This window comes from Dermacentor variabilis, chromosome 9, assembly GCF_050947875.1.
Source record: "Dermacentor variabilis isolate Ectoservices chromosome 9, ASM5094787v1, whole genome shotgun sequence".
In the NCBI taxonomy this organism is placed as follows: Eukaryota; Metazoa; Arthropoda; class Arachnida; order Ixodida; family Ixodidae; genus Dermacentor; species Dermacentor variabilis.
Genome location: NC_134576.1, coordinates 125,078,783 through 125,150,408, shown reverse-complemented (window position 1 = coordinate 125,150,408; position 71,626 = coordinate 125,078,783). Strand labels below are relative to the sequence as shown.

Genomic DNA, 71,626 nt, shown 5'->3' with positions numbered 1-71,626 from the left:
TACCTTGTCACATTCTTATGCTGCAGTTTTTGCGATCACATATATACATATGTTCTTCGTTCTAATAAAAATTTAGTTGAGAGTTAGCGCTCGTCCTGTCTGCTCCTTTCTGTGTCCGTGTTCACTCTGCGCTACAATCCAAGATCATGTTACCGTACCAACTCGCCCAACTTTCTATCCTTTTACACACCATAACTGTAGCTTAATAACTTAAATTGAGTTTTCGTTGTAGTGGTTTCATACTGTAGTAGTGATATCTAAGTGTTCAGAGCTGTTGCATAACTGGTATTCGGTTTGCCTGCTAAAGTGTGTTTGTTTGCAAAACTGAGGGAGAACTTGTAAGCTAGTCAAGCCTGAAACTGGTTGCAATTCCTCTTTGCTTTGGGCAATGTACCATTAGTCTCTGTCTTCACTTTCTTGTTTTTTTCACTTTCAGAAAGAAATGCAGCAGAGAGGGCACGAAGATTACTACATGCTTTTCCGAGCCGAACTCTTTGCATCCAAATGTACATCTTGTGCCTTGTTCCACATTGTGCTTTGTTTGCTCATGTGTGCATGGTAATTAGTAGCCCATGTGCTGTCAGTAGTTGATCACACTGCCAAGCTGACAGGAATACGAATAATGAAGATGCAAGCATATGGTGTGCATATATATTAATATGTAGGTGTCATGGAGTGATCAGAAGCACTGTTGTTGTTGCCGCACAAGTATGTGGCTGCCAGATAATTTCGCATGAGGGAAGCTTTGTGTACAGGTCATGGATGAAACAAAATTGATGGTGATATCCCATTGTGTGAAAGTACAAGCGCTCTCAGTTGTCATGGTAACTGTGATGTGGAGATTGCCAATTTCAGCCACTTGTGCTAGTAGACGGGGCTGCTTCCATCTTCCGTAAGCCTGTGGTCCAAAGCCAATGGAAGCTTAAACTTGCCATTGATGGAGAGATGATCAGAATGGGGTCATCATAGGCATAGATAAAGCAGGAATAGTCAGAGTAATAGAGTACTATGGAAATAGTAGCAACACATAATTATCTCATTCAAGCTAGGTGATTACTTGTAGCCATCCCAGTACAGAGGGGAGGGGATGCCACTAGCATTATAATTATTATAATTACATGTATAACATAACCACTAGTGGCCATTCTCAAGAATGTGCATTGATTAAAAGCTGCTTATTGGCTCTGCCTAGTGGAGGAGTTCAGTGCTTCCACTTGACTAAACTACTTTAGTGTCTAGGCTTCATAGTCAATCTTATGTAATTTCATAATCAGACAATTTAAGCAGTAATAGCGTGGAGGAACATTTTCCAAGCAGATTCTCCGCGATCTTCTGAATATTGTGTCGCTAAAGGGAAGTGAATAGTGCAAAAAGGTGTGATGTTAACTGATTCATCTTGGTAGACGTGTGAACATCTTTTGCACTGTTCCCATGCTTTCTAAGAACGGTGCAGTCAATGGGGCAACGCTACCCTTCACTAGGCAGGCTTAGAAAGGCATATAGAGTCAAGCTGTGGCTTGTGAATATACGTGCAAGTTGCCTCAACCATTTGGGACATCAGGCTGCTTCCTGAGGTTTCCAGGTTTCTTCTGTGGAAAATGACTGTGCTGCTTCTTTATTCGTACCAGCCACTGTCAGTGGCTCTGTAGGTATGGAGAGAGAAAAAAGTGGTAAGGGAAAGCTAGGAAAGTTAACCAAGCTCATCCCATTCGGCTACCCTGTACTGGGCGAGGGGTAAAAGGGGATCGTGAAATGGAAACCCTGGCCCTGGCTGCTATACCCTGTACTGGGCAAGCAGTAAAGGACCATGAAATGAAAACCCTGGCCTTCGCTGCTATACCCACTTTCGGGCAGTGTGCTCAAAATGGTTATGTACTTGCATTGTTGCGAGTATTCGGGTGCTTATGAAAAGTACAGTCATGGTCCACTCTTCTTCCGTGCCACGCCATTATCTCGAACTCTGACCAAAAATGGCCAAATTATATTTAAAGACCCCAACTGCCAATGTGTTTTATTTCCTTTACCAGAATAAATTCATTCCTGCTTACACTGCCCCTACAGATGGTGTGCTGTCAGCTACCAGAAGCACGACGAAGCACTGAGACAAAACTAGCTCATCCATGGCATTGCTAGAAAAATGAAAAGTACTGTTGATGAGCTGAGCTTGTCCTTGGCCATTTTTACCAGGGACCTGTGGATGAACCCAGCTCTTCCATGGCACTGAAGGTGTTAAAGGACTGCTGACATCACTTTTCCAATTTGTTTTTTCGGTGATTGAAGGTTAAAACCCTTTAAACCCTACGAGAATACTGAGAAATGACAGACAACTGCAAATAATTTAGTATAATACTTTGTTCTAGGAGCCAGTTTTGGTTTCACTACCACGGAGGTAACTGTGTCATGATGTCATTACGCAGTGGCTCAGTCCATTTCTGCAGGTGCCATATACAAGTGTAGGCAGAAAAAATGTGCGCAGCAGTCTTGTTTTTTATGTATTAATGAGGAGCAGCATCATGCCTAGCCTTGCTTGCTACATGTCTGCTTTTCTTCTTGTTTGGTTTTTAGACAATACCACATGTTGTTAGTGTCCCCATATTGTTAGGGTCTCCCTCTGCCCCCCCCCCCTTCTTTTTTTGAATACCACTAATCATTGTTGGTTTTATGATGTTCTAAGCTTCACATTTCTTCAAGAACATTGATGATTGTCTGTGTGTCTGTGTGTCTTTATTTTGTCTGCAGTAGGGCTGAATACAGGGTGTGTCTGGATAGTAATGAGACTTCATTTTTCCTGCTGAGGGAAACAGCTGCGTGGTGGTGCTGGCAGGCACAATGGGTAGAGGTGAATTTAAGCTATGCAGATGTGTCGCAGCAGGTGTCGGTGAGGTGTTACAGGGAAAAAAAATCTGTTGCTAACCTTGGTTGGAGTTCGAAATGGAGCGCACTGTTGAGTATGCAATGAAGATCTATGTTGAACTCGAGGAATCAGGTGCAGAAACGCATGCCATGATCCACAATGCCTATGGAGAGCAATCCTCGTCCAAGGTGCAAGTTTACCACTGCTTCAAATAGTTCAGCAGAGAAGATGTTCGGGATGAACAACGGTATAGGCAACTGTCAACGGGCCGAATTCGAGAACATGTGGACGAAGTGCAGGATGTTCTGAATACTGACTGACATTTAAGTGTTTGAATGGTAGCAGAAAAGTTGGTTTTTCCAGAAAGTGTTCTGCACAAGATTGTGACAAATGAGTGAAAAGTGTGTGCCTGATTATTGATTCCCAAGGTTTTTACTTACGAGCAAGTAAAGAAAAAAGGAAAAAGGGGGGAAACCATATAATGGCTTTCTGTGACCTTTTGGACTGTGTGCAAAGTGGCCCTAACTTTTTGGACAGAGTAACAACGGGAGATTAAAGACATGAACCCTAAACATAGTCGAAGCAGTTGCCATGCAGCTTCTAAAAAACGTTCTGGCTCCTGCCTATCAGAAGGTGTACTAGTCGTAGCAGAAACTCTGGCAACAGTGTATCAATTCTCAAAGTTTATATTTTGCTGATTAAGTAAGTGTTTGCACTGTTAAAGTAATATAAATTTGTTTCCTGGCAATAGTCTTAATACTTTCTGGTCACACCCTGTATTGTGAATTTGGAATTAAGTCATTGCATTGTCTTTTACTGAGAGACTGTTTCCAGAACAAATGCTGATGCCTGAATCTAAACACCCGAGTGCATTCCAGAAAATTGCAAGTTTGAGTTTTTGTCAGTGTTAAGCCGTAAGTGTACGTCCGTCTTCAGTACTGTGGATGAATCACAGTGCTTCGTTATTGTGTCTTGTGTTTAACTTCTGTATTTTACATTACTACCATGCACTGTTTCCCCGTTTGACAAGTTTTAACCTTGTGGTCACTATCATATTAAAAAGAGAAGTATCGATTGCTTCCAGCAGAGTGATTTTGACTTAGGCTTTCAATACTTTATAACAAACTGCCAAGACGCCTTAACATAAGTGCAGTGAAATGTCATTACAATGAAGTTGCATCCAACGCAAAAGTATCTAAGTGATATCCCATATTCATAAGTATATGTTTGTTAGATGCTTAGCAGGAAATATTTAAGCTTAGATTAGAAACGTTTTAGATTTACTTGGTTAAATCCATGTTTGTTATATCAAGATTTGACTGTATTGTGTCCAGAGCATTCTAGCACTGCTGTGAGAAGTGACATCAAAATGCTGTGATGTGTATGTTTGGTTTGTGTCTACTGACTAAGTCCACTTTATATAATAAATGTGTGAAAGTCTTGCCCATTTTTGCATAAGCAAGTATGAGCTTTACTTTACCAAACCGTACCCTCCTGAATGCACACTGCGTTTCTTTCCCCCAACATTCCAGTGTCATCCCCAGCTAGTCACGTGACTGGCCGGGCCGAGGCAATGGCCAGGATGCGGGCGTCGTTCCCGAGCACGGCGCTGCCGCGACATCGGCCGTTCCGGTGCGAGGTGTGCCACTACACAAGCTCCAGTCGTTGGCACCTGAAACGCCACCAGATGATCCACACGGGCGAGAAGCCGTTCAAGTGCCACCTCTGCCCCATGACCTTTGCCCTGAAGCACAACATGGCGACCCACATGCGAACTCACACGGGGGAGAGACCCTTCCGGTGTGAGGTTTGCCCGCGAACCTTTAGCCAGCAGCAGGGACTCAAGAAACATGCAATGCAGCACACGTATTTCGGATTTAGCTCGTCGCTGTAAAGCAAGGAGGCTGTGAGGAACACATGGTGCACAGCTGTTCTTTTTATTTATTTCCTTTGATGCAAAGAGCATTCACGAAATATACACCGTTTCATACATAGCAGGCAACGCTACGAAGGATAAAGTTCTCTTTCTGCTGGCATTCGCGACCCAAAAAATACCAATGCATCACGTGTAAAACAGGTGTACGTCATGTAATTCAACATAATACTGAGTTTTGTGTTGCCAAGCACGACGTGTTTGTTACTTGGAAGGTGTCACAGATCTGGAAACTTATTTTACACCCAAACGAGCGTTGTGACATGTTTATGTGACAAGCGGCCACAGCGCATCCTTCGCGCTTGCGACCGGAACGTAGCGCGTTGCATACTAGGAGCACAAAGCCACACAAATGCTAGCAAGTAGTTTGATGTAGCCTTGCACCCACTAGTTGTAATCTATGAAATAGTAATTTCGTAGTAAAACATGCAGTATGAGACTTCTATGACCGTACTACTTGCATAGCATCTGCAGCATTGCCTGCTAAGTATGAAACTGAGTACTATAGTATATGGGCCAGTTGTATTCGGTAGTTCATTCGTCACAGTTTGGGTCAGGCATGACTCACAAGGAAACATATCCCGAGGAGATGGAATCGAACCATCTGCTAACCACTCTGCTGTTTTTAAGCTGGCCACCTACCACGGTGGCCAGCTCTTGTAGTCCCATTCAAATACATGTGAAATGCAGAAATGCTCTTGTTGGACAACCGCTGAACCAGTTTGAATGAAATTTGTTGCATTTCGGAGAGAAAGCCCACTTCTACCAACTGTAGGATGCAGAATTCTTATTTGGGGTCTCATAGCTTTTACAAAAGCTGCCACAGAGTGGTACTTTTAAAAAAGAAATGAAAGTGCAGGGAAAATGGGTATTGCAGTTTCGTAAACCACACGTTACAGCATGTTACAGTGTTGTAACAATGCTTACGAGGGCTTTGCAGAAGTCCTACGTGTTAATTAATGGTATATTTCGGAGTGGTGTAGAGCATGTCAGTTTTGTCCAATTTAGATGTGTCAGTAGGTGGAGTTTATGGAATTGTGATATCTTGGCTGCCGAGTTATGGAGGTGTAAGCCTGATTCTTGTTTCTTTTTTCTTTATTTTTTAATATTGCCCTCTACAACAACTTTTGCGAATAAAAACTTACTGCTGGAAAAAAAAAAAGGAATCAGCTTCCCACACTCGGTAGGTTTTAACTTTCTCTTTTAAATGCCACTAGCCTAATCAAATATTGTAATGGCAGATGTTGAGCAAAATTATTTCTCTATTTCCACGTATTTATATGGGAGCGCATGAGGAAAAGCTTCCTGTTGAGGAGATTACAGGCTTATTGAAGTCTGCGGGTATTTTAACATTGTGTTCATACCGTTGGTATCAGAAGTTTACGGGGCACGTAACGCAGTGAAAGATCTGTGAGACATATGCAACCTTTCAGTAATAATTGATGAAATACCAGTGCTGTCACTCATCTTCACTGTTTAGAATCTCGTCACCATGATGTGGCGCCCTCTATGGCCAATGTTTCATTCCTCAATATCACGGTTCCTCACACGACCTCTCCTCTGGCGCCGCAGAGTGCATACCGCTCTAAGTAACGTGTGCAATAAAACATTTAATTCCTGCATTGGCTCATAGACGAATTCAGTGACAATCTTAAGAATGCAGTGGCAGACACACTGCTGTCCGTATTGAAAAGAGTTTGTACAAGCATGCCAGCCAAATACGTTCACTCACTTCCATGACTTCACAGCGGAAGCAAATTTCTTTGTCAACATCTTGTGAGAACTCTGTTTTGGAGTGTAGAGGCACAGAGGACAGACGCAAGTGTGGTATTGCGGGCGGAACCTGTGTTGAGTTCTTAAGTTTTCATTTCAGTACGTACCTGTACAATGATTCAGATCAAAATACTTACCGTATTTGCATGATTCTACCACGTGCTCGATTTTAATGCACAGTTGTATTACCGCTCAAATATATATATATAGAAAGAAAAATCCTGGCTCTCCTGTAGTCGAGAGTAGATGTAAACATGAAATGGTTGCCGGCAGAGCAGATTGGTTGGAGTAATTACAACGATTACTTGCAACCATCCGCAGCATATCAGACTCTGCCGGCCTGGTCATACCATGTGGTGTCATCTCTCGAGGCGGCACAAAACCCTCGCCACAAAACTCGTGGACTGCTGGTGTTGAAAATTGTACAGGCAACCCCATCCCAGCGCCAAGAGATGACAATCAAGTGTATGGTGCACTGTATCTGCCTTTTGAAAGTGACTATTGGAAATGACAAATAAAGCTTCAGAGTACTAGAAGTTACAGCTTGAGTGATATTGCAAACTAACATTAGGAAGCATTCGAAAGCAGTATTATTTGGAACTTGTTTGGGCAGCACCTAGCGTATTTAATGCAGTCTTGCACAAAAGTTTGGGGGCCAGAGACCACGTTTGCTTAAGTTTGGACTGGTTACCTGGATGATCTTGTTTTCTCATCTGAGTGCTCGGATAACGGCTCTGGCTTTTGGCTCAAGATCATTTGAAAGTCGTGGACAGTGGGAGCTAAAAGCATTTCATGTTTAATAACTTGGTCCCGGTTTTACCACACACATCAAGTAACAAAACCTGAGTCGACGTGTACTGTGTTGGAAAAATTTATGGGACATACAAAGGCGCTCAGACACGCACACAGCTGAATCTTAGTGGCTAGTCACTATCGCAGTCTGACGACACCTCCTTATCGCTGTCTACCAACCACAAAAAGTCATCTTCAGTTCCATCTAACACATATACAATACGGTGACCATCAGTGGTAGAGCTACCTTGCATGGAGCTTTCTTTTTTTTTTTAGTAAAAAACAGTTTCGTTATTGAGTTTGAATATAATTAGCTACAATTGTAACATACATGCAAATTTGAGCGCACATTTTATCCTAAAAAGGTGCGCTTTAGAATCATGCAAATACGGTATTTCTGTGCTTGCAGTTATAGTCCTTGCATTAATTTCACCCCTTTGTAAGATATTTTAGTGGGCCCTGCAGTAACTTTTTGTGATGTTTTGTAGCTCGCAGAATTGAGCGACGCACCTGAGATCTTCCCTATGATAATGTGCAATCTTTTCTGCATTCCTGCAGTGTTTTGTTGCGATCTGACTTTTTATGTCTTCATACGCTTATTATATTTTGTTTGCGTGATCTGTACATTGCACTTCCTTATTATGACCGTATCTTTGTTTTCTGCCATGTATCCTGCAAAGTACACACGCTAAATTTTAAAACTTTCCTTCTGATCCGACTTTTAGTTCTCCAGTTGCAATCCTTTCTGACACCCCAGTGAGTGTTTTTTTTTTTTTTCAATTACTGAGGCTTTAATAACTAATTATTGTCGCTGTAATAAACGAAGGTCTTTATAACTTCCTCGATGGGTGAAGTGCAGCATCCACCGTATTCCCACGCTGTCAATTGGCTTGCACGGTTTTCCGTGCTTAAACAATATTTTATTAGCAGGAGCAGCTTTGCCATAAAGATCAAGTCTCCTCACCACGTCAGCTCTCATCATCAAATTGAACGATGCAGTTTGTCAGTAACACATGCAACTACAAACTGCAGAACCCTGATTTCATCCTTCTGCATGCTACCAGACCGGGTACAATATGTTGATTTTATACACATCCTTCGCCTCGCAAAACTTTGGCGAAGGCAACGCACCTGGTGTCATACATTTATGTCGTACGCCAAGTGCTATGTGAGTTTCATAATCTAGTGGCAATCATGTAAAAGCGAAGCCTAAAGAGAATGGAAACTTTCTCACATCTTAGGCGCACGGCCTGTGGCACTTAACCATCGAAAGCACACTGCTCATGCTGGGTTAGTGTGATGTCCCTAGCTAATACTATTTGCCAGCATGTATGGCAGACACTGATGACGATGTGCCATTTCCCGAGGCCATGCCAAACTCTCAAAACAGTGGAGCATGAAAGATGCAGTTGTTTTTCGAATATAAGTACATATTGCAGAATGAATTGATGCACACAGCAAGTACATTGCAAGATGTATTGAAGCACATTGTTACTTATTAAATGCTACAATTTTCCATTGACTGCTGCTTTGATTGAAGGTACTGTGGTCTCCCTTTGACATGTCTCAAAGATGCACAATGGCATGCAGCCGCATGGCCTTACTATAAGGGTATGACCCCTCACACTTTTTTACTTATTTTGAAAGATTGTGACTCCTCAGCAGTAGCCTTGAAAAGGTTCCAAAAAGCTGGATGTTCCGATCTGAAGGCTGGTCACAAAACGGCCACACAAGAACATTCATTTTATAAGTTGCGCAAATGCCAGCATTCAATTTCATTTCTCTGCATGCCGCTCATTATGCAACTTTAGTGACATGGTGATACAGTCGAACGTAGTTATAACGAACAGGCATGTGAGCTGAGAATAGTTTTTGATATATCAGGTACTAATTCCATGCGCCCAAACTCATTTTTAGCGAAATTGAACAAACTTTCCTGAAGCGTTCCCAATATTCATTATTTGTTATCTACAGTGGAGAAGAGAAGTGAGGAAGGAATTCATTTGTTGAAAGCAAAGCTCCGCTTAGCAGGCAGTATTTTTTGCCTGTGCCTTAAAGTGTTCCTCAGCATCACTAAGAATGAAGTTTTTGATCGCACACTTGTCCGCTCCTCTGAATATCCGTATAGTATTGGAATCAACTGCAAAAGTGAATTCTGAAGCATTGGGCGAGGCAGCTCTTCACCTGGCAGTGAATGGCCTGGATTTCAATATGTGTGCCGTCCATTTCATTGTGAGGAAGTTATTTTACCTGAGTGCCGTATTTTTACATGTATGACCCGCACCAAGAATATCTGAATTTAACAGTAAAGTCGAGGTCGCGGTGTATATACTATTTAGGTGGGGACACTTCTCGGCTTGCCATGCGAGGCGCAATCAACCATATAAAGTACCGTCACACATCCATCGGTCCACTGACAGTAGCAGCTACCTATCGGCAGTACGTCGCGACGCCACATGCGGTTGCTTTTCTCTGGTTGCTTGTGTTATCCACGTGTTCCTGGTCTGCGCAAGCTCTCGCCTGCATTCTTGCTGAAGTTGCGTCGTCCCTTCTATAGATATCTGCTGCCATCACTGGACCGCTGGATGCGCGCCATTGCTACTTTATCTGGTCGATCGTGCCTAGTGAGTGCCCTGCCCTAAAGATATATATAACTTACACCGAGGTCAGGGTGCAGGCTGTATGCGAATTTCACCTTGAGGCATGGCCTCACAACAGTGTGGCTCATGCTGCCCTGAAGCCACACCTCAAGGCAATGTTTTTCGCTATTCAAAGTTTCGTTGTCTCCTAGAGAACCCCCATCCTCTCTCCGCTCCTGCATGTTGAAGCTCCCTTCTCCCCTCCTTCATGGTCACCCATTCTCCTTCTCACGGGTCGCCATTTTGCATTTAGTAGTGAGCTAATAGTTCACGTGGCGTCGACAAACTAGAGCTCGCATCACAATGAGCTATGCTCAGTGACTGTCCTTTGAAGATTATCAGCATCGCCGAAGAGGGGGGAAAACAGAGCTGCGGGCCAAATATAGGATGTGGATGAATGTTGCATCCCCGAATGGAGACTGTTTTTTACAAATATTTGAGCATTGTATGCAGCTATTCCTTCGGATTATAGATGCATCTTCTTTAAAATTTTCCGTACTGTTGTAATTGGGGGTGCGGGTTATACGCGGAAAAATACGATGTCCGTCAGTGAGTTTTAATATAGTGCATCATTTGCTTTATCCAAGTTTGTTATATTTGAGTTCGACTGTATTTAGGTGGTGGCACTCTCATCACATTACTCACTTGTTCTCACATTGGTTAGGGCTAAGTGTAATGCTCTCAACTTGTTTATTTAACCCTAGTTTAGCTTGGGGGGGCAGCTGCCTTTGTGGCTGTTAATACTTTCTGAAGCAGATGGTGCAAGAGTTACATAACACTTGTAGCACACATGACGTAATGTTTGTGCATGTGGAACATGAAATTCTTGGAACTGGTCTTGGAACATAATCAACATAGGGTGTTAACTTGTAGTGACATGTGTTTGGGGGGAGTGATAAAGTGTCTCAATTTCACATAATGGTTTCCTGATACACTGTTCCATATTGTGTGCTGTTGTCCACTGCAAGGTGACTGACCTACACTTTTGTAAGTTTCTGTGTCATATTAGTTTTGAAACTGCACTTCAAGCCATAGCTATTCCCGGGTGTCTGTCTGTAGGGGTCAGTTAACTGACGCATCAACAGTGAGAGACAAAATGACATTTTGTTTCAGTGTGGCTGTTGCAGACACTGCTTATTGTAGGCTGAAGGAAAAGTGCTTGAAGTGGCAAATCTAACTGATCAAATAGGTCTTGACTGGACAGGTTGACTTTCTTGCTTTGCTTACTGTGCGTGCATAGAGGTTTTATTACATATATCTATTTTGTTATTGTTGTGGTGCTCAGTGAAGTGGTGCAGTTTTGCAGGAATGGCAATTTAAAGACAGCTTTGTCCCCAAATATTGGCTATAGTATTGGTATTTTCTTCATGTCTGATGGCACTTCGTTACGAGGTTCGACTGTGCAGGGAAGCTGTAGTATTGCAGCTGCACTTGAAGGGCTGCACTGCGAGTTTTACTCCAGTGATGGTTGACTCACTACGTTGTCTGCTTACTGGCTGAAACGGGGCAATAAGGTTGTGCTTACTTCATTGCGATGAGTGTGTACAGGCAGAAACCTCCGACCCCCATACTTCACTTAGCCCACAGTGTGCTTAATCTATGAGGGCTATGACTTCATTGTAATTGTGAATTATGAGTGCTTTTATAAAGCACACGTCACCTTGACAGGAGTTTCCAAGATGGCTACTGATTATAAGCAAGATGAAGGACGTTAAAACCTCCTTAACAGGTACTCATCGAGGTTGTAGTTTAGCCTTGTTTGTAAGGGCCCACAGTTACGTCCTTGTGAAGGGCTTACAAAACCTTGACGTAGTTGGTGTGATCTTGTCGTTCTTTCTTTAGGCATTTCTTTACGCCTTCTGGTAAAGCAAAGGCTAACAAGGCTCTGTTGAAGCTTTACAGTGACATTGTTGTGTGAACTGTGTCTGGTCACATGCTGGCCTCGCTGATTGATTGGCATTACACCTAAATTTTCCACTTGATGGAACCACCGCACTTGTTTGTTCCCCTTACTCCTCCAATCCTAGTGCACATGACAGTTAAGTTGGGGGGGGGGGGCATATTTACCACTTATGTTGTGATGTGTGCTTTGCAATGATGGACTACCATGACCTTTGCACGTAAAACACTACAGATCATCATTGACTGGTACACAAACATTACCGAATGTGATTGCAACCAAGACAGTGGCGTGGCGACAGCCCAGATGCTAGCCAATTGCAAATCACACTTTAGCAAGAGAAATGTGGTAAACCTGGGCCCAGAGTTCAGGCCTGTGCACATACAGTTGGCCACAGAAGTTTGAGACACAGTTACCATGACAAATGTGAATTTGTGCTGTTAAGGCACGGTGCTCCTAATCTAATGAGTCGCTACGTAGTTTGTAATAACTACAGATCCACACTTTGAATTCAAGGCCATGGGCCATGGATTTGCAGCAATTAAGGTTTTTCGCAAATACCACTAATACTTCTGTAGCTGATGACAAAGCTCTGAAACTGATCATATTGTCTCGTAGGTGGCATGGCTGCACATTTCTGGCACAGCTATGCTCAGCTGTCTTTTTCATCTCACTATACAAGGTAGTGAAAGCGTCCTTTTATTGTGTATTTCAAATGTTACCCCATCTGCATCTTGAATGTATGAATGCCACTGATGTGATTGCCAAAGGATAGATGTTCATTCATGCACTGCATTGCTTGTACCATGTACAAGCACACAATCATTGACATGATTTCATGCTTCACTTCCATGAATCGTGGCTCACCTAAGTAGGATTTCAATTGTATAAATGAACCCTGCCATGTTAACATTACGATTTTAATGTTCTTGTCCATTGCAAACTGCAGGACAACTCTCTCATTTTCATACTAGAATGACTCTGTGTAGTGGCTGGGGCTTTATCGGCCCTGTAGAAAAATGTAGTTGGGTCAACTGATTCTTTATTTTGTAATGTTCTGTATAGTTATGATCTACTCACTGCTATTTTCTTTCGAGATTGTGTCCTACGATCTGTGGAAGAGCAATTTAGACAGAAAGAACATGACTTCATTGGCATGAAAATGTAAATACGCTGTGCCATCGGCAAGCTCGGATCACACCGACATTCTTTTAAACTTAGTATATTTGCAGATTACACTCCCGCGAGAGACGAAAAATATTTGCAAACGTAGCTAATCTATAATAAAGCCTGGCGACTCACTGGAAAAGAGCTGGAGTTTTATGACGAAAACTTATTTCAAAGTGTTCTCATTTTCAGTGTTTGCCTGTATGGTCATATTCAAAGCAGATCTTGTTTCTGGGTGGACGTTTCTTTGTTGTCATGCCAAGCGCTTTCTTCCTTGGTCATTTGCTACAAATAAAAGCACAACAAATAACATGCAGCTTCTGTTCTATTTGTGTCGAGCCACCTTGTTCACTGTGGTCTGGTTTCAGTAATGGATCAAACTCTAATGGGATTGCCAGTGGTTTCGCAACCATACAAAGTTCTCATGCGATTGAACCAAGTTTCCACACAATGACATAGCTGACATTGGTGCTCCGGTCACTTTTGTGCTTCGTGTGTAAAACAGCGTCGTCTTAAAAGAGGTAACTGTAGTGCCAATGCATTTTGTCTGACACTGAAAATTAATCTCGGAACTGGTGCCGTCCTAAGAATTCATTCCAAGTGGATATGCCTTGCGAACTTACCAGCTATAGTTTGTTGATTTAAATAAGTTGCCATAAAGTTATTGATCGCAAAGTTCATTAGCGTTATTATGTTCATTATTTACCTGCCATGGCTGCTTAGTTGCTATGGTTTGGGCTGCTAAGCACGAGGTCACGGGGTCGAATCCTGGCCATGCAGCGGCATTCCAATGGGAGCGAAATGCGAAATTAGATTTAGATGCACCTTCAAGAACCTCACGTGGTCCAAATTTCCGGAGTCCTCCACTATGGCGTGCCTCATAATCAAAAAGTAGTTTGAGCGCCTAAAAGCCCATAACCTTTTTAAGTTAATTATTTAATGAAGCATTTTGATTTCTAGTATTACTAATGACTGCCTCATCGAGTAATTTAGATCAATGGTTAGAATCGTGCTATGTGCCACACGAAAATTTTCAAAATTTTTGACCTCAAAAAAAAAAAACTACATATAGAAAGCTCTCAGCAAGGTCACACAAGGTCATTTTCAGTTTTTTGGTTGATCTTATGAAATAAATTTTCTACTTACAAATCTTACAGAATAGTGCTGCAATGTTAAACTAGACCTGATAATGTCTAAAATATAAAAAAATAGTGGATATAGGTGGCAGGTAATAAAATGTAAAATAAAACTCGTTCGGTAGACAGAATCTTGGTTTTGTGAGGAGTGTGAAGTGATAAGCTAACTTTGGAGTTTGAAAATAACCTATCTGTATTATTTATGTAGTAAGGGCTCATTTAATGTGAGTCACGTGACCATACAATAATTTGGGAGTCCTCTAGGCACGAATGCTAGATCACCCGCAGTCTGAAGCTCTGTCCCCTTCAGCTGCTAGATGCGCAGCTGGCGTGCACTCATTGGTGCAATGATTGGGCAATAACCAAGGAGGATATATATATATATATATATATATATATATATATATATATATATATATATATATATATATATATATATATATATAGTGGCTTCATATGGGCAATACCATTTTACCCTTCCATATAATGTTTGGTCCTTACTTAAGGAGCCACTATAAAATGGGTCGCGGTGCAGTAGTTTTCCTTGAGTCGCGATCGTAATTAGAATTAGAATCGTAAAATAGAAGCCATAAATGTACTTACTAGGGTGAGCAAATATTCAATTCGTATTTGAAAAGCAACTATTCGGCATTTTCGAATAGCCAATACTAACTGAATATCTTGTAACAACAGACTGTTTAGGTCTAGTTGCTGTTCGGTGTACTACACAAAAGTATTGCTAATTATCGAAAGTGTGAAGACAGAAGTTTTGAGAGCAATGCAGAAGAAAAATGGGTAACGCAAGCTTTGTTTTTGATTTCACGGCAAAAGCCTACAGGACTAGTGATTTTCTCTTGTAGCCTGCCATTTAGTGTTTTTGGCACTATGGCCATGTTGCAGTTTTACAATTTACACTACAGCTATGTGACTTTCCTTGCAACAGGTCATTTTACATGTCTACGGCACAGAAGTCCTTCCACAAATGTTTTTTCTTTTTGTGTAGCTTCTGGCACTTTTTTTTTTGGCAACCACTGATGTAGTGCTTTTCAGAAAGCTAGTCATATAGCAGCCATTCTTAGTTTGTTTGCAACCAGGCTCTAATGTTATTGCGAGGCTATTCACGATTTTTCTGATCAAGAATGATGACCTTGTGTTGAAAACTGATCCATCATCCCCGATAGCTATTTTTTAACACTAGTCAGTATAGGCGCGTCTAAATTATACTGAAACAGATATTCCTGCTGTAAATATATGCACTTGCATTTGGATATTCAACACTTATTATTCATATTTGATTCATATTAAAGAATTGACATTTGCCCATCTCTAGTACTTACATGTTTCACACTTCCCTCTGGCTTCTGCTTACACCTTTACTCGCAATTCTCCCCTACGCAAACCTTCATCCTGTCAACATTTCCGAGTCAATATATTGCACTGCGATTCACCTGATTTGGTGTTTGCATTTCGGCATAGCTTGTCAGCAGTGTGCACATAACTGCTTGACACTCAAGTTGCTCTCTGTTTGGCGCATAAGCATTGCACGAGAATGCATGTTGCGTTAACGTTGATTCCAACAAGCACATTGGATTTGCCATTATTTCTTTCATGCTATGACGCCATAGAATGCTGGAGGGTGTTCAATGTTGCGATCGTTGGTCCTGCGACATTGATGCATTCTTCAACGCATCACTACTGGAGCCCGATTCTTGGCAACCTCCCTTGGTGCAATCACACTCTGCAGGGCACGAAGCAACCAAAAGCAATGCCCCTTCTTTGCTTAGAAGTGTGCGTGTAGCAGTGTTGGAAGATACTCAAGCAATCACCTCCCGTAAGAACAAGCATTATCACCAGTGTCGTCACTAAATAGCACCAGAACAAGTTCCTGTATAGGTTGGAGATGACAATACACCACCTTTATTACAAAAACTTATAAGCAGTTATGTTACATGCTAAGAAGCTAGAGTCTAGAGCCACGGCACATACGTCACAGTCATGCATACTTCACAGGACGAACAAGTCCTGCTCCTGATAGTTGGAGAGTTGTTCAATAAATGCGGAATACCAAATACAGTGAACCCCATGAAGGACAACAGGTGGGCCATAGTGATAAAGAGAGCTGTCTGATGACCACTGACATCAAGTGTAAATTGTCATTCAACAAAGGTAGACTCTGCAGCTATCATTCCATTTCAATTGCTAGAATGGAGGCATGCCACGTCCTTGAAAATTCGAGAGCACAGTACATTCCGGTGTACGTTTTCTTCTACATTGAACTGATAAAAAAAATCAGAGTGCATTAAAATAAGAGTTAATACTGCAGTGGTGTTTAGGTGTTCATGCTTACACTTCAACTTTCCGAATAATTTGATCAATTTCATAGGCTATGTCAAGGTCAAAGTAATGCAAGTCTACTGTTCAACTTAAACTTGTTTGAGGCCAGTGAGCTGTCAAATGGAAGTGAATTATGCCTACCGCTGCATAGGCTTCGGCACATGTACAAGTATGATGTCTTGCGATTTCCAAGTCTAGTCCAGACATTGAAGATCAGCCCTTGTCAAAACTGCAAATTTGCTGACATTTGCAACATTGCTCTACAGGAAGAGTACAGTGCTATAGGAGAGAGACACTCAATATTTCACTGCTAATGTTGTCATAATTAAGTATTTGGACAGCCATGACAGGCCATCAATGCAAAGTTGGTCCAAGGTGCTAACAAGGAACAGTAAAACAATTCCAAAACAAACATCATAATCCTATTTTATTAAGTTTTCTGGTGCTTGCAGAATTCAGTCTATGTCATCCGTGTGAACTGTTTGATGCTCTTCCCAGTCCTCCACTGCAAAAGATTAAAGGCAAAGGCGGTAAAATTGTAGCTTGTTATCATAACCTCTAAGTTCTATCAGAAGTTCACCTGCTGAATCTTTTCCAGCATTGTTAAACCTAGTTAATACCGACGTCACACATGACATGGAAGTATTTTCGTTGCACCAGGTGTTTTGATACAACTGCGAACACCTATTTCAGTGGGGAAAAGCCATTGTGATCAATTCTATTCGAAAGAAACAAGCATGACGACTCTTATCGAATTTGATACGTATTGGTACATCAAACATGAACAACGCTGAATTGCACACACATATTGCGCCGTTGTGAACATTTCCATGTCGTGATGATGATGAACGTGTGGGAATATGCAACCATGCAATTGCAGACAATAATCATGTTGGCTTACCGTTTGTGTGCAAAACATGCAGGTGCATCAAGTTGCCCTTGCCAAGTAATTTTACATTTTTGTACCCAAAATGCACACTTTGACTCTTAAGCAAACAAATACTTGCTTTGCTGTAACCGATACTGTCTCGAGTCTTCCATTTTTGGTTTCGTTATAGCAGCAGAATACTCACTGAGCATGGCCAACTAAAATGTTTAGATTTAGTACTACGTTATATTAATGTTCATTATATTGAGGTTTAACAGTAGTGAACACCTTTAACAAAATTGTACACAGACTGTCCAGCAAACAAGTACAAATGCCTCATTTGCATGGATGGAAAAGGGGTAGACTTTCAGAGATGCTCATCAGTGATCACCTCTCGTGAAAAAAAAAAAAAACTCGATTTGGTGATGCCTCTAGTTGGAGTAGTCTTCATTTGTGTAGGTGACACTCCTGGCCGTGAAGCAGAGAGACGTCACTCTCTTCTTTTCCTATCCTGCCTTTCACTTCTTACCACTGGCTGCCCTATATACTTCCACCTTGGCACTGGTTTATGGATGAGCTGTGTGGCACCAGTCAACAATTTCAACAGGACATTCAAGGGCCCAGGCACGGGTGTAGTTCAATCATAAAGGGAACATAACAGCAACAATTGTTCTGCTTTACCAAAAGACAGGGTCTCATTTAGACGCCAGACAGATATCTGTGGATGCCAGTACAACCTGCGCGCCTTCAATGCTACATCGCAGCTGCAGTCTGGGTGTTCCCCCGAGGCATTTACTGTACTCTACGATCTGTCTAGCAAAGTGGAGGAACACTTACTTTGGCACTCTCTCGAGCAGTAATACACCGGGTCCATCTTCTGCTGGACGCACCTGCCAATAGATGGATGATGTTTATTAACCATATCGCAGCACATAGACATTAATGACAATGACGGCACTTTCCAAATGATAAAAGCTCTCTAAACGATAGGCAGCATTACGTTCATAGTCTCGTAAAGGAGGTGGACACATCATGATGTCGAAATACATTGGATTGCTTTGTTCCAGCAATCATTCGGCTGCCACACAATGGTGGAGCCAGGAAAAAGAGGCACAGCACACTCGTCTTATTTTTTTTTTACAATGTCATCATACCTCGCTTTATTGCTATGCAAGGTTGGGAAATTTTGCTGTGGTATGATGTCATATGATGTCGATAACGGCACATACATATAACATTTAGAGACCAACTCTGATACTTTAGTCACTAAAATATCTTATGAGTGTTTCCCAACTTTCGCTCTTTATGAACGACACCCCTGTTTACATGGGAGAAGCGTACGACAAACTCCCTACAAATTCAAAACGCTTTTCTGCGCTTGTTTAAAGCAAACAAAGCCCACAAGTTTCGAATCGGCACTCGGACAGTGGTGCAGCTTCGTGAACTCCCAAAGCACTTACAGCGAACACTTTTTGAGCTTGATGCCTTCACTCTTGCTACAGTTGGCGCACTTTCGCTGCGTCATCTTCGATGCAGCGACAGCACCGTTGGCTAATGGCTTCTTGTCCACAGCCTGGGCTTCCTTTGGTGGTGCCGCCTTCTGCGGTGGCTGATGAGACTTGGCTCTCTCCTGCGACGCCGACTCTCGAGGCTTCTCAGGCTGCTGCTGAGCAGGAGGTGTCCCATTGGTGTCTATTTTTAGTTTGAGTCGTTCTAGGGCAGCAGAAATTTTGCTGGCCTTCTCGTCATCGTCCTCAAAGTTGATTATTTCGGGTTGCGACTTGGACTTCGGCGGCACCGCACCAGCCTTGAAGAAAACGGGTTGCGGTCGCTGCGACGGCAGCTGCAGGACGTTTATGGAGAGGGTGACGCGAGAATTCTTGCGAGACTTTCTGTTCTTCCGCGACGAGGCAGGAGCATTTGCTGCGCTGTCGTCGGTGTGGGCTTCCAAGGCTTTGTCCAACATTCTCTCCCTGTACTTTTGCTCTGCGGCGTGCAAGGCGGATAATACCTGTAGGAAGAACCAAGAGAGACGGCAGGGTCAGCACTTTATGAAGGTAGGTAGTCATTCTATACTCTCTGCCGCATGCAAAATGTGGTAAGCTACATGTGCTTGCAATTGTATCAACATTGCACTGCGATGCACAACTTTGAGCAGCAGCTGACAGGCATTCCATCTATGTTACTCTGAAAGACAATTAATTTTGCAAAGGCCTTAAGATTGAACAATACTGTGACATCGAAGGGGAAACATGCTGAATGCAGCCAGTAGCAGCTATACAAAGCTCTCAGTGTAGCCATACCGCCTGAATCAAAGTGAGTGTTAATTACTATGCTTACTCAATTAAAATGCACAGCTTTTCCCCCTAAGAAGACGACTATAAAGCTGCCTGCATGTTGCAGTCGCATACAAAATCAAAACATTTACGGTGTCGACTAGTGCAAGAGTTAGCGTCACCACATGATGACGACAGAAGTTTTTGCACAGGTGGGCAGTGACATTGTACCGGTTTCACTTTGAAAGCTCATTTAACGAAAGTATTTTACATGTGAAGCTTCCAGTGACACAGTTGTGTCACACATATTTGGCATTCTGGAGACTTGCATGAGTCAAAGGGTAAACTGGTGAAATGCTTAGTCAAGGCGCGCATCACCATGCCGTTTGCCATTGCTGCAGAGTAATTTTAAAAAATGTGCAATATTGAATGCAATGGATAGCGACAGAGAGATATCCAAGAGACTGCAGACTGAATTAGGTGTGAATAAATTTTCATTCCATGAAGGTAAACTCTGCGGGCTTTTTATCTTGCTCCAATTGCGAAAATCATGTGAGATATGATATTACCTGAGAGAAGGTTGCTCAGACTCTGCATAGGGGTGTGTGAATACAGTCGAACCCACATATAACAACATTCAAATGCAAAGAAAATTGTATGGTTATAACCAATAACTGTTACAACTGGATAGCACAAAAGAAAAGAAAGGGAAAGAATGTATGGAAATCGCATAATTTTAATTCAACAGGAAGAAGTACAGTCAAACCCACTTTAACATTATACTGCTCTTAACAACACTTGGATGTAACAACGAGCAGCCGCTGCAATGTGAACATTTAGATGCGGTCTAAGGTTATAAACAAACCACTTACTACAATGCTCCCATGCTGCATTTTTGGTTATAACACTTAAATCTGGCTAATGGGTGTAGCCAGACTAGAACCAGAAATCCTGAAGAAAGAAAGATGAAAAAAAAAGGAACAAGCTGCAGCATTTGTTGGTATGTCACGCACTCCGCATGTCTGCCTTGCTTGCCCCTCCCCCACCTTCTTTCCCCCACTCTGAAACACAAGTTGACAATGCTGGTGAACGTCGGTGCGGGCACTGTTGGTGTGGTCGACTCGTGTTTCGGAGGGGTGGGAGGGAGATGGGAGAGTGGAGACTACGAAGCATGCCCGGCAACGCAAACACGTACAACGAACTCACTTTCTTTTTTTCTTTCTTCATCCAGGATTTCGCATTTCTTTTCCTTTCAGCACAGACACTCAGTACGCAGATTTAATTGTCATAGCCAATAACTCGGCATGAGAAAACGGTACTAAAAGGTCTATTTTACCACAGAGCACACACAAAAGTTCAGTGTCACAGGCTGCCTACTGTTACTTCCGACATATTGTTAAAACCGGTATTGTTATAACTGGGTTTGAACGCATTCAAAACATTCTTTAATAACGAATGACCGAGCCCACAAATCGAATAGTTACAACGTTCGTGAATACGAATATCTAGCGAGTAGTTTTGGAATATTTCAGTATCGTGAACTGTGCACAACCAAATATATAATTAAAGCAAGAGTACGATAATTGTCATCCTTATGACCACACTGGACGTAAAACACGAGAGATTACATAGCGAAGCTACATTTTGCTGACTAAACTGTGATCATTACCAAGCTCTGAAGAGCCCTGGGTATGCGAGCAGACTGCATGTTTGTTCCTAATGCTCCATTCATGCTTTTAATAAGCAAGGCTTCATAACGTACAATGTAATGAGAGAAGCATGCTAATGTTTTTAATACTAGGATGCAAACACTGTTTTGTAATAATGAAAACTGCTGTTCATTATTCGAAAAGCATTCACTATCCGATTAAATTTGGTCACAAAGCATTGCCATTCACAAATCCCTACTCTGCAGTCACTTGCTAGAAGTCTAAATTTAAATACTCTTGATCCGTCAGCTCAACAGTTTAAGCATATGAATGGGATAATTGCCACACACCTTAGGCTGGTGCCAAAAATTGTAGTCCTCTGATGCAGCATTGTCAGAGTCGGAGTCTTCGCAACTGTCCTCGACGGAGACGGAATCGGCTGCAACAGCAAAAAGGACGTGTAGTTCAGGCTACAAGAGAATTGCACTCTCTGTATGAAAGGAGGCGCAGACATTTGAACACTCGCAGATCCAATGCGATGTTGGAATCTAAATGACGCAAGGCTTCTATGAGTTGGCAAGGTAGCAGCAGTAGAGGATAACTTGAGCACAGCCTCGTCGTCTAACACTGTTGGCTGTCTGCATCACGAAGACAAAAGTGGTGATTGTCAAGAGAAGAATGTTGAAGAGATGCATATGTGCAGAGAAGTTCGACACAAATCTAAATACAGCACAGCCTCGTTAAACCGTAGTCGGCCAGAGCTAGGAAAAAGTACATACTAAACGGTAGTACTGCTTAGCCGAAATAGCATGAGATCGCCCACTTACCCGTCAAAAATGGAACTCGGAGAGAGTGATGAAAGGGCAAAAATATGCACTATTTATACACTTTGCGCGACAAAAATCTTATTTTCATTTGATGCCGTGGCAGCCTAGCAGCAACGACAGTGGCCTCAAACTTACTGAAGCTGCAAGCCAGCTTTTCAGCCAGCCTCCTCTTCATGGCAAATACTAGCATGGCAGATTCCTCATTGACATTGCATATTCTCCATGCACGGGCGCAGTAGCGCTGCAGAAGTTGCGGGCCGCCTTTTTCATTGCGGGGTGCTTTTCTCTTCACGACGATTGCATTTATGAGGCTGATGTAACACGCAGCTTCTGCCACTGTTGGACCTGAATCGCCCATGCTGTCCCCTTTTGTGTTGTCACTGTCACTGTCATCTCATCACTGTCGTTAGGAAACACTTAGGCAACAACAGAGGCAACGATGGCGATTGAACCTCATAGCCAACATCTTTTCACAGTCAACCTCCTCGCATTCCAAATGCCACATACCGTAGGCAATGGTATATCCCTGTCGTGTGCCAGCACCAACTTCTTCGTGCCATTTTCGATAGCACGAACAATGTCCAATTTTTCTTCTATGCTGAGCACCGCGTTTTTTTTATCCAAGCTTCGGTATGACAAGAGTCCTAGCTTGCATGATGCCACAACGCGCTCTGGCATGGCACCGAAATGATGTTGATGTGGCTTCACACGCAAATGCACAGGTTGTTTGGAGGCCATTGTTCTGATCTCTGAGACTTGTTGTTTTGCCGGGCCACCCGATGGGGACAAGACATTGCCCTGATTGCGCGACAAAAAGTGGAAACACTACGTGTTAACCGATACACACGCAATAAGCTGGTACGGTTTATGCGAATGCAAAATGCATTATGTTCAATGGCCACTGAGTCGGGGATATGACTTTACTACTTAACGAAACTACTGTTTAATGAGGTTTTACTGTACACCACAGGCTTCATGCCCCTTCGGTGACTGTGGCACATCTATTCTGGGTATTCAGCCAAGAATGGGCAAATACCCAGTGACCAAAGTTGCCTGCTAGGCCAGACAAAAGGCAAATTGTCTACTACCCAATAGCCCATGCTGTCTAAAATACATTTGTCCATAAATATATCCAGCGAGCAAATGACGAATTCCAAAGCACGGGGAAGAGGCAAAGAAAGCTTTGCCCTTAAAAATTCTGGCCAAAAAGGCGTGTTCTCTACTTGCTTGCATCTTTAATTCCGCGTGCTTGTCTCTCGAAATGCAGAAACCCACTGATGTGAACTTGCAAAGACGCGCCTGCGAGTTTGATATAGCGTGTAATACAACATGTAAGTGATTAAATTTGACTGCTAAAAGGAAATTTGACTTTCAAGGTTCCCCCTTTTTTATTCCAAAGTTAACACAGCTTCTCGATGAGCTAGAACCCAAATATGGTGGCCATGATGACGTCAACGCGAACCATCTATAGACAGTTTTTTACATAGTCCTCAGCTGCTGCCGTTACCGGCTACCAGCAGCACACAGTCGGGAAGCAAAAAGTTTATTGTCAAGCAGTAAGGCCACAGGTCTTTTATTAGACTGCACATATTAGGCTATTAGTTGATTCCACTACATGATTTAGCATGGTCAGGCCCAGTTGGGCCTCTATTTTCTTTAAGCGTGCCAGTTACATTAAAAAGTTAAATCCTATGAACAGTCTACACCACATAGAATTTCAACTTCTAAACATGTACGGTTAACAGACTATAGTCTAGAAAATGTGGTACATAGAGAAAAAAAAAAGATGTTACTCACATTCATCACCCGAGTTGTCCGAGACATCAGCCATGCAGGTGGCACAAAGCTGCTCGACATGGAATGGACAATGGTAGATGAGGTGGTCGCTCACAGCAAACATGATGTCATGCCAGTTCTTGATGCCGTATTCACCATCACTATCCCCACTGTGCTCGCTACCGCTGTCGTCCCTGCGTTACAAGAAAGACAAAAGAATGTGACGACCACTTACTCACTGTCTGGACACATTGGACTGCTTACTTTTGAACCTCATGGTGTGTTCTGCACTATGAGCTGACAAAACAGAACTCACGTAAGAGTCACAGGCAATATAGTACTTATACCTTTACCTTAGGAATTACTAAATCATCGAAATCATATTGAAGCTAGGTTCTCTCGACAGGACTCAAACTCGCAAGATAAGACTCGGGCAGACTTACTAGACCTCATGGGCTAACATTCGCTCAAGCTCACTGCAATTCATGAAATCATGGACTCGATGTAGACTCGCGCAATCATTTCCTGAAACCTGCTCGTGGACACACAGTCAGATTAACCTGGATTTACGCGTACTTAGTGGGATGTGGACTTGCTTTTCAGATTCACTGAACTTGCTCCGACTCAGACTCACGCCTGCTTAAGCTGTCCTCGAATACTCCGTTACAGGTTTACGCTAGTGACGATTTGCCCCCGACTTTGTGGGTGACTCCCGAGTCTACTTGTGAGCGAGTTTGCTGACATACTTTTTGCATGCAAACTGTGCACGTCAACGCCCACAGAGCTGCACTTTTTACACCGGTCAGCATATCTATTTACATTGGAGACAAATACGCAGCTGACAAGTTCCAGACCTGTAAATTTGGGAGACTTGTCAAGCAGAAAAGGCGAGGGGGCACAATAAGAATTAACCAAGCAGGCAAAAAGAAAAAGAAAATGATCAGGATGTTGTTCGCTTGAACAGCCTAGATACCTTTTACTGAACATTTACCACAGAGAAATGATCCTGTGTGCTGCCGTCACAAATCATGGCAATAAACCCAGATAATGTGAAGTTGCACTTGATAGCTTCCTGGTTAGAAGTGATGGCTTCTTGGTAAGCATGCCGAGATATGCTGCTGGGGGCACTTATTGGCTATCTCTACTCAGTAGTGCTACGAGGAACATGGGCGCCAGGATGCTATACTGGCTACAGGATTGGCACACGTCGCAAACCACATTAGATTATTTGCGAGGATTTACCCTTTGCACAAGTACGAGGATCAGCCCAGCTTCGATTGCACCGTCTCTGTGATTGGCCCAGTTTCCCTCGGCCGGATAGCCGTCCACACAAAAGGAGGTGGGAAGAGGCCAACGAAAGCCTCGGCACAAAGAGAGAGGTGCAACTCACACATTGGCACCGCTGTAATCCATGAGTTCACTGGGCAAAATGGCGACGACGTCCACAAATTCCGTCTTGCGGTCAGGCGCCTGGATCATGACCTGCTCGACTTCTTCAAAGTCGGGGCTCTCCCATCCGTGACACCTTTCCTCGAGGAACTTGAAGAATATCTTTTGAGGGCAGAAGTCATCTGGGTAGGGCCAGTAGGAATTGGAGTGGAACTTTTGATAGAAGTCCCTCAGGGAGCAGTCGGCGGCTTGAACCCACTGCTTCAGGATAGCCACAACACCAGCGGCGAAACGTCCATACAGCGGGGCGGATATGTAAACCTGACGAGAGAGAGAGAAGACGTTTTCTTTAGGAACTTGCTCCAGTTACTAATTCCCGGATTCAACGAAGCTCCTAGTTCCTGTACAGGAATGTCAGGATTGGTGGAAGCTTTGGTGGATAAAAATTGAATTGTTTTCAAATATTTTCAAGGACCTGACAAAGCCTTTTCGATAAGTAAAGCACCACGATGCCCGACAGCCAGAAAACAACACACTGTCTTAAGAAATGAACAAGCATTTTTTAAATACAAAAATGTGAACGCTTACCTTTTTCCACATAAGCCATTACCACCACGCAAACAATATGGATCCGTGCCACAAAGACGCTAATCTGATCAGATTCGCTTCACTCTTGTTTTGCACAAACCTCGTGGCAAGATACACAAATCTACTAAGCCCCCTTTTCGTCGTCATGTCAGCTGGTTTTACGAATTTTAATGTTCAGAGGTTGACACGTACACATTTATAACAAATGTAGCTTGCATGGAATTGGTAAAATGAAAAAAAAAACAATATTAGCAGCGTCTCGTTCGATAATTTGGACTCCCTTTGCAGGACTGTGCGTTTTTCAATTACTGTCTGGAGTCAAAGTAGAATTCTGCTTTTGACAAGCTGTTGGCACCTCCTCGAAACCAGAACTAGTGAAGCCTAATCGATGCAGTAGCCACTGACCGCGCCCAAACCACGAGGAAACAAATGGCAACATTCACTTCTTTATACTTAACATAGCTAACACTGTAAAGAGAGTGCAGGATATATAGTGCTTGTTATTCGGTAAACAAAACTCCTGTGGTCGGAACATACTTCTCCAGTCCTTAAGGTTCCGTTTAATATGAGATTCTACAGCAAGTTCATATGAAAGAGAGTGCAGAAAATACACATGTCGGCAACCTAAGCCAGATGTGCACAAATCTGCGCCCAAGCTTGCTATCACAGTAACGCACCTGTAATTGCATCTTGATTGCGGAAGTAGGTTGGCCAAATACTGTTCTATAAGAATCTCTGCAACAAAAAGAAACATACACAGTTATTTACTGTCCACACACCCCCAGATAGAAGGCTCTGGTATATTCAAAAATTACACAGAATTCTTTTATTATTGTCATACTAATGCACAAAACCTAGACCAGAAAGCGTTAATTAAACTTGTGTTAAACCATCATGAAGAGCTATAAACCTTACATACCTCGTAAATTTGTTGAAGAACGGGTCATTTGCTGCACAAGAAAAAAAAAAAATGTGAAAAATTCAACACTCGCTTCTGAGTTCCAAATGTATTTCAGCAGGCAACTTTATGAAGCAAAGAAAAAGCCACATGCTGAACTTACATAGGGGTCGCGTTCCTATCTGGTTCTTCATATCTTTGTTTGCCGTAACATTTATAATGGCCATTAGGAAGTCCTTGGCTTTTCCAAAACTATCTGAAAAAGACGAATAAAAGTTGCTTTACAAGTTATAAAGCATGGGAATCAATTTTATTCATTTATTTAGGGATACCTCACAGGCCCCCAGAGAGGCATTGAGTAATGTGAGCATTTTGTAGGTGTAGTTTGCTGTAAAGCCTGTTTTGGGGCTGCACAAAATGTTACCAGGTAGTGCAATGTTTTAACGTAAGGGAAGCAATTGTGCGCATGATGCAAGTGCTTGTGTGACAATGACAGCAAGACAGCAATTATGCAACAACAAGGCTGACAAAAACAGCAAAATAATGAGGTTGATGACAAGGAGTGTAATGATATCAACATGGCGACAATGGAAACACTACGGCATGACAGACGAAGACAATGGCACCCCGCAAATCATCCGAGCCATGCTCAGATGATTGTCCCATCTATGCCTGCATTTGTCTGTTCTTTGTGCTGCTAAGCAGTGAATGTAACCCATCTTGCCAAGTTTTCTATTTTTGTGCAGTATATACCGCATTGCCCAACTGCCATGCTCTAAAATGACAGCAGCAGTATTGTAAACAAGTAAATTTTCCACTATCTACGCTAAACTATCTACTGAGTAACTTGACACTTTGTTAGCTAATAATGGTACATTCAACAGCTCACTATCGAGCGCTCCGGCGCTGTACTTTACATTTGGCTGGTCAAAATCGAGTGCTTGGAACATATTTAACTGGTTCCTTCGGAGTTCCACGCTCCAGCTTGAAGCCCGCAGAGGGCACAGTCTCAACTTCAAGCCGTGGCCGTGACCGAGATGAAATTTTCGTGACGTGGCCCCTCAAACTACTTTGGGAGCACCTGGACATCTAGATCCAGCGGCAGGTCTTCTCTGGCTCTGAACCCTAGAGGGGTTCCGCATTGTTGCAAAGCTAGCCACAGCATGGTAGGAGCCAGTCCAATGTACCACAATAGACTTTGAGGTCAACAATGCAACCCGCAACATGAGCAGTAATGACTTTTCAGCCCAAGGCATGTCGCCAACCTCTTCAGACAATATGGAAAACAAGTGTGGCGGACATCTCATCTGCGAGCTTCAAGGAAGCTAGGTTACACAAGTATTCTCACTGTGGGCCAAACCCAGCTAACAAAGATATTGCACATCAGCTGACGGCACTCTGTCAAAGCACAAGCTTACATCTTGAGGCCGCAGCAAAATGTGTGTGGTGCGAGCCTGGCATTACTTCGCCGCGGGATTGCAAAGACTTTGGGACACCGGAATACCTGATGGAACAGGCGCCAATACCGAGACTCAAATGTATACTTGAAGTAACTAACTGCCGGAAATCGGAAGATTTAAGCGAATTGGACAGAAAAAAAGAGATCCTTCACTTACCTTGCGTAAAATTGGTGCAGATGTTTATATATGCGTATTCTATTAACATCTCGAAGATTTCTACAGGGGCACCGAGTCTTTCCTTGATGGGGCAAGAAAGACAAGCATGACATATTCCGCACTCAATGGCAGTGCGCGAGAAATACGGAGGAAATAGGCACTTACCAGGGATTCATATGTAAAAATGTGTTTCTTCACGTATTCTCTTAGACTTATGACCATTCGTACCCAGTAGTTTCGAGTCTAGGAAGAGAAGATGCGAACGTGTTAGCAGACGCCGGATGTAAACACGAAGAAAAAAAAAAAGAAAAACGCGCCATGTTTTCACAAGATGTAAAAGGTTAGTAAAAGAGAGAGTATACTGAAATTGACACGAGGCGAGAGCGACAACGCATTGACTAAACAAGCTGTGACACTGTGAATCAAAATAAAGTACTAGTGCAGCCGATAAACATACGCGCACACAAAGGTATACACAAACACACACACGCACCTGTTCGTGCCACATACACTTGAAAGTGTCAATGTGTGAAAGCAAATATTCGCTGTCTTCGGGACACACTTCGCGGCCGAACATTCCGCCGACGGTCGTGTCAAACTTGATCCACCGCATCTGCGAGGGAAACAACCAACTCCATTTCGATAACAATACACCGCGGCCGAGCCGTTGCTTCTGCAACTAACAAAGGCTGCTCGTAACTACTCAAGCATCTTGACAAACAACAAAAGGCACACACTCACCGTGACCGTATAATAAACAGCGTTTCCAGTGTATCTTTTTTTTCTAGCAAGCCAACAACAACAACGATAGCATGGAACAGTGTTCGTACCGTAGGCGCTTATCAACGAATGCCAACATGCGGTCAACCTATGACAACGCAGGATCGATTTCAAAGCTAAATTCAGGTCACATTACGCGACGACGAAAACGAGATACCTATCAACGGCTTCTAACAAGCTGACACAGCAAATCCGTAAGTTAAACGGACAAAACTTGTAGGGGACACACAAAAACTGCGGTCCCACCGTCGCACAACGAAGCGCACGTTGAATCGGTTTTGATTTCACTGCCGCTGCCACCTCGTGCTAACTTTCAGAGTAGAGACAATGTAATACAATAACGTATTGCTCCGCTGTTTAATATTTAAAATATAAATCGTAATGAAAAGGTGTTTTTAATACTGACAAACAACGCTTATTATCAAAAGTTGTTTTTTCAGCTAGCGCCGCCGCTAAAGCGTCCGGAGCGTCACATGACCCTTGTCAAGGAATTGTCAACATGGCGTCTGCTGGTTGCGTGGTATGCATCGGTGGTGCCATCGTAAGCCCATGTTTTCCAAGCGTGCCGGCGTCCCAACCCTAGCGACAATGGGTTCACCGCGCCAGCCGTCGCAGATGGACGTCGTCAAGACGTCCGACCTTCAGGGATTGCTGGAGTTCTGCACGAAAACCGTCTTCAGCTCGACGACGAGCAACTCGGAACAGGTGAATTGACGCTGCGACACGTTATCAAAATATTGCTGCCGCAGTATGCGGCCCGGGCTCTCTCGACCGCTCGCGGTCTGCAGTTTAGCGACGAACGCGCCGTGCAGGCACTCCGACAGCAAACGTCAGCGTGCGCGTGACAGCAGCGAGGTGTTGGCGACGTCCGATCATCCGCCGATCAAAATCTCCTTGCGCGCATCTAGTGCCATGTGGCCGACTGTTCTCGTGTGTCTATCAATTGATACGCAACCGAATACTCGTGACGCGTCTCGTCGTTCGATTCCGGCGCGCATCTGCCGTATTTTTTTCTCTTCTTTTGCGGTATCGCTTCGTGGAGTAGAGTTGGCGTCAGTGCACCGTGAATTGCATATTGCGAACTCTCCGAAAACTCCGTTGGCAGCTCGTCGCACGGAGTGACACGGAGCTGGGAGACGTGCTAACATCGTTGCGAACGCTGAAAACGCCGATTCAAAGCCTCTATCACGTGTCAACTCGTGGCACAGCCGTAGCAGCCGGTGTCGACCGGTGCAGTTGAACCGCGATCTGCTACAGTTCGATGGCACGCTGCATCGGGGTCGAGCAACTTTCGTCGCTGGACGTCGTCGGGCAAAAGAGAGAATAACAAAAACGTTACCCCCACTACTGTTAGCCTCTCTGCACTCTCTGTTTACTTCGCCGATGCTTGACACCGAAAGTGACTGTTGCCGCTTGCGATCATGTCTGGAATTCGGTTCGACTGTTTCCTTGTTGTACGTTTCGCTCATGTTTGTTGTCTTTTGTTTTGTTTTTTGTGTGTGTGTGTGTGTTTCGCTGAAGCGGCGAGTCGTCTTGCCCGCGTTGTCCATTGTCGAATGTAGGTTATCGCTGCGGAAGGCACGCGGCGCGTTTTAATTTAGACCAAAACGAGTTCTTTTCTGTCCATGTGGCGCCCGAAAAAAAAAATAAAAAAAGAACCTGCACTGAGGGTTGTTGCAGTGTTTTAGTGCCCCCCCCCCCCCCTTCTTCTTGGTGCGCTTACAACCGTTTTTGTTTTTTAACCGCGTGGCGTGTTCTCCCTCTCCTGTTAATTCTCCTGGAAGCATACCTTGCTTACGAAACTACTACAGCGAAACAGACGGATCAATACACTAAGCAAAAAGAAAAGGAAAATATAAAAAAAAAAGTGTTTTCTTCTGAGAAGCATGCGTTATTACTTTCCTTTCGGCCTTTTTTTTACTGTGGTTTTGTTGTGACTCAGTTTTCATTTTTCTTTATTTGTGTCCATGAAAGCTTGCACAATGTTTTTCTGAATGTGAACTCCCTTGTGCAACTAGATAATTATTTATATAGTGTAATAAATGTGCATAACTTGGGATGTGTGGGGCACAGAAGATGTGTGTTTACCAAAAGGCTGCAGAAGTTTACCGCTGTCAACATATGAAGCCAGAGTCACGAGACTTCTCTCACGTGTGGGCGTTTTGTGATTCACTGGTGCCTTGTTTGTCATGCTATCAGTTCCTTTGCTATCATACTGGCCAGTGGCTGTTCGGAATCTGGCAGCCAATCAAGAGAGGTTTACGTATCAGACAAAGATTTGTGATTGGCCTGTGGACTTTAGCACGCTGCAGAAAACTTTAGTCTACTTTGGCTGGTAGAATTCAGTCTCACAGTCTCACATGTTTGCATAAAGGTGCCTATATAATCAATGAAAGAAAATTGCATGGTTGCCTGCAACATTAATCATTTTAAACACAACATTACAACAGAAAAGGCTTTGAATAGGCGAGCAAGCCCAGCACTTAAATTTTGTGTCCTATTCTGCAGTGTGGTTGCGAGATAACAACTATCACAACTTGTTGTCTGTCAGACATGCTGATGCTCTGCATTCCCTTATCCTTTGCGTGTGTGTTGTTACTGGACATTCAGAACATTTGCAAACAAACTTTTTTTGTTCCAGTGTGACAGTTTTCTCTGCTATAATTAGATGCAAAAGCATCAGTGAGTTATGTGGTATTTTTTTTTATCAATGAGCTTAAATCTGAAACTGCATGAACACTGAATTGGAATCAGGTGCATTAGTCAGTTAAACAAAAAATGTTTAGCAAATTAATTCTGAAGCAAAAGGGCTATAGTACAGCAAATGTTGATTGGAATTATGCAACAAAGAATGTTCATTGGCTGCTCCCATTTCTTTTTTTTTTTTTGTGCTTCATTTAGAACCAAATTTATTAGTCTCATGTTTTCATTACACATTTTTAAATACAGAAGGAGGTCCCAGAGTCATGGGCTAAAATAAACTCCTTTTAAAGTTTAAAGTAGTTAACATGATTAATAGCAGGAGTAACAGGTCAACAAACTAAATATAGAGAAAAAGCTCCAATGCACAAAAATACAAACTGTAGTCAACTTGAATGCAGAAGGAAGGAGAAAAAAACAACTTGTTATAGTAATCATACACTAGTAGGAGCCTAAATACATAAAAAAAAAATCTACGTAAGTACAGAGTTTAAGCACAATTGACATAGTATGTGATGTGCAGTAAAAAAAAAAAACAGTGATGGCACACATTAATATTTTTATTTTAAAGCACTAATGGGAAATTTCATCTCTATATAGTAATAATCTTCTTGTGTGCTCTTGTGTAGCTGAATTCTGAGTGTGGAGGTCCATTCTGAAAACCCGTAGGCACATATATTGCTTTCAAGTTCAAGTTGCCAAGTCTTTGTCATTGTCTACTGTATTGAAAATAACCAGCAAGTTGTTCATCACAACTTCTGTTGAAGGATTTTTAAGTCGAGTGTGAGCTGAAATGAAAGTTCATTCGAGTTGAAGAAATGATACGAGAGTTCAGTAGTGCCAGGGATTGTTGTAAATGTCTGTTGAACTGAATAGTTTCTTCGAGTGAGGATCAATCAGAAGGCAACTTGCCTTATTTTTGTGTCCTGACCGTAGAATTCTCCGATCCGCACGTGATTGCTGAGGCGTCCCGTGTTGTTTCTTTATCGTGACTGCATCTCGTTGTGGTTGTGTCGCAAGGCAGGTTGTCTCTCAGTATGACAAGTGCAGTGTTGTTTTTTTGTTTTGACTCTGAGCCATTGTTCTTTGTCGTCCGCAGGCTCGTAGGAACGCCGACATCCAACAGAAGTGCGAAGACCTTTTTGCCAAGGACTATGTGCTCAAAGTTAGTGCCAAACTGCTTCCTTGGGTCGTATGCTTGCTGCGCTGTACTGTTCACACAAAGGACAAAATATACGTGCGGACACACATGTGCACAGTTACGCACATGTGTGTCACTTTAATTAATTTTGTCCTCTGTGTAAACAGTATGGTGTGGTAAACAAAATGATTTCATGCCAACTAGTTCCAGTCGAAGCCTTATTGAGTGTATGCTTTGAATTTTCTTTGGTTGTAAAACTAGCAATGTGTTGGCTTTGATATTTAAAGGGGCGTTAAAAGCAAGTATCAAGTCAAGTTTAATTGATAGATTAATGCTTAAAAACCTCTAAGGTATCATTAATATTGAGAACAGAGTTTTAGTAAGCGAGAAATTGAGATAGATGTAGGACACGATTTGAGACTCTACCTGGACATTCTGGCACTAGCCTGACGACATCACCACTCCTCATTGTAGTTGTGTCACTAGTACTCAATGATATATAATAAATATATGATTGCATTGCATTATAAGATGCAAGAAAATGCAACTTGTCCACTGCTATTTGATTCTTTGGAAAAAAGAACTCGTTGACGTTGCCCTTGACGATGACATAGGCGGTCAAAAGGTTTCGTTTTTGCTTGACCCCCCTGCCGCCTGTGCTGTCATGTTTTGGTATTGTGTAATGCTGGGCTGGTCTGATGGCTCAGAATGCTTACTAACTGCAAGCCGCGGAAAAGTTTCCGTTCACATAAAGTCTTGGGATGCTCTTGGCTCTTTCATTGCTTGGTTTCTAGCCATGCTTTCATGTTTTGTACTAAACGGAAGTGTACAAAAACAAAGTTCCCAGTAGGGGGTTCAGAAAGTTTGATGATGGGAATCCTTTGTCTGTGTGTGTTTTAAGATGGGTAGGACATTAGGCAATATAATAACGAGAGCTTGGTGGCACAACCCAGCACCCCGTTCCAAAGGGGATGCTCATAGCATCCATCCAGCAAAAATTTTAAGGAGATGTACAGAAACGTGCTAAAATGAAAAGCATGTACACATCATACCGAATTAACTCAAGCAGGCTAGGTGACAATTTGTCATCACCCCGTTCCAAAGGGGATGCCAATAAATCATCAGCCTAATGATGATGAGAAGTGAATTCCGCTTAGAAATGAGGCAGTGCCACTATATTTCAGCATAAAATTAGAGTTCTTGTACAACTTGAGTGCTGTTATATATACATTTTAATTTCTGTTCCTTGCTGTCTGTAATAAGCACATAAGTACACCATCCTGTATCCATGTAATCTTTGTTTTATGTAATTCCGATTCTTCTCTCCTTATGCACCACCACTGTTCCTAACCTCTCGGTTTTAATAGTAGTTTAATATTTAATTGTAGTAATAACTTAGATTAGGTTGGAACAGTCTCACCTTTCAGTGACAAATGCACTACTGTGGCTATAATTTTTTTTTTTATAAATTGCATTATTCATGTACTTCTGCAAGAATAGCACCTTGCAACAGTGAATACTTTTCAAATGGTTAAATCCTCACTTTCTGTGTTGCTTATGGGTCACCCTCTATATTGTTGCGAGTTGTTTCAGCTGCATTCCTTTTTCTTGTACAGGTTATTGAGAACGAGCAGGGTTCCATGAGCAGTACCTACCCAAACAGGATCATCCTTTTGGAGCATCCCATCGGTAGCCACAACACCGACACTTCTCCCAGGCATGTTTATTTAAGGCATGCAGCCTTACCTTGGGAAATCCTATCTAAATCATAGCCTCCTGCATATTTTGTGCCGGCTGGATCGTCGACAGTCCAACGGGAAGCGGCCGTCGTTGTAACTATGGCGGAGGTGCCGCTTACATAGAGTTGTCTAGAGCACACCTTTTCTTTTTTTTTGGTGCTCCCTGCTCACAAAAAAAAAGTATGGGCATCAATAAGAGAGTGAGTGGTAGTGATGAGCATACCATGAATTTATTGCTTATAGTTTATTTTCACGATGACATCGTCTCCTACGTCCTCTACCACCACAAGGAAACGTTGTTGTTTTTAGAGCGTGGACAACCTTTGCCCTCCGCCGCCAGTGGCGTGTGATAGGACAATGGCAGGGTTTGCTGTTACCCTGCCCAAAATATCGTGATCCTCACCGTATGCGAGTGGTGCCTCCTTAGAAGACTGCAATTTTTTTGTGATCTAGCAGGGTCGGGGTGTGTGTAGGAGTCTATGTCTGAATACATGGTAACGAAGAAATAATTTTGCTTGGTATTGACTGCTTTGAATAAGGTGAGGTGTGTTGCACTTAAAAAAGTCTGGTGACCCTAGCATTCTTTATTTTCTTTCAAAATTTACAAATACTCAAGTAATAGGTCATCAACTTTGTAACTCAGTAATAAATAGCAATATCACAATTCTGTAACCTGCATTTATTGAGACGTGTATAATGCATTGGAATTGATCCATTATACATCACTCTCATTTGTATCACTAATTATGTAAGACTTATGGAAAACCCTTGTAATCATTCTAATTTTATGCAAGCTCTAAACTTTTATGTCATGCTTGTGCACTTTAGATGCTCTACCACGCGCAGTTTACAGAAGCTAGGCATCTGTATTTAGTGCAGAATTACAAATTTGTGAACTTCATTCTTCAAAGGTTTCTTTTTTAACTGATTGATTTTCAACAGTTTTTATAAATTATCATCAACATCAGCCTATATTTATGTCCACTGCAGGATGAAGGCCTCTCCTAGCGATCTCCAGTTACCCCTGCTTTGCACTAGATGAGTCCGACTTGCACCTGTTTCCCAATTTCATAACCTCACCTAATTTTCTGCCGTTCTCAACTGTGCTTCCCTTCCCTTGGCACCCATTCTGTTACTCTAATAGTCCACCGGTTATCTGTCATGCGCATTGCATGGTCTGCCCAGCTCCATTTTTTTCTCGATGTGAACTAGAATATTGGCTATCCCTATTTGCTCTCCGATTTACGCTGCTCTCTTCCTGTCTCTTAACGTTACACCTAACATTTTTTGTTTCTTACTCTTTGCACGGTTCGTATCCTGTTTTGGAGCTTCTTTGTTAACCTCCAAGTTTCTGTCCCATATGTTAGCATCGGCTAAATGTAATGATTGTACACTTTTATCTTCAATGACAGTGGTAACCTTCCAGTCAGGATTTGGTAACGCCTGCCATTTCTATTCTTCTGGGTTGGAGTGTATACGGCAGTGTGAAGTGCTAAATTAAAATTATGCTTCCTACAGCTGCTGGAATTCAACTTTGTCTCTCGAATGAAACAGATTTTATCCAAGTCGGTCTCGTGGTTGTCTCAAGATAGTATTTCTGCATTTTACATTTATTTCAGTAGGGGAGTCAGAGTTGCCCCCGGACCTAAAGTGTAATTGTATTTAAATTAATTGTATTTAAATATGTGTCATGCTTGTCTGTGTGACAGCTCTCATGAATATTCTTTTCTCGACAAACATCACACATCACCTTCATCTTCGAGGTGCCAACACCTACAGGCGACGAGGCTATGCTCGTGTCGTCAGTGACGTGACTGCTACAGCCTCACTAACTCACACGAGCTTCGCATGATTGAAATTTAAAAATTTTATCATATCTGCATGTATTTTAACTGCAGCAAATGTTTCGTCTCATAGCATATCACTCTTGTCTTATGTAGCACTGCTGTTTACATTGCTGAATTGTCCCTGACGACTTTTTGAAAAACAAGTTTCAGTACACCTAGCTCGGGAGTCTCAATGCTCAATTGGCCTTCATGAGTTGGAACTGACCTGAATGGCTTTAAATTGGGCCTGAGACTCAAACTAGTTGGGCTGTGTTGTTTCTTGACTAACGTTGCACTTTTCTGAGCAAGTACGTTTGAGTGGCTTGATAGAGGAAATTTCACTTATGTTTTTGTTGGCAGTTTGCCAGTTTGCTTTGTAAGCTCTGCATATGCCGCGCAGTGCGATTGGGCTGTTGTTTATTTATCGCATCTCATATCCGTAAGTATTGGGTGGCAGGATAGCATATTGTCGAAAGTGCCGTGACAAGGGGACAAGTCTTGCCAACCTCACTGAAAAAAAAAAAAAAATCCCGGGCTTGCTTGCAGCCTACTTCTCGCATTAGTGATTCCTCATTGACATGTTCTTTTGCAGGCCGGCCGGTGGGCCAGGGTCGCTGCCCGACGTGCAGGACTTGCGGGAGCAGATTCAGAAGGCTCGGATCGCGAGGTGTCGCACGCGGTTCCCGGTCCCCGTCATCCTGTATGAGGGAAAAGTACGGTGTAACACCTGTTCCTTCTAATTTAACCCTTTCCTTGCGAGATTTCTTTTTCAGAAAATCAACAAATTTTTTACAAATGATGTAATAGCTGATCCATTGTGAATAGCCTTTGTTTGTATTGCAATTTTAAGCAGCTCGCTATTTTATGTTGTCTGTCGCCGTCCCCCCCCCTTTTTTTTTTTCCATGTTTCTGAGCTACAGATAGGTTTATGGTCACAGAAAGCATCTATGTGGGGTTTGACGTTTCTTGGAATAGAAGCCAGGCATGCTTTTGCTGTCCTCCACACAATGTATCCGGGTGTTGCATGGAAAGGCGGTAGCAGTGGTGCAGGCCACAAGGTGTCTTCCTCAAGCCGCGACCATGTGAGGGAGGGCACCAGAGGCTCAAAAGACTTCCTCGCACTTGTCTGAACTCAGTTGAAGCTTCAAACATCACTCACTAGAGCTTTGCAGGTCCACTTCCTTGCTTGAAGTGAAGAAACGGCCAAAGGCACCACGTTTCTCGCATCGAAAAGGGTGTACGTCTTCGTTACAGCCACTTGACTCTGCGTGACTATTTTTAAAGCCAGGGGGGCCGTACTTTCGCTGCATCTATGCCAAGTGCTTCAAAAGAAAAAACAAATCAGTTTTCTGAGAAGATTGCGCCATCTGGTAGCATGGCATCTACAACAAAATGACAAGACGAGTGCCAGTTGTTTGTGGCATTCAGCAGACGAAAGGAAATCCTGGGCAAGAGAGACTTGTAAAAGGCACGGAAAGAGTTAAGCGCTTACTGTCACTGTTATCACTCCATGCGCATGTGTCTCACTGGCTTATAACGCATAGTCAGCTCAGTATATTGCATTTTGATGCCATTTCTCCTTTATCAGTAGACAACTTTAGTTTAAACTTTGGTGTAATAGCAGGTTTAAGGAAAACAGCATTACCGTTTTGCAAATGAACCTTGTAGAAAGGTAGTTTTAGTATAGTGGGATAGCATTGTTTACTTCTGGAACGCTGTTCAATTGCACTGCATAGCGGACATAAGTGATTTTATCAATTTGCCAAGCTTTCAGTGTGCATGTGAAAAGTGTGAGAAGCTGCGCAATGAAAGCCCGGAGTGCGTTGTAATTGTACTCTCCATGTCTGCTGATCCAGGGCAAAATCAGTGCTAGCCTTCAGTTCATGGCCTCCAAGATTTATGTGGCCTCCGAGACTTCCCAATCTCGGAGGCCATATTTCGTGTGCTTAGCTCTTGACTTCGCTGATAGGTGGCACTGCCATGCCAGAAGTTTCCCTCATTAGGTCTTGAAGTGTTCGAAATAAGAAGCAATCTGGAAAACTCCACACGGTTATCCATAATACTTTGGTCGTCGAAGTGGTTTGAGGCTGAGCTAAAGCTACAGTCATCTGCTATGAATTAAGTGAATTCTATGAAAGCAACACCAAGTTCAGTTCCAAACAGGTGGCCAGGACCACCGCCATCATGAAGGTAATATAGCCAGCTCTAGACGAAAAGCTCCCTATAGTGCCCATGCTTTGAAATCGGCAACAGCAAGGGCAGCGCCATGTTGCTACTTTGTGCAAGTGCAGACGACAAGATGCGATTCAGGTGAGACGCGCAATCAACATTATCCCAAGTCTCCGTCAGTAAGGTGGCGCCATCTAGGTCAGGTACCTGCCAACGCATCCTTTCGCACACCGTGAATTTTACAGGAAATTTTATAAATAGCTACTCAGTGTTTCTGAAAAACATACAGAATGAACTTACATTTTGTCCATTCATATGTGCTACGTATAAATGCTTGTTTGTGCATAACAGTTTGAATATTTTTAGCTTCACAAAAATGAGTCGTAGCAACATGGCGGCGCCTTCGCGGTTGTCACTTTTCTCGCCCAGCTTTTCCTCTAGAGTTAGCATACTACTAACTCTATGACTGCAATGTTGCTTGCTATGTGCGTACATCACGCAAAGCCCACACCTATAAATCTGAAAAATACCGCGCATACAATAAACGTTATGGGTTGTTTACGGTTCTGCACAAGTGCATTTCGAACCCGCTGTGCCGCTAAACAGGCTAAATTAAATGTCTAGCGTCTTCACACGTGTCCTGCGAAGGTTGGTCCATTTTGAATATTACGAGCAGATTTGAATCTCTTTTCACGAAGTTGCTTGTAAAATTCTGCAGTTCCTTGTTGCATTTCTAAGGGGCTCATTTGCTCAAAAAAAGAAGAATGAGGAAATTTCAAAAATAGGTAGCCTTTTCGTTCCTTAGATGGGTACCTGACAGTAATTCTCATATCCGTGAGTCTTCCTGGTGTCAAATTACCGGTTAGTCTGGACTGGCACATTCATTTAAATTGTGTCAGTTTTGGCAGATATGAGAATAAATGTCTGTGCAAAAGTAGTCACTCTCATTACGTAGCGTATGCAGCAATGATGCCTGGTTTCCAACCATTTCTATCTTAGCTCTTCTAACAAGTTCAGACATCTTGCAAAAGAAGAAAAGACAAAAAATGAAACATGTTTCGGTATATAATGTACAAAAGGGTTTCTGAGATTAGGAAGTTTGCTGGTGTAGGGTGGGTTTGGTTGACGCAGAACTGCAGCATTCTTAGGTCTCCTTGGGAGGCCCTTGAGAAGACACCATAAAGGGAAAAATCATTTGTGCTGTACTAGTAAATTACTCCGTACAATACCTGAAAAGTTAGTCTTACCATAAGAGTAAGCCAGAAAAAAATGCAAAAATGAAAGATGGGTGATAACGCTGTCTTCAACTGCCCCCACCTGCTTGTTATGTTGTTATTATGTCATCAGATTTTGATGGCATCTGCTTGGGCCTATTAAATGTTTTTTTTAAGGTCAACTATATTGCATTCTAAAAGAGCCAAAGACTGAATTTTGCAAGTTTTGATAACTTTTACTTAGCCACAATGGCTCAAGTATGAGAGAATACATTGAAATCTGTGATGTAACACTGATGTATTGCCGCTGGAGTGTTGGCATGGAATTATTAAAAAAATGAAACTTTAGCCTTCGTTTCCTCTGTGTTAACAATCTTTTGCCTAGAAATTAATGCAAAAAGAGTTTTGAAAGACTATGTTAGCAGTGTGAACTGATTTATTGATTCTCTTTAGTGTCCCTTTAACCTGCCAGTGGACTAAAAATATTATACTCATTATGATGCTACTGCTGATTAATTAATATCCTCAGTTAAAATGAGTTGGTTTGTGAAGTATATTTTTTTCAGATGAAATAAATATCTTGCTCATTCCAGGCTATTCTAAGACAAACCTTGCTGTTAATTTGGGCTTGTTTTAATTGCACTTTCACTGCTTAACCAAATTCATGCCTAATTCCTCGGCGCTTTCTTTCCGTTCCCAGCACATATGCAGGTCAGCGACGCTCGCGGGCGGGGCCGAGATCTACAGCCGCTCGGGCTTCGACTTCCTCTTCTCGGGTGCGTACAGGGGCTTTGTTTTCTTGCGTCAATTCACAATCTAGGCTTTATACTGATGCTCTCGTGTTACTACACAGGGCGGCACTAACCTATAGACAAGTGGCACATTAGTACAGGCCCTTTTGCAGTGGCTATGCTATGCTGTTTTGCTGTAGAACACGAGGTTGCAGCCTCTATTTTATGCCTTGAAGGATGCAGTGAAAGTAGCATGCAGAAACGCTGGCCTGCGCAGCGTGTCGAAGAATTTTGGTCGGTACAAAGCTTAACCCAATCCCATTTACAACAGCATTCTTGCAGGATATTGACCCCTTCAGTCATAGTATGCACGATTTTGCATGGCAAGATAGTGCATCACAAGCAAAAGTACCAGTGAAAAAGGAGGATAATGCTGTTTAAAGTGTGTCTCATACATTTTGAAACATTCCTAATTGGACTTGTGTGTCAAGTTTCATTAACATGCGTGAAGTGTTGGTAAAACGGGTTGAGGGTGACACATGACTACAGCATTGAATAATGCTAACTGCTGTGGTACTGCCTCTTTGATGGAAATCAACATACTTTTCCACCTTGATGCCTTCTCTCTAAGTGGCAGTGTCAAAACAAACAACAGACCTGCATAATAATGAAAAAACAGTGATTGCACTTTGGCCTTAGTGTGAGATGAGACTAAGCGATCGCTAATGTTCTCATTTACTTCTTGTTGTTGCAACAGAGAAAACGTAACACAGGCGAATTAGGATTGAAGAGAGCAGATTGGACACTGCCGTGTTTGTTGTGCAGTCGCAGTAACCGGCAGTAGCTGTAGTCATCACAGCCAGTACCAGTAATCGTAAGATGGCAGCACTATGCTAAAAACTCTCTGCTGTCTGCCATCTTGAACTGCAGCCTTTAGCAGCGAGTGTTTGCAAACATACTTCAAAGTATTCTGAATGCAACTAAGAGGTAGTGGGGTCAGCCATGTTATGTAACCTGGCCCAGTCCATTATGTAACCGGCAGCCTATTAAAGTGACCGGTAACACTGGAAGAGGCATGGGATGGTGTCGTCCGACGTAAAACAGAGGGAATGCTTGGAGACCGCTGGGAGAGGCCTTTAGCCTGCATTGGACACGAGATAGGCTGATGATGGTGACACTGCAGCATTTTCTAAGTTTACACGAGAGTCAGTTTATTACAATTGAACTTTGGTATAAGAAAATTGCATCCGTCAGAAAATTACCTTGTTTGCATCCTCATATTGGCAAGCTACATTTTAGATTTCCTTTGTTATTTGTGGTAATTCATTGTATCTGTATGTCAAGGTTTGACTGTTCATCCAGTACACCCGCTTACTCTCAAAATTATGTTATCCCGCACTTAGTCCTGTTCAGGAGTTGACAGCACTATAGGCACAGCTAGGCTGCAGCAAGACAGCATGCAGCAAGACATAGGTTCAACTGTACAAGGAAGTCAAAATAACTGCTCAGTAAAAAGGTATTAGAGGAGAAAAAAATGCACTTAACACTCTGAGGAGGTAATATGCAAACATATGTACCTGCAGTAGGGCTTGCAACCAATGCCCAGCAGAGTCAATATTCAAAGTGTTACGTGGTGCTTGCAATGAAATACTAGGTCTGTGTCTGTGAGAATGGTGGACACAGATCCCGATTTAACAATGTTGTTTCGTGAACTATTCCAGCTCCACCGACTTCAAGGAGTTGGAGAGTATTCAGGTTCTTTAGCACGGCAAGAAAGTTCAGTTAGCTTCTCATGACTAGTCGTGTATAGTAATTATTGTCTTTCATGGTTAGTTGCAAGTGCTACAAGGCAGTCATAAGCAATAAGTTTGTCTCATGTTTGCGTAGTTCTATTGCGCATTGTGCAATCTCGAACTGAAGAAAAAAAAAGAATTGATTGTTATCGTTAATAGCGCATTTTGACCAGGTTATGTGCTATCTTATCTTGCATGCAAACTGTACCACTGTTTAAAATAGAAATCGAGAGCCGAAAAGTTAGGACTGAGGACAATGGCGAGCGTACCCATTTCTTTAATCTTGCGTATTTCGGCAATCTCGAGAGCCTCGTCTAAACACCTGTTGGCGTGCTTTTCCAGATAAGCGGTCGACGGAGAACAGAAGAAACGTGGACAATGGAAACACGAGAGCGTCGAACAACACGGAGCCTCTGCAGCCGCACTCTCTAGGTAAACTGGCTCTCAACACACGGGTCAAAGACTGTTGTTTCCTAAACCGGCGTTTTACTGTGGATGGCTTGAGACTTCAAACATATAAAGTTACATGCCACTGTGCCCCAGTGGCTATAGCATTGTGCTACTGAACCTAAGGTCGCGGGGGCTATGTTTTGATGGGAGCAAAACGTAAGAGCGCTTGTGTAATTAGACTAAGGTGCATGCGATCAAAATTAATGCAAGGTGATCAAAATAAATCCAGAGTACCCCATTACGATGTGCCTCCTAATGAAGGGTTTAGGCAATAAAAGCGCAGCGTTTGTTTTTATATTGAAAGACAAAATTTCTTATTAGAATTTAACCGCCATGGGAATGTTCATCAGTCCAGTGCAATCCCGACAATTCGAAAACTCTTAATCTGAATTGAGGGCTAATTCAAACTGCTCTGTTGGTCGTGGCAAAGTCCCATGTATTTGAATAGAGAAGAACTCCTGCAAATTCGAACTCCAAGAACCACACAACCGTTATTTCAAACAAAAAGCTCTCACTCCCACGCCCCGCTTTTCATACATACCCAAGCCGAAGGTGAAGGTTCGACATGTTGCTAGCTACTAAAATGTTGCGTGCCATCAAAAATGACCAGGAAAAACGTGCAGGAAGTTTTAAGCAATCTTCTTTTTTTCTAATCCGTAAAGGCGATGAGACAGACTTGGTGCATACGTGTAATCATTGCAAACTGTTGCATCTACAGCACAGCATTTCGGTAAATATGATCGATTTGCAAACTCACACAGTCATTTGGAGCTAGAAGAATGAACCAAACAGCAAAGACTTCTTGTATTCAAATTTTCTGATAGTCCCGCACCTGTATATTTTTTTCCTCTTAATGAAAAAGACTGGTACAAATTCTTAAAACCAACCACAGTGGCTTAGTGGTCGTGGCATTTTGCTTTTGAGCATGAGGTCATGGTTTTTTTTTTTTTTCCGCCACGGCAGCTGCATAAACATGTGGGAGGGGGGGGGGGGGAGGCAGAACGCAGGAACACTTGTGTATTCAGAATTAGGTGCACATAAAGAACTTCCGAGTGGTCAAAATCAATCCAGAGTCCCCACTACGATGTGCCTTATAATTGGATCGTGGGTTTGGCTCGTGCAATCCAAGAAATCAAAATTTTAGATGCTTGTCGTGTGGTTGCGAATGTCCTCCAGAACAAGAAATGTTCAAGTGTGTCTAGTGGCTAAACAAGGTGCATTTCTACGCTTTGTACTTTCTCTGGCTATGTCTGTTGTTTTGTGCAGTTCCTTTGTGTGAGATAGGATTCTGACAGCTTACAACTACGGCCCTTTCCTTTCGCTTGGCATCACAGGACTTCCCTCGGACTATGCGGACACGGAATCCAACGCCAGTGTCGCAGCGGCTGAGAGTCTTGGTGAGGACGAGAACTTCATCGATCTGGCGAAGGACAATGCTCCGCCAGCCACTGCTGGGTGAGTGGGGAAAAAAAAAAAATATGCAACACGACATGCCACTGTGTGATTGTGTGTATCGTTCAGAAGTGGTTGTTGCCCATCTTTGATCAAAATGTGCAAAATACATCGGGAGTAAGGATATTCAAGGACGTGATAAAAAAGAGATATAGTGTGGAAACGTTTTCAGGAATAGGTTTGCTGCCTGTGGGCATCGCCATGTAGAACATCGGAAGGGAGCTTCACCCCAAGCCATCTATGGGGATTCATGTGGAGCTTACACGCAAAGTTTTCATCAGATGTGGGTTAGAGGTGCGCATTGTATTTTCTCTAGGTTACCTCGTGATACCATTGAAGCTCGGGATCTTGCATCAATCTTTCTCCTCTGACCATGCTTTCAAAAGAAAGAAAGTTCTGTGTCAAACTTCTTTCTCATTCTCTGTTCTTGCTCTAATCCAACAAGTGACACTTACCGTATTTATTCGCGTATAACCCGCACCAAAATGTGAAAAAACGCGTTTAAAAAGTGGGGGTGCGGGTTATCTGCGAATTTTTTCCTTGGGAGGGGGGGGGGGGGGTCGGCTTCACCGCAATGTGCGGCGGCCTCCCCGTGTAGTCCGCCATCCCCATCGTCATCGACGCTTGTCAAGCCGATGAAGGGCCAACGAAAGGCCAGCATTGTTGAGCCTCGCGTTAGGCGCTGTTTAGTGTACTTACCCCAGTTTGCACTGTTTGCCTGCTTTGTTTTGGCATCATGAGTGCGACTCGACGGCAGTGTTTCACAGCGAAAGAGAAGCTAAAGATTATAGCCGCTGCCGAAGAAATCGGCAACAGAGCTGCTGCAAGACAGCATGACGTCGACGAGTCGTGCATTCGCGACTGGAGGAAGAAAAAAGAGAGTCTCGAAGCAACGAACCGGAACAGGCGAGCGTTTCGGGGTCCGAAGACTGGCGCGTACCCCCACCTCGAGACGCAGCTTGCGAAGTTCATTGAGGAGCAGAGATGTCGTGGCCACGCTGTTTCGACTGAGATGGCGCAAATGGAAGCCCTGAAGTTGGCCCGGGAATTGAACATTCCACGTGAGTTTCGTGCAAGCCGTGGATGGCTTCAGCGCTTCATGCGAAGACATGGATTTTCTATGCGGCGGCGAACAACCATGTGCCAGCGGCTTCCTGAAGCCTACGAGGAAAAGTTGTTGAACTTTCAACGATATGTGATCGCACTTCGGAAGGAGCACAGCTATTTGCTGTCTCAGGTGGGAAATGCTGATCAAACACCTGTGTACTTTGAGATGCCGATGGACACGACCATGGAAAAAAAGGGCTCCAAATCAGTCAGCGTGCTGACCGGCGGAAATGCCAAGCTGCGCTGCACAGTCATGCTATGCGCTTTGGCTGACGGCACGAAACTGCGCCCGTATGTGATTTTCAAACGCAAGACGCTACCTAGCATTCCACTGCCCCCAGGAATCGTTGTGCGTGCGGAAGAAAATTCGTGGATGAACAGTGGCCTAGTCGGTGACTGGCTTCGAGTAATCTGGGAGCGAAGACCAGGTGCCTTGCTGGCACGCCGGTCGATGCTCGTACTAGATTCCTTCAGAGGCCACTGCACTGATGCGGTGAAGGCTCGCCTTGCCGAGACCAGCACCGACCTCGTCATAATACCTGGCGGCATGACGTCCATGCTACAGCCACTCGACGTGTGCCTGAACAAGCCGTTCAAGGCACACGTGAAGCGGCTGTATGCCCAGTGGATGGCCGACGGTATGTACGCCCTCACACCGACGGGACGCGTGCGAAGGCCTGATATTCCATTGCTGTGCCAGTGGATCGTGGATGCGTGGAAAGCGATACCGGCCGATTTGGTGCGCAAAAGCTTTAAAAAATGTGCGATCAGTAATAGTCTGGATGGTTCCGAGGACGACTACGTCTTTGAGAGTGGCGATGAAGCCTCGGATGGCAGTAGTGAGAGCGGCGACGATTAAGAATCGGATAACCAGTGACGTGGTGGCGGTCGTTTGAATAAATGTTCTGAAAACGAAATGATCACTGAGTGTGAGTTGCATCTTTCTAGCGCTCATTTTTTTTTTTCAGGTAAACGTGCGGGTTATACGCGAGTTTTTTTTTTTTTTTTTCCGCCGAGTTCAAAGTTAGGGGTGCGGGTTATACGCAGGGGCGGGTTATACGCGGGTAAATACGGTACTGCTTATCATTCAGTGTCAGCTGAAGACACTTAGGCAGACAAAAGATATTTGCTCCAATGTCTTGACTTGAGGTGCAACTGATCATGTCTTTGCAGGGGTTTTAGAAGTGTTAAATGTCAAGTGTTATACAGTAGAACCTCGTTGATACATTCCCGTTACGTACGTTTTCCCAGCGCCAACGTTTGGGATCGAGAACACAAAAAATCACCCAGTAGAGTTACACTCATTTTTTACCAGTTCACACGTTCCTGAAGAAACACGATTTTTCGGCACCAATGTTCAGCACGTTGCCAAACTGCGATCGTATGATATGTTTTGCAGTCGCTAGATCCCATATAAACAAGCAAATGCACGAGACGTGCGCGATTGGGCCATGGAAGCTTCACCGCAATTCTCGCCTGCCCGTCTCACGGGAAAACAAACGACGGCACATACAGTTTCTTATTTCGGTGGAGCAAATCTCCGCACGGGTCATCGCATGCCGCATTGACAGCTATCACCGCCAAATCTATTGTGATAAGCATCTTCACCTATCTGTTTCACAGTGTGTGTGGGGCATAGTGTCATTGGTAGCGTACTGCACACTTTTCGTTGGTGATAGTAGTCCGAATGCACGACCGTTCCCTGCTGCAGGCGGCACGATGTGGGCATCACGTTTCGCTTCGGCGGCATCCGGTGTCGCCCACCAACTCAATTTCGCTTCGGTCTCCCGTCGCCCTCTTAAAACACCACTCAATATGAAAACAACTAAACCCATCTGGGGCCTCCCCGAGCACCACCAGCTCGACGTGCGTCGGCGTCTCGTGCCGCAACGATCCGTGCGACGCTTTGCATTGCATAGATGTCAATTATAGTTGAGTCTGTCAAATTTCTTTAGTTACTTTGGATCTTACCTTTTCCCTTTTAGTACGTTTTTTCTGACGTTTTCCCCCCAAAACGCACAAACAACATTCTACTGTATTACATTTTGTACATCTCAGTTCGTTTGAAACTCTGCGATGCCAACAGTGTCTCGGTATTGATAGTGGGACGGAAGCTGTGGAGAAGCTTCTGTCCTCCTAATCGCGCAGCGCGCGAGTTCTGTGTAATTTCCTGTCTTTGTTTCTTTCGTAGCAACTGGCCGTTATTCAGCACTTTGCGCATGGAGGACATCCGGCTGCTGAGGCTGCTCTCTGTGGACCACATTTGCGACTTTATGGTGGAGAACAAGAAGGTCAAGTTCTTTCTCAAGTGAGTGTCCCAGTGGGCTGAAGTTGCATGCATTTGTGAAGTCGTGTCTTTTTTTTTTTTTCTCTCTCTCTTTCTTCACAGAGCTGAGGCGGGGACAGCTCGCCTCGGAACGTTTTGCAAAATCGAGGGTTCGATGTGGACAGAATATGTTTCGGATGACTACTTCTTCTCAGTGTTCAATATTTCAGCATGGCATTACAGACCCCGACCGATAATTCGGGACTTGATGAGAGGTTCCTACAGGTTCGAATAATCGGGAGCCTGAAATATTGGATTTGCCTGGAATGGACATGAATTTATTCTGCAAGTCACAGGGAAAAAAATTTGGCAGAACCCATCTCGCTATGGAATGTTGACATTAATGTGATTAGCATTGAATCAACATAGCGACAAACCGTATTGCCAAATCCATCACTGATGTGTAGCCGCCTCCTTTAATTTTGGTTACTACCATCTTTATTATCGTCATCTGGATTTATTCAGTTTTACTGCTTTTGATTTTGAGGTGGCACCTGCAAGGCATCAAAACGAGAAACTGTTCTTTCTGCTTGACTCAGTGGCCGAATTAGCATGGACCGTCCAGGCGGCGACTGAATCAGTGACTGGCACCATGTAATGTGTCAAAAATTTCATTTGTCCACGCGCATTATGTCTATGCTACCGGTGCTGGTGCCTCGGAACTGTCCTGAGCATGTCGGAATAGCTTTTTGGCAACTGTACAAACATTTTTCACAATTTGTGCAGAGTCTGAGCAAGTGATATTTACATTTGCTTTTATGCTCTTGCAAAACAATATGTGGCTTGGCCAAAAAATGTCATAGTGCTTGCTGAAGTTTAAAAATTTCATGCAATTGATTTTTCTTTTCCGTTATCTTTATTTGCTACAGAGTAACATCCTCTGAAAAGGTTGACAAAGAGAATAGATACAACGGGTTCACTATCTACAACCTTCCCTATCCAGGTATAATATCTACTGTTCTGCTCAGGTTAACTTATTTTAGAGTGCTGCAGCTTTTCGTGAGAATTTGCTGACCTGAGGACATGTTAATGAAATATGTGGATATTTCTCAGGTTGCGAGTTCTTCAAGCACTACCGAGACAATGACTATAGTGGAGAAGGACTCATCTACGACTGGGATCAGGTACTTTATGATGTTTCGCTTTCGTTGCTCGCAACATCTTGTGAATTCTCCTCGAATGCCGACTTTCGAAGGCAGCAGTCCTAAGCGTTGCGGTGTGGCAAGTAAATTGTGTGGAAAGTAAGCTAGCATTGCCAGCTTCCAACAGTGAAGCATGCATTCCTTAGGCAGTGCACTTATTTCCCGCTTTTTTTCCATGTGCAGCATTTTGTGAACGCCCCCCTCAACATTCCCGATGACGCGATCACCTCTCAGCTTAACATTGACTGGACAATGTACAAGGCAGGTGTCTTTTCTTTTGTGTGTTATGGGCTTTTTCCCCAATTGGCGATAGTGCTTCCATTTTTTGTTGTGCAGAGGATTCGGCATTTGGGCCATGTGCTAGTGTTAATCTGGCTTATTGTATGAGTTCCTTTTATTTAAAGCCATGGTAATTTGCTGCTGCGGGTACTGACTTGTATAATACTTAGCATTTGTGAACGAGACAAAGGGGGCAAGCACATTATGAAAAAATCTTATGTATGGCCTTTCAGAAAAACAGAAAGAAAAAAAAAACAGTGAGGCAAAGGTCATTGCGTGTATCCCACATACCTAACTTGAAACATTCTTTTAGAAAAGTTGTGCATTAGGGTTTCCTGCTTTCACATTTTGTTGCCGCTGTGTCAATTAGTCCTTTTACTGACTGAATTTTTCTTTTTTTTCAGACATGGGACGTCGTGGTGCTTACCAGAAATTACCTTAAACTCCTTCTGAAATATACTTTTGATGGTGAGCTGTGCCTTTTGAAATGCTACGTGTCATGAGTGCTGCATTATCGTACTGCGAGCAGTTGTATTCCGCTCTTGCGTGTTTTGCTGTTAAACTTTGCGCATTTAGCAGAGGACACTGCATAGCTGGCAGTTTTAGTTGAGGATGTGTTGCCGCTTGCCATTTTTTCTAACTCTATTCTAACAAACCCTGTCTTTCCGGAAAAAAATTCACTGATGTGTGACGCACGTTAGAACCGTCTAACAGAACAAAAACTTCAAGAGCTGGTATCCAAGTCGCATGCCTCTTTCTCGGAGCCGTGCTCCCCATCTCGAAGGCCATACTTTGCCATACTGCAAGGGCTGAAAGCTTGTTTGCTTTGGACACCACCAACAGATGTTGTCCAATTGGTGACGCCCAGTCCACTATGGTTTGAGTGCAGTATATTTAACATGTGAGAGCAAACCACTATGAAAACCTAGTAGGGGAACAATGAAAGGTGTTATCATTTCACACATTGTAAGCATGAAAATCGAGCCTAAGCATTACAGTAGAGGGCATTAAATTGCTGGCCGTAAAAACATGGGCGCACAATGTGATCGCGAGCGTGTTAAAATAAAGTAAGTACGGCACTGCACTCTTGTTTCATGTGCACTGTACAACGTAAGCTCCACTTGTACAAGAAATCTTGCTGGTGATGCGATGAAAGATTTACAGCTTTTCTTTTTCGATTCGAGCCAGGCTACAGACAGAACCTTGAAAACGTTTGAGATTAATGGAAAGGCTCTTTTGTACCTTTACAAACATCTGTTCAAGTCGCCAAAGAAAAGCTTGCCAAATGAGCGGGCCCCTATTGGGGAGCTATCTAGTAAAATGGGTTAGCAAGTGCACGAGTTCACCGAGTGAGTTTTTTATTTGCCAATGTTGGTGAACTGCGTATCTTTCAGGGAAGTTTTGACTTCTCTTGCATGCATCCTCACCACCCCGTAACAATGTTTTGCAATGATGCCTACGCTGTTTTGCAAACGTTGCAAGTTGATTACGCAACATGTGCTGCCTGCAAAAGCTGCTGTGTGTTCCCCGCCGTCGCAATGCAGGCACGTCAGGGCTCTTGGTGCACTGTATCTCCGGCTGGGACCGAACGCCCCTGTTCATCTCGCTGCTGCGGCTCTCGCTATGGGCGGACAACAAGATCCACCCGAACCTGTCGCCCCTCGAGATGGCCTATCTCACGGTCGCCTACGACTGGTTCCTCTTCTGGTGGGTCAGCATCCCTGGACTTTATCAAAACTACAAGCCTGCTAAGACTAGGCTTGGGGCAAAGGGAGGCGGGGAGAGGGGACGTAAGGATGAGTGCTCTCAAATAATATTGGGAGTGTTGGCAACACTGTGTTTAGTGCAACCTGCATACTTTTAGCAGGCAGCCTTAGTATATCCAAATTGCCTTACATTATCATAAAGAAGTAGGATGCTGCATTCGTGTTGTGGTAGTGTGAGCATAAATGGATTTGTAGTAGCTGTAGAACACAAACTGACTCATTGTTTAGTTTCAAGGTGGTGTGGGCAGAAGTGTTAAGCGAAGTTGAGCAGCGTGGCTCTGAACATGTATTTTACTCGACACTTCGTTCCTTCTTTTTGTTGCAGCCACGATTTGCGTGACCGGTTAAGCAAAGGAGAAGAGGTGGGTTATCCTCAAGCACCAATTAGCACATTTTGTTACCTGTTAGTTTAGATACAGCCTTGGCTGTGCAGAGAGATTTGCTGCATTAAGCATTTCACTCATATTTTTGCGCACCAACCATTCGTGTTAGTGAACTTACTGCATTCTACCTGGTTTGCATTTTCTGAACTTCAGCAATGCATAAGTTGAGCCTAGCCGTTGTTTTATGAAAGCAAGTAGTGTAGCACGAGCAGACACGAGAGGCATGAACCAGGCATATGCAGCACGAAGTTTCAACGAAATTTTAATGATGATAAAAGAGGTGCTGAAGTCCTAGAGTAACAAAACTCGCACCAAATCAAAAGACAAATTGAAAGTTAACACCGCTTCGTCAAGATCCACGTCTGTTGTCTCTGTTTAGGCTAAACAGCCATTGCTTTTAAACTTGTAATGCCGAAACACAGTTCTACACCATGGAAAATTATAACAACCTGTCCACCGTTATTTCTGGCTATGGAAAATACATTTGTACAAAAAACATACTTTCAGTTAAAACTTTATGAATACAGTAATTACTAATCTGTTTACTGAGCTCTTCATAACTAAAAACTTTCTCCAGTTTATCAAGAATGCTACAACTATAGGCTGTGTATCAAGTTTCTTGTGCTTAAATCAGAATGTTGAGGTGTCCAACTCGGCATAACATATATGATGCGTTGGCCATTAGAGGGTTTAACTTGCATGTTCCGTTTGTGAACATTTGCTATGGTATCCAGGCCTGACTGCTTTTGCCATTAATTTCCAGATTTTCTATTTCTGCTTCAACATGCTCAAGCACCTCGACACAGAAGAGTTCTCCGTACTCTCACTGTAAGGGCTTTCACTTCGGGTGACAGACGCAGTGTTCTGTTTGGCATAATGACGGTTTAACATCTCACTGCCTGCTTTCATAATACTTGCAGAAAAGTGCCAAGGGAAAGGAGAAACACGTCGGAGAGCAACCTTGAAAGCATATTTCTGGGTAAGTCAAGAGCAACCAGGCACTTTGCTATTACAGCTCATCACCACCTCAAGTGGGCATAATTCATCTGAAATGGGGGTTTTTTGTGATGTTTCAAGGGTAAGCGATGACTTGGAATATTTACAGTGTTATTGTCTCAGGTATTATGGCAGCTTTATCTTGTCCTTGTTTCTTTGTTTTGAGGAAATCGTGGGCCTAGTTGTGGCCACGAGAGGTAGCGATTGCTGAAGTTGGTTTGATGGCATGGGGGGGGGGGGGGGTGTAGGCGTAGCGTAGCGTCAGAAACAATGTTCATAACTGATCCGTTATAAAGGATAGTACATAGAATACAAAAAACGCTCAAACTTTGCTGTAGCGAAGTCTTATCAAACACAACAGTACCGTCAATATAAAGCATATATTCATTGCACGCTGGTCGCAGTAAAATAGATCTTATATTTTTATTATATCTGTGTTTGTTATTTCGAGGTTTGACTGTACAGTTTTCAATGGTGTCAAATTTTTTTTTCTTGGTGTTATATTTGATATTTCAACTTGTTGCACCTGCCGAGGTGTCTCAGTGGGTGCGGCATACTGCCCCCGAGCACTTTCACTCTTCCCTTTCAAGTTTCAGTGGACTTCAGAAGAAACCCACCAGGTGGTCGAAATTAATCTGGATTCCGGCACTACGGCACATCTCGTAGCCCCATTGTTTGCCTTGAAAACGGTAAACCCAAAGTCACACTTCGGGAACCAGCGTCTTTGTTACCCGAGTCCCCATCTAAAGCTCTGCCTCCCGCACCGCTTACCACGACGGGAGGTAACCCTCGTTTGTCATCTGCCAATTGGAGCGGCATTCACTCCTTCCATCACGTTTAACTCTGTGGGTGCAAAGAGGCTATTGGCGCACCTTCTGTGTTACACTGTCTTCATTTCGGTGCACAAAGAAAGGTATTCAGCGCCGTGCTCCGCTCCACAAGCTCGAGAATCATCTCGTTACAGAAAGCTATTCTCGGACCCTGGACCCAGCCAACATTAGCCAGAGTTGCTCTAAAACCGCTGCTTCTTCTTCTTCCTTTTTTTTTAAAGAGTGTCGTGACTGAATAAGAAGCTATAGTCACTGTCAGATGCTTTTGCTGTGCTTGTGCCGACAGATTTTCTTGATCTTCCTTGCTCCTCATCTTTTCTGCCCTTACTCCATCTACCAGTGCAAAGTAGCCAACTGGACAGTTACCCTGTTTATTCAAATATAAGGTGAGGGTTTTTTTCCCAGACTCCTTCGTCTCCTGTATCTTTGATTACATCGATCTTAGGCTACTGGATTGCTCCGTTCGTGTTTGTGTCCAGCATGGGTGATAAGCCTCCTTCAACTATAAAAGAACTTGTAAAGGCTATGACTGACTTGAGTGCACAGTTTAACTCTAAGCAAAGTGAACTAAAGCAAGATATAAAGCATGTGATTGAATCTGAAATGGAATCTGTCAAAACTTCAATGGGCTTTATCAATGAAAAGTTCGAAAAATTTAGAACAGAGATCTTTGAGCTCAAAAAGACCCTGTCTGACGTGAAAAACGTAAACCTGGAAATGAAAAAAGAAAACAACCGACTCACAAATGAAGTGAAAACTCTCAGGCACGAATTGACTGAACTGCAGCAGTACAGTAGAAGAAATAACCTTGAAATCAAAGGCATCCCTCCAGCACCCACTGAAAATCTGATTTCAGTGATGACATCGATCTGTCATCTCTTGAGCACCAAGTTCGATGAATCCGATGTTGAAGCTATCCATTGTGTGCCCTCAAAAAACAAGGACGAACCCAACATCATTGTTAAGTTTGCTTCCAGGAAAGTGAGAGACAGCATTCTGAAAACAGCGAAAAAGCAACGGCTGAACACTACACTTCTGAGCTTTGACGATCACGAAAATCCCGTGTTCATCAACGAACATTTGTGCCCGGCAAACAAAATTTTGCTAGGTAAAGCACGGAAAGCCAAAAAGGAAAAACAGTGGAAACACGCATGGGTATCAGATGGCAAGATCCTGATGCGCAAGACAGATACCTCGCATGTTCTACATATAACCTGTGACGCTGATCTTGCTCAGGTAGTCTAGAAACATGGCCTTTTCCGTCGAGGAAATCAGTGCTAAGTGGCACGAGAGCGAAAACCTTTCCATTTTTCATTGCAATGTCCGCAGCATAAATAAAAATTTAGACCAACTCACTGTACATTTATCGCAACATTCTTTCCAGTATGATCTTATCGCTGTAACTGAAACCTGGCTTAAGAAAGGAGAAATACCGTACATACCGGGTTACACAACGCTATCTTTACCAAGAGATAGCACCGCACGAGGGGGTGGCGTTGCTCTTTTTATAAAAAACGGCATAGATTATCAACAGCTCTCGGATTCCTCTCTGAGCTCTAATACCACAGAAGCACTTTTTATTCGCCTTAAGACAGACGTCGTAATAGGCGTGGTATATCGTCCGCCAAACACGTGCACAAGTCAGTTCATATCTGATATGGAGTCCATTCTGGTTCCTCTGATGTCTTTTAATAATCAGTTAGCAATAGTTGGTGATTTCAATATCGACTTATTAAAGGATGACTGTCCAGATTATATTTTCTTACTGGAATCGTTCAACCTCAAGAATGTTATCAATGTGCCCACTAGAATTACACATCAGTCTGCAACAATTATTGATCACATCTTATGTAACCGTGATATGGATGCCTGCGCTGGTGTTTGTAACCAAAACATTGCTGATCACTGTTCAACTTTTCTGTTTCTGCCACGGTCGGGTATCGATTGTATTTGCCCTACCCATACCAATGTATTTTCACGGGTGGACTACGCGCATGTCAGGCGTTTGCTCGAATCTATTCATTTCGAAAATCTGTGTCACAGTGACGTTCACACAGAATTTGCTAACTTCGTATCTGCTGTTTCCGATGTAATTACTAAGTCAACACTGAAGTTTCCTCGGCGCAACTACAAACATGCCATATGTCCTTGGATTACTGAGGAAATACTCACAGTATTGAAAAAGAAGGATTCATACTATAATAAGCTCAAAAACAACAGAACAAATGCTTATTACTTGAAACAGTTTAAGTATTACAGAAACAAATCCGTGGCGCTGATGAGAAAATCAAAGAAATTGTATTATACTAATTTGGTTAATCGTCAAGGAAATGACACAAAGCAAGTATGGAAGATTGTAGGAGAAGTTACGGGAACAGCTAAAAGAAAACAGATTGTTCCTGTCAACTTGTCAATAGAGACTGCAGACCAGTTTAATCAGTTCTTCACAACATACGGTCAGAACAGTGCGCAACCTACTCCCTTAGCTTCAGTGACATCCGACATACCTCGATGTATTAATAATGAATTCAGTTTTTCGAACATTACTAGCGATGAAGTTGCAAGTGTTGTGGCGAACATGCCCACGAATAAAGCGGCCGGGCCAGACGGCATAATGGCTAAGGTAATCAAGGACAACATTGATTTGTTTTGTGTTCCTTTGTGCAGAATATTCAATCATGCGATACACTCTAGCTTATACCCCGATACTTTAAAAGTTGCAAAAGTTGTTCCGATATTTAAAACTGGTGACCCTAACAACCCGTCTAGTTACAGGCCAATATCTGTACTGAGTGTCGTCAATACCATTTTTGAAAAATTAATAGCTTTCCAACTGAAAACCTTTCTTGATGTTAATCATATTATTTGTCCTCAGCAACACGGATTTGTTTCTAGCAGGTCCACGTCCACGGCTGTAGTTACTCTATCACAGCTTATCCTATCTGCTCTTCATAACCATAATGTTGCTGTAAGCGTATTTATAGACATCAAAAAAGCTTTCGACACAGTTTCACACTCCATTCTTTTAATGAAACTGGAAGCATATGGTGTGCGTAGCGGGGCCCTTGAATTCTTTAAAAGTTATCTTTCTTCACGACAGCAGCAAGTTGTCCTCAAACAGTTCAAGTCTGCATACCAAACTGTTACGTGTGGTGTACCCCAGGGGTCAGTTCTGGGACCGCTTTTATTTTCGCTCTTTATTAATGACCTCCCCAATGCAATACAGTGTTCTCAAATTTTGATGTATGCGGATGACACTGCACTTATCTTTACTGGCAACTCACTTGAATCAATAGAAAATCCTATTAACAATGAACTCCAACGTATCTCGACCTGGTTTCGTAATAATCATCTAACTTTAAACACTGAAAAAACTAAATATGTTATTTTTCGTTCAAAACAAAAGTGTATTGAATTAAGTGATTTTTCTATATGTGTTGACAACAATGTTATTGATAGTGTGTCTTCTTTTAAATATTTAGGGGTCATGTTCGACTGCCACTTGTCTTGGAAGGAACAGGTGCACAGTGTGTGTAAAAAGGTTGCGTACGGTTGTTTTACCTTGTCTAAGGCACGGCGGCACTTTCCACCTGCTATTCTTAGATCACTGTATTTTTCATTATGTCACAGTCATCTCAGTTATTGCAGTGAATCATGGGGAATCACATACAAAACGTATTTAACACCATTGCTAAGACTACAAAAACGTGCCTTGAAAACCATGGGATTACCTTCTTCGAATAGTTCTAACAATAACATTTTTGACGCAATGCAAATCATGTCATTCACAACCTTACGCGATTACAAAATAGCTCTTATGGTTAATAATATTATAAATACCAACTACCCCTTACCTCTTGGTGCATTCAGTATTCCCGTCCGCAACACTAGACAAGCCAGCAATGGCAATTTTAACCTTCCTATTTGCCATAATGCGTACGGAGAAAGACGAATAGAATTTACAGGAGCGAAAATTTGGAACTCGTTGCCAATTGAAGTAAAGCAAGCTAGGAATTTCAAACTGACATGCAAGAAACATTTTTTGGGAATGGAAGCAAGGCTACAAAGTTAGTTTTTCTTCAATGTGTTTGTGATTGCTGTCCTATATGTTATTTTGTATTGGACCGCTTACTAGCCTCATTGGCTATCGGTCCAAATATCTGTGTATACATTTTGTTTGTGTTACTCAATAAAGACTTCTTGATTTGATTTGATTTGATTTGAGAGTCACCTCCCGTAATTTATGCGAGGCTCGTATATTCAGCTACTATACTTCCAATATGGTGGCAGCAGCACAGAAGTTCAAATTTCAGACTGCAGTGCAAATTGTATGAGCTATTAAGCCTTGGCAGGTGAAGCTGTACCATATTTTTGCGTGTGTAACACGCATCGAGAATTTAAAAATTTTCTTCGGGTGTGAATCAAACTTGAAGACAAAATTAGCATATAACGCTGACTGACTGTTCTGATTACTCCAGGGTTTTCCAATTGTTCAGTAATTCAGGCAAACCCCATCAAGTCTCGGTAATCCATCGGCTACTCTGTATCGCTTTATGTTAGAGCGAATACTGAAGTTCTTTTTCTCGGTGTGCCCCCCAACTACACCCTTGTCCCATAATTGTGACTGCCTTATAATCGAATAACTACAGTAATCTTGTTAACCTCTCTGCCCTTCACCTTTTATGTTTTCTCTCTTTTTAAACCCAAAATCAACTGTTCCTTGTTTTGGGGACCAACGAGCGTCGTTCCTGGGAACTTTTTCTAACCTGCCTCTTATTGTTGAAAAGTGAGAGAGTGCAGTGTTTCGAGTTTTCCGTGCGCAGAGGAGGAGATGCGTGGTAGCAACACGAGCCTCAACAGCAGCTGCAGCAGCTCAACGAGCGGCTGGAGCCAAGATGTGCCGCCGATGTACTTTCCAGTGCCCGTGGACTCCGGCGACGAGTACCCTTTGAGCAACGGGCAAGTTGATGTGCCTCCTTCTCGCCTATGTTCACTGTGAATTCACTGTAAGCAACAGTAGTACCACACTTCCTGGAGTGTTCCACTTAGAAAAAACTAACTCGCTCTCTTCTCAAGTTGCGCCGGTCATGTTGTGATCAGAATTTAGGCTGCTGTTTGCCCATTTCTTCAAAGTTTCTTGCGCAGTCGGCATGCTTACTGGTCCTCTTTGATTTTTGGAGTTCTGGCAGCAAGACTTTTGGCCAGACGGCAGCTAGTTGCGGTTTTAACGGGAAGCAATGTCAATGTGTTATGCGGCCTGGGATTGCAAGACAAACCAAAGTTACCTGAAGGTTACACGCTCAAATGCTGGAACAGCTGGCCAGGATAAACATAATCATGCTAGTGGAATATGTAACAGTGGTCCGCACACTCGTTATAGTCTGTCCATTTGTGCATTGCCCGCTTGGCAATATGTTACGTAGCATCACTTTCACGAGAGTTCGCACGACTCGGCACAAGATGCACGCAGTGCCAAGTTCACTATCTTTTCAAAGTGCAACTAACGCTCTTCGAAGCATCCAGTATCAAGAGGCGAAATCTCACAAAAGTGATTGTATCCCCAAAAGCGATCACGTAGCCCACTGGTGTTAATGAGTTGGCATTCTGTCATCATTTGACAAAAATGCAAAAGCACACAATCAGCGCGATTTACCTTCATATGTATAAACTTTCGTGCTGACATTCTTGGGCTTCGATTTTAGAAAGTCATTTCGGCAAATGGTGCTTCTCTTCTGGTCCCTGTGCTGAAGGAACTGGCGTTGCAGCTGGCGCATGAAAATGCACTCAGACGTTGTCGGGGACCCACCGAAAATTCAGCTTCCCACGAAAAACAGTATCGAACATGAGAGCAATAATCGAATTTACGAATAGACCAGCTGGGCCATTACTCAATCAATGCATTTCATTTAACATCGGCGGGCTACCCACAGTGGTCGCTTAGTGGCTATGGTGTTGCGCTGCTAAGTACAAGGTCGCAGAATCAATTTCTGGCCGCTGCTGCCACATTTTGATGGGGGCAAAATACAAAAACTCCTGTGTCTTATGCATAGGGAGCACGGTAAAGATCCCCTGGTGATCAAAACTAATTCGGAGTGCCCCACTACAACGTGCCTCATAATCAAATCGTGGTTTTGGCTCGTAAAACCCCAGAATTCAGAATTCAGTTAACGTCGACGGCCTAGCTGGTACACAAGGGTTTTGTTGCCATTTAAGCCCTCAAACATCTTATAGAGCAAACACTGGCTAGATGCGACTGCTACACTGTCTTTGCTAACTGCAGGAAAGAAAAATACAACCACCACATAAACGCAAGAGATATGAGAAGGAATACAGTGAAACGGCGTTAAACCGTAGTTGGCCAGAGCTAGGAAAAAGTATGTACTAAACGGTAGTTTTGTTTAACCGAAATAGCATGAGATCAACCACTTACCTGTAAAAAAATGGAACTCAGAGAGGGAGTGCGATGAAAGGGGGGCAAAACATGCAGTATTTGTTCACTTCGCGCAACAAAAGTGTTCGCTGATAGGCCGCGGCGGCCTAGCAGCGACGACAGTGGCCTCAAACTTACTGACGCTATGAAGCAGCTTTTCAGCTAGCCCCCTCTTCTCGGCAAACACTTGCATGGCAGATTCCTCATTGGCGTTACGTATTCTCCTCCATGCATGCGCGCAGTAGTGCTGCAGAAGTCACAGGGCGCCTTTTTCATTGGGGGGTGTTGTTCTTGTTGCGATGATTGCATTCGTGAGGCTGGCGCAACGCGCAGCTTCTGCCAATGTCAGGCCTGAATCGCCTGTGCTGTCGCTCTCCGTGTCATCCTTATCACTGTTGCTAGGCGACACTTTGGCAAAACAGAGGCAGTGATTGCAAAAAGTCGAACCTTGCAGCCGACATCTCTTCGCGGTCACAGGAGCTCTGCTGAGCAACTTCGCATTCCAAATGCCACACACCGTAGTCAACAGCAGATCCCTGTCGCTTGCCAGCGCCGACTTCGTGTCACGTTTGATAGCACGAACAATGTCTAATTTTTCTTCTATGCTGAGCATCCGGCGTCGTTTTTATCCTAGCTTCCGCATGACATGACAGTCTTCCCTTGCGTGACGCCACAACGCTCTCTGGCACGCCGCTGAAATGATGTTGATGTGGCTTCATGCACAAACGCACAGGGCGCTTGGAGGCCATTGTTCCAATCTCTGAGGCTTGTTGTTCTGCCAGGCCGCCCCATGGAGACGACGGACCGCCGTGTTTGTGTGACGAAAAGTGGAAACACTACTTGTTAACCAATATGTATGCAATAAGCTGGTACGGTTTATGTGGATATAAAACATGTTATGTTCAATGGCCGCTGAGTCGGGGATTTGACTTTACTACTTTCAAAACGAAACTACTGTTTAAGAGGGTATGGTTTAACGAGGTTTTACTGTACCAACACAGAAAATTAAACCTGAAAGGCACCACAATGTGTGAGAATGAGCATCTACAACCTGCCAGGCATGACACATAGCATGCATGATTGCATCGCATGCTTTTCATCAGAAAGCAAGAAAACCATCTAGCAAGGCGAAACAGGCCTTAGAAGATAATGAAAACCGATGGCAACTATTGCCAGTTAGCTGAGCAAGGTAAAAGTAATGAAGTGTCCATGTTGCACAATCCATTGTGTCCTCACAAAAATGGCAAGGAGCACTCATGACTTCTTTTTGTCGTCTGCTAACCAGAGAACTTCTGGAGAGCTGTCAGACCAAAATTGTCCTGGCAGCATGTGGTAGCCCACGGGTAGCCAGAACTGCCCAAACCGAGAAAGGCGAACACACAGTGGAAGTCTACCACACAGTGCGTGTAACAGCTAGAGAAAAAAAGAAATGAATGTCCGGGTGTGAAACTCTGGCAGCTTCATGGGTATTCAAAAGGGGGAAATCAAAGAGGCCCACTGTGTCTTGGTTCACTGGTCAAAAACACAAGCCTGTCCTATGTTATAAAATGTGTATCTGTGAAAAATATGGCATGTTTGAAAATATTTGTTGAATTATATGCTCCTGTGTGGGTCTTGCTTTCTTTTCTGTGTGTTTTTCGTGCAACTCACAGTGGGAAGCAGTGCCAACTTGCCCAACTTTCTGTTCTCCTGTTGAATCTATAGTGCCGTGATCCATGCTAATTTAATTTGTGGTTATCCAGCACTGTACGACTCGTTATAGCCACTGTACTGCTTTTATTTGGTTATTTACCCTCAGAGCTGAAGTGGCATCAGAGTTGAAGTTGGCACTATAATTTTCAGAAATGAGTTTTTTTTTTCAGGATGCAAACAAGAACATAAAAATACATGAAATAAAAGCGATACCTAAACAGAACAGACAAGTGATGGAGTTGACCCACCGTGGCCGCCTAGTCACTATTGCATTGCGCTGCTGAGCTCAGGGTCACGAGTTCAATTCTGTCTGCGGTGGCCATACTTAACTGGGGGTGGAATGTGAAAACGCTGGTGTACTGTGTGTTGGGTGTACGTTAAACAAAACCAGATGGTCATAATTAATTTGCAGTCCTCCACTACGGCGTGCCTCATAATCACATTGTGGGTTGGCTTGTAAAACCCCAGAATCTAATAGCATTAATATTTAGCTTAGTGATAGAGAGCTGCAAGGTTTGCTGCAGCCTGTTTATAAGGCCATGTTGTCTGCAGGAACTACGTGTGCCCCGGTACAAATGGAGCTGCCACTCCTCCTACGATGACAAACAGCAGCGAAAGTGCGGCCAGTACAGTGACCAATGGCCGAGGCTCCGTGCCACCCAGCAGCCCTATGGCGGTGCCTACGTCGTTGCGCCATCGGTCTGAGAGTTCCTCTTCAGTCAGCGCCGGCAGGTAAGGCACTTGATATATCTTCCCGCAGGACTGTCACTGCTTATGCATCATAGGTTACTAGGTTCAGTATTCTCAAGCAGTCGCCCGCCGCAGCGGCATAGCGGCTTATGCGTTGTGCTGCTGAGCCTGAGGGTTCATCGAATCCCAGCCGCTGCGGTGGCATTTCGAGGAGGGTGAAATGCAAAGACGTCAGCGTACTGTGCATTTGGGTGCACATTAAAGAATCCCAGGTGGTGAAAATTAATCTTGAGCGCCCTCACCACGGCATGCCTCATAATCATGTCCCAATTATGGCACATGAAGCACTAGGATCTAGTTTTTAATTCTCAAGCGCCCACCTTTGGGGATACAATCACTTTCACTAGATTTTGTGCCGAATGCGCCAAAGCATGCAGCTGACAGTGTTCCTGGCACTGTGCAAAGATAAGGCAACAGTGCAGAGCTGCATGAAGTATTGCGAAAGTGATCGTGTCCCCGAGAGTGATTGCTCGGACGTAACAGTCCCAGTGCTGAACGGAAAAGGCGAAAAAGGAATTCACTATGAAAGTGCCGATACGTAGTTCTTATTACCAGGACCACATTTCCGCTTTGATCACGATGTTTTCTGGTTTAATGAGCCCCTGTTGTTCTTGTTTTTCTTTTGTTCGAGTCTTTCATCTACGGTAGCTTTTGTCGGAAGAATTGTGCATCTTTCAGGCGCTTTTCTTCCTGTGTCATATCTGTTTAATGTTATGAACCATGATGTGCACTTGTAACTACCAACCAGCCAAGCTTTCTCCTTTTAATTACATCAGTGAGTTTTGGAACCTGTGTAGCCATTGCACTAACAGTTCTGGCAACTAAATAAAGAGGAATACCAAATTCCTTGAAAGAGATTAAAGAAGCAAGAGGAAGAAAAATGAGAAAGGTTCAGAAGATACGTCTTTTTCATGCGCCATATCTAGCAAGTCCTAAACAGTTCTGCACTCCATGTGTTAAATAATAGTTTGCGTCGTTTGGCTCAATGGTGGTTGTATGGCAAAGGGCAGGTGAGGGTGAACTCATTGAGATCTTGTGCTAGCTTTGTGCACTACAGATGACACATTTGTGAAAGAAAGCTTGTGTCCAGTTGTCCCTTCTTTTTTACTTGTGATAGCAAGTTAAACTTCGTGTTTGCAGTGGTTTGTCATCTTGTCTGAAGCCTCTTGTTTGTCATATGTCTAATCACGCATAAAAAGAAGATACAAAAAGAAAGGTGTGCACCAAAATGTGGGAAGCAACAGCCATCATTCAAATTTTAATTGGTTGATCATTCACCAGGTGCATACTTACCCAAGCTTATCAATGTGCACGTACAGTGCGTTATTGATGAGCAAGACCCTGTACGTCAGTGGCACCATGTGCAAGAGACACCTGAACTTGCTATTGCGAGTCATTTCAGTTGCAGCTTATTGCAGAGAGCCTTTAGCTTTTTTTCCCCCCCCATTCTGCACAGCTTCATTGTTGCCTGCCAGCATTCCTTGAACTGGTTCGCTTTTTTGTCCATGCCCTTTCCCCCGTCTCCCCCCATTTCTTGCCTTGCCAGTTGGCAGATCATCAACGGGACGGGCTCTGTCCGGAGCTCCACGTCTGCCCGAGACTCTCCCACGGCTTGGGAGCTCAACCGGAATTCCTCAAGCAGCCGGAGTAGCCTGTGAGAAAGCACTGTAGTAGAATCAACATTTGGGCGAGTCGGTGCTGGTAGAACATCTTGAAGGGGCAGTTCAAGACGACGAAGACAGGAAACGCACAAGACAGCGCTGAACTCACAACTTTATTAGAAGGCATACACGAACTTATGTGCTACAGCCATTACCCACATGCTCTCCCATCGATGACGTCATTATCAGTGCACAGGCAAAGCATAAAACCCTGTAATCTAATGCTACACTATGAGGCAGTTTAAAAACTCAAGTTCGCTGTCATGCAGATTTGATGAAGGCATGCTTACACAATGTGATCCTTTCTTTCTGATATAGTAGGCCTCAATAATCTCCCTCGTAGTCGGATCCTATGCGCGGAAACTATTGTGGTGTCTTCATAAATTGGAGTGGACCCATGCTCAGAGTAATGCCATGCGACATGCAAGTAGGCATTACCTGTTAGCAAGTGCCTATGCTCTGACAACCTAATGTTCAGGCATCGACCTGTTTGGTCGATATAGACGTGACCGTAGGAAAATGGAAACAGGTAAATGGAAAATGGAAAGGCTGCACTGTTAAGCACACGTCCCCGCCTGTGCAATGTAGAATGAGAGTTGTTTACGAGCTTCCATTTTCCTGTGGTCACGTCTATGTCGGCCAAACAGGTCGATGCCTGAACATTAGATTGTCAGAGCATACGCACTCGCTAACGGCTAATGCCTACTCGCATGTTGCGCGGCATTACTCTGAGCATGGGCGCACTCCAATCTATGAAGACACCACAATACTTTCCACGCATAGCAATCAGGTTACGAGAGAGATTATTGAGGCCTACTATATAAGACAAAGATAATGATAAATAACCTGGCAAGGGAACAAGAGTTCAAGATCACAAGTCAGCCTCTAGAGAGTTTGTGGAGTACGTTTACCTAGGTCAATTAATCACAGGGAACCCTGACCATGAGAAGGAAGTTCACTTAAGAATAAAAATGGGTTGGATCGCATACGGCAGACATCGTGAGCTCCTGACTGGGAGCTTACCGTTATCATTGAAAAGGAGAGTATACAATCATTGCATTTTACTGGTGCTGATATATGGCGCAGAGACTTGGAGGCTGACAAAGAAGCTTGAGAACAAGTTAAGGACCGCGCAAATAGTGATGGAACGAAGAATGCTAGGCATAACTTTAAGAGACAGAAAGAGAACGGTTTGTATCAGAGAGCAAACGGGTATGGACGATATTCTAATAGACATTAAGAGAAAAAAATGGTGCTGGGCAGGTCATTTAATGCATAGACTAGATAACTTTTGGACCATTAGGGTGACAGAATGGGTACCAAGAGAAGGGAAGCGCAGTAGAGGACGGCAGAAGACTAGATGGTGCGACGAAATTAGGAAATTTGCGGGTGCTAGTTGGAATCGGTTGGCGCAGAGCAGGAGTAATTGGAGATTGTAGGGAGCGGCCTCCATCCTGCAGTGGACATGAATAGGATGATGATGATGATGATGATGATGATGTCAGGAAAAAAAGTATTGTGTTGTGTAAGCATGCCTTCATTTAATTTGTATGACAGTGAATTAGCATTTTTAAGCTGCCTCATAGTGTAGCATTAGATTACAGGGTTTTGCATTTTGCCTGCGCACTGATAATGACGCCATCGATGGGAGAGCACGTGGGTATGGGACGTAGTACATAAGTTTGTGTATGCCTTCTAACAAAGTTATTTGTGAGTTCAACACTGTCCTGTGCGTTTCCTACCTTTTGTCTTTGGCGTCTTGTGCTCCCCCTTCAAGGTGTGAGAAAGCATGCTTGCGTATCCACCTCCCCTTTCCTCCAAGTTTCCCTTTCCATTCTTGTCTTTGCCCTTTCTTCATATGGACTCTAAGCAACAATCACAATCCTTCATCTTCATTCTCCTCTGCAACGTAGTTTCTGCTTGCCACTCTCCAGTCCTTGGTTTTCTTGTGCTCTGCTTCCTATGTTGTTTCCTTTTTGTGCGCTACCTTTCTTCCTTACTCTCATGTTACTAAGTTGGCCTAGCGACTGTGCTGCTCATCCCAAGGTCATGGATTCGGTTCCCATCCACGGAAAGCGCATTCCACTGGTGTGGCATGCAATAACACCAGCATTACTTAGATCAAGGCATATGTAAAAGATATCCGGTTTGATTAGGACCAAGTTAAGTGAAGTCAGGTGAAGTCGTATGGATGTAGCACAGCATAGGTATCTAATTTAACAAAGATCTTTTCATTCATAGTCGGGCTGCGTTTCTGCAGACTGCCGTCACGACTTGTTGTTGGAGCGCTCAGCCGGGGCCACACTTCCATGTCGCTTTCTGTTTCCTTCTTTTCTGCACGCTTTTCTGTTTGCCATGTGCACCTGTCGCCTTTGCACGCACCAACTTAGCTGTCTGCGACAAGTGTTCATAGTTGTTCACTTTGAACAACACAGCAGCAGTGCTTGCCGTGGGGGTCTGTTGCCTGTGCAGCCGCTTTTGCGTCTCTGAGTGCAACAGTTTTATGACAGATACCTTGGCAATTAGGCCTTCGCTCACTAGGTCTTGAGACATCTTATGGCCACCCAGCTCTGAAACTTTGCATGCCACAAGCAGCGCCATAGCACGCAGCTTAATGGGCAGGGGGAACAGTTTTCAGTAGCGTGTACTGCGATTTCACATCAGCAAATTCACTGCTTATCTTGAGGCCATGTGTACAGTGTCTGACCTGATTGGGCACCGGGAAACCAGAATGTAGGAATGCAAGCGCTCGTCGATGCACGCATGGGGATGGACAGAGCTTGGCTGGACGTATCAGGTGTTACCAAGCGTTGATGCAGGCACATGTGTAATCGTTCGAACTGTGCTGCGTATTTGTGGCATCCCTATGGGGCGGTGTCAACATATTTTAGTTGCACGCTTGTACTGTTGTAGCGCCTCCTGGCTTGCGCTGGTTTCCTATAGGCCTTGTTTATTGTTCAGCACGCAGGCTAAGGATCTTCTTTCAGATTACATGCCATTACCTCACATGTAATGCAGCTGTTTGCAAAGAGTGCCACAGAGTGCCTGTTTGTAAGCTTCGGCATCCTTTCTTTGTTCACCTTCCAGAAGCAGCCGTCACCAAGATGCACCCGCAGATCTTCCAGACCGGACGTTACCACGCAGCAAGTTCCTGCAACGTCGCCGCGACCGGTTGACGGAGGTTCGTCGCATTGTGAGCAACATCTACCTGAGCATTGTGGCAGACAGGCTCGCCACTCCAAGGACAGACGGCATCAGCAGAGTTTTACAAAGCTTCTACTCCTAGGGCCTGGCACTCAGTGAAGACACGCAGTGGGAAGACATTCCACTTGGGAATGTAATGGGTTCTGACGCACGCTGTCCGCGGCTACACACGGGAATGGAGGATGCGCTAAAATGGTTGGACAGCACAGTGTGCAGACAGCTGTTCGTCATTTGAGCTTCTGAGAAGCAAACGGGGATCTTCCATATGCGAACCTGCGGAGTGACGTGCAGACCACCTTGTACAATTCCTGCAGTAAGGAAGGACAGTCCTTAAAGGTGGCCTGTGCACGCATGTGTGTGTGCGTGTTTCTCATGTAAGGACAGTGAAGCGATACGTTGTTCTTATAGCTTTGGCTGCAATACGCGAATAGCAGCGCATTGATTGCTCCCCGTGGACTGGTCCGTGGATAGCAGCGCACAGGTTGCAGTCTACGGTCAAGGCTTTCAGCCAGCTGCAAAGCATTGAATAGGCAGAGTTTTGAGAAATGTACAATAGCGTGACGTGTGGACCACCATTCCAGTTCTTTCGAGCAGTCTGCGGGTGAGAAAGATAGACTTGGAAGATGCAACCTGTACATCTCGGACAAGAATAGCCAGAACGGTTGTGGGTGTCTGTTTCTGTTTTCAGCAGCGGACAACATAAGTTGCTTTGCATGAAATTGTTCTCATCACTGGAAGTTGAAATAATTTTCTTTGGCTTTTGCCTTCAATGCTGCTCGAGGTTATCAGTTTATATGTGACACGAGTATGCATCATCGAGAAGTGTTTATAGACCACTTAGTTGTACATGCCAAAGATGGGTTCTTAATTAAGCAGGTGCAATTTATATAGTTTTTCCTCGCGTGTTTTCTAACTTTTTTTTTTTTTTGCCAGACAATGCAAAGGTCATGGTAACCACCATCTTGAGAATGCTCGCTATTCTGAAAGTGCGTGTTTTTCTTTATTGTTTACATTTCTCGAGTTATGGCATTAGTGTCACATGTGTTTAGCACAGTTGGTGCGCCCCAGTTTGCTGCCGTGCAAACATTCGTGCCAGTAATGGTGTGCGATGTCTGCCGTAGTGTTGCGCTATCTCAGTGAAGTTCCACTGTCTACTGCTTGTAATAAGTGGCTGCCACCTGGGTGCGATGTAGGGTGTTACAAGTTTGAACAAAAGTGTGCTCGCATGCTTGCGCATGTACACAGAATGTGCCAGAAAAGTTCTTCCCTTTGTACATGAACGAGTTTTGTAGGATTTCTTCTTTTTATCACATGATTGTCTCTGCCGGGCTGTCTTCAGCTGTGCAAGTATACTAGTTGCGTTAATAAAAGTGTGCAAGGGCCGATAGAGTCGGGGCCGTGACTCGAAACGGGCAGTGTGCCCGTCGGCTTTCTCGTTTCGAAGACCACGATGCTGTTTTTGCTCAGAGTATTGTATGTAACAGCAATGCAATTCCCTTGTTTGTGTTTATCTCGAGGACTGTTGACGAGTGCCAAAGTGTTGCCCGGCTTCGGGCTGTCTGCCGTAAGCCTGAGCCTACAGCGTGTGATTCTCGAAGGAGGTGTTCCAATGCTGGATGAGCCCGTGTGTGTCGCACATGTCTTCCAGTGCGGTCCGGGTGAAGGTGTGATATGTCCTCGAGTGTGTTTTGAAATGCCCCCCTCCCCCACTCCATAGGAGCCTTCCTGTCCCGTTTGGCATCTTCGTGTTTCTTAACATGGGTACAGCACTTGCCGAAAATTTTGAAGCCGCTGCACATGTGACTAGAGTTGTCGTCACGAGATCCCTGTTTTTTTTTTTGTTTTTTTTTCATATGGAGTGTCTGCTGTCTACTGATGAGAGTGGATTGCAGTGCCACTTCTAGGCTAAGCTAGCCGTCGATCATCATAAATGCCTCTCAGCAATTGCTTAGCTACAGTTTCGTCGCAGAGCACACACAATGTCCACTTGAATGAACTGGAGAGGAGTGGTATTTCTCAAGCCACTTATATTTGGTAGAAATTGCTGAGGAAACTTCTTGAACTACATAAAGTGTGCATGTATTTGAAGGCTTTATAATGAATTTGTGCTTCCAAAGCTACTATGCATCACAAACATCACCCATGAACATCATGCAGTGCATCTGCTATAGGTTGGTGTGGTATTTCTCAAAGCTACTACTCTCTTGGATACATTGTTGAGGGGTGTTCTGGAGAGTGCACGCATGAATTCTTTAGAGAGGAGTGGCGTTCTTGAAGTCACTCTTTATCGCGAGCGTCGCCAAGGAACATTACTGAAGTTCAAGGGCTGTTGGTTTGAGTGGCATTGCCAAGCTACTAATTTTTTCAGGCATCGCCAGAGGGCGTTACTGAAGTTCAGTGACTGCTCAGCACACACCTGGAAGCGCTGGAGTGGTTCAATCTCTCCCGAGGTACTTCTCATTGCTGAGCAGTTGTCGCGATGAGCATGCCAACTACTCCAGTTCAAAGCTGCACATGGAGTGGGTAATAAGCAGAAGTTACATCCAGGAGCCAGCTTGGCGCGTGCAGCGGCTTCTAAGCTTTCGACAAATGCTGCACACCTGTTGTTTGCCATGTTGCCTTGACAGACGTTTATGGGTCCATACAAATCTTGCTTCCATAAAGGGGCCCTTTTGATTAGGTGCAGTGCCAGAGAATCATGGTTTACCGCCAATCATCGCGTGTTTGTTATGCACATTTCACGTTCACAGGTGTCGCTGCTGCTATGTTGGTGCAGTCTTTCCTGCAGCGAATCTGTGACCATCATCATTTTCATTCGTGTTGCACGTTTTCATACACTGCCATTTCGATACCGGAAGTACATCGTATTTGCACAAATATGACGCAAGGGACAGGGGCATCGACTTTTTGACAATTCAGAAATTGTAATGTAATATATAAGGATTATGTCACAAACTTACAGTATGGGATGCAGTCATGGTTGTAGGCTCAAGATGTTTTCCATTAGCACTGTGTGATGCAGTTGCATAAAGTGCTAAAGTCCTTGCAGGACCATGAGATCTCGGCCAATGGCAACTTGCAAAAGTATCGAACCATGCAAGCGTATAAGTAGCAATGGACCGCATTTTTCTGCTCATTGCGCCTTTCAATTCCTCGAATGCTCCCCCCTCCCCTCACGCACACACACATTTAGTGCACACATGTCTGTATTCTATTCTAGGACATTTGAGAGGTTGGCTCTCCCGTAAAACCAAGTCACTCAATTAAGCTGACCATATTTTGAATTACGAAATCAGAGGAAAATAAAGTGCCACATTATCTTTGAAGCATGGCTATGAACATAAATTGAGGTGTCCTCTCAGGCTCGTAGTAAAAAAAAAACAAAAAAAAAAACAAGAGATATCTTCGCAAGTTTTAGCAATTCCGCATCAGACACAGCAAAACCGCTGTCCATTGTCATTTTGGCTACGTTCTGTTGCTGGTTTACAATGGGGCTAGTGTTGAGGAATACCCGGCCATAGCTTCATTAAAGAAGATTAGGGTTTCAAGGATTTGTTGGCACAGATGGAAATGGGACGGGATTAAAGCCGAGACCAATGACGGCTTTCATTAAGAGACAAACGGAAGTGTTGTATTTGTGCTTTTACGGTTGGTCCGAGCGCTGCAATGCAGCTGCTGCCAGAGTTGGTTGCTAGCTGTGCCATTTTTCGTGTGACATTTGAGCACCTCACAAGCCCTCTCATAGGAGTTGGCTGCTAATGAGGTTTGGCTGTGTAGCATGTGCCTGATATGAGTAGTTCATACCTGGTCATTGCGTTTTGATGTGCTTTACGAGCACTTCTGTTTAAACTGCAGTGTGGTTTGAGAAGCTGTAGGTTTTAATCATCAACCAGCATCGGTCATGGTGATGCGTGTTGACCAAAAAAAAAAAAAGTGAACCTCCCATTTGTGAATATGTTCAGTTCGACTTAACCCATACATGCAAATTACTTTTCTTGTGTGAGAAAGTTTGTCGAGCGACTTGTCACTAACTTTGCAAAAGACTTGTGTGATGGTTGTTTTTTTACACGAGCGATTTGTAATAAAGGTGCTTGAGCAACGGCTCACTTTCTTAAGAAATTGTGTGGCAGCCTTGTTTGTTTTGCAGTACAGTCAACTTTCATTAATTCGACTCGGTTTAATTTGATTTTTCAATTAGTTCGATCCTGACCTGTGCCCATACAGCTCTGTGGGCCCAATATTTCGATCCGAAAGCTTGCCTGCACCGGATAATTAGAACTTGACCAGTCAGGTGACCCCAGTAGCAACCCCTTTAGTGGCAGCATGTTTTGGCAGAGCTTGGGAAACAGTGAATGCATTGATTACATGTCATCTATAATTAAAAACGCCTGTTTTCTGCCTGCCGTAGGAGGATTTTCAAGCAGTGAAGGTAGCTCACAATGCCTCATTTCGGTATTTACCCATTTCTAATTCGCACTTTTTTTTTTTCACAAGAAAATTGAGCCGAGAATTGCTTGCCCGGTGCAATCGAATACAAAGCCGAAACCGTGTTCGTACGCTTTGCCGCATAATACAGCTGTACTGCGGCAGAGCTGACTTTAAAAAACCGTACGGCGAAGCTGGTTTAATAAAACCGGCAGCCGTTTTGCA

General features: G+C 43.6%; 3 protein-coding genes across 6 annotated transcripts in view; 2 read left to right on the top strand and 1 right to left on the bottom strand.

Annotated features, from left to right (window-relative positions):
- Nucleotides 1-13,371, top strand: part of LOC142557424 (uncharacterized) — a 16,892-nt gene extending 3,521 nt beyond the window's left edge. The window contains exons 2-3 of one of the 3 annotated variants that reach the window (XM_075669263.1): nt 437-506; nt 2,062-13,371. In XM_075669263.1, coding sequence (XP_075525378.1) covers nt 4,353-4,748 — 396 coding nt within the window. In that variant the 5' untranslated portion in view covers nt 437-506; nt 2,062-4,352 and the 3' untranslated portion in view covers nt 4,749-13,371. Of the gene's footprint in view, nt 1-436 lie in introns of all 3 variants that reach the window. The other 2 variants (XM_075669264.1, XM_075669262.1) reach the window with 2 other exon arrangements.
- A 3,565-nt stretch (nt 13,372-16,936) lies between these two features.
- LOC142557423 (uncharacterized) lies at nt 16,937-29,496 on the bottom strand. The gene is made up of 13 exons (XM_075669261.1): nt 29,157-29,496; nt 28,909-29,028; nt 28,581-28,658; nt 28,416-28,497; nt 26,963-27,055; nt 26,821-26,851; nt 26,579-26,636; nt 25,315-25,634; nt 23,946-24,118; nt 21,672-21,760; nt 18,857-19,407; nt 18,234-18,286; nt 16,937-17,033 (listed from the first exon to the last, which is right to left on the bottom strand). The coding sequence occupies exons 2-13, from the start codon at nt 29,026-29,028 to the stop codon at nt 16,984-16,986; spliced, it is 1,698 nt and encodes a 565-aa protein (XP_075525376.1). The 5' UTR covers nt 29,157-29,496; the 3' UTR covers nt 16,937-16,983.
- A 179-nt stretch (nt 29,497-29,675) lies between these two features.
- Nucleotides 29,676-70,372, top strand: LOC142557422 (phosphatidylinositol-3,5-bisphosphate 3-phosphatase MTMR14-like). 2 transcript variants are annotated; one of them, XM_075669259.1, is made up of 20 exons: nt 29,677-29,900; nt 32,995-33,060; nt 34,653-34,753; nt 37,194-37,314; nt 40,685-40,760; nt 42,851-42,940; nt 44,293-44,413; nt 47,709-47,825; nt 48,713-48,786; nt 48,897-48,967; nt 49,169-49,246; nt 49,669-49,732; nt 50,809-50,971; nt 51,356-51,392; nt 52,177-52,241; nt 52,334-52,392; nt 58,063-58,198; nt 61,914-62,093; nt 63,658-63,765; nt 66,860-70,372. In XM_075669259.1, exons 1-20 carry the CDS (start codon nt 29,718-29,720, stop codon nt 67,056-67,058), a joined length of 2,109 nt encoding a protein of 702 aa, XP_075525374.1. In that variant the 5' UTR covers nt 29,677-29,717; the 3' UTR covers nt 67,059-70,372. The 2 variants fall into 2 exon arrangements, with proteins under 2 accessions (XP_075525375.1, XP_075525374.1); XM_075669260.1 differs by lacking the exon at nt 63,658-63,765 and having other exon boundaries at nt 29,676-29,900.
- The last annotated feature ends 1,254 nt before the right edge of the window (nt 70,373-71,626 follow it).

Bases quoted from the DNA above. Each gene is read 5' to 3' on its own strand.
- LOC142557422 (XM_075669259.1), top strand. From the start codon at position 29,718: ATGCATCGGTGGTGCCATCGTAAGCCCATGTTTTCCAAGCGTGCCGGC. The intron at 42,941-44,292 runs GTAAACTGGCTC...TTGGCATCACAG, and splicing joins TCTGCAGCCGCACTCTCTAG to GACTTCCCTCGGACTATGCG. The intron at 48,787-48,896 runs GTATAATATCTA...GATATTTCTCAG, and splicing joins CTACAACCTTCCCTATCCAG to GTTGCGAGTTCTTCAAGCAC.
- LOC142557423 (XM_075669261.1), bottom strand. From the start codon at position 29,028: ATGCGGTGGATCAAGTTTGACACGACCGTCGGCGGAATGTTCGGCCGC. The intron at 28,498-28,580 runs GTAAGTGCCTAT...TGCCCCATCAAG, and splicing joins TTTTTACATATGAATCCCTG to GAAAGACTCGGTGCCCCTGT. The intron at 17,034-18,233 runs GTAAGTGTTCCT...AATCTTTTGCAG, and splicing joins CTGCTCGAGAGAGTGCCAAA to TGGAGGACTGGGAAGAGCAT.